We start from the raw sequence: 72,089 nt of genomic DNA on the forward strand, positions 1-72,089 counted from the left end.
GGTGGGAAGTTTCTACCAATAGCCTGCTCTGCAGTGGGCCAGTGACTGGCACCGAATTCTAGTCCTGTGCCATCGCCATTGACCTATTTTGATTCTAGGAGCTTTTGGCTGGAGAGCTGATTGATCCAAGGAATTGCAAAAACTCCTTATTAATAACGCCATTTTTGCAACAAATGTTTATGGAGAGCCTGCGGGGTGCCAGCACTGGGCACAGGGTGGTGAGCAAGGAGGAAATGATCCCTGTGCCATGTTGCTCACAGTCCAATGAGGGAGGGACTCACTTTTGGCCTAATTTGTGGGATGCTTTGAAGCTTTGGGGTTGCCTGTTTGTGTCTCTGAGAGGTTCTTGATTTTTAAAAAAGCCACCATCTTTCTACTTAAAGTCCAGTTGGCTTATTGAGAAAGGGATGGTAATGGGGGATGATAAAGATAGACTGGGCGGGTTCGTGGGAAGGGGTGGGGAGAGTAATGAGTTGCTGGATATTAGAGCGGAGCAGTTGCTCTTCACAGCAATGGTGTGTCCTGATCCTAAGTCAGCCTGTATCTTCCTTCATGCAGCCATTACCCGTTCTCCCACCTTTCCGTCAGTAACTCTCTTGCTTAAGTTTCTCAGTCCTTTCCCCATGAGATGGCTGAATTGTATTTGTGCAGAAAAATAAAGTGACTCAAACTCATGTCCTTGTATCTATTTGAGATGTAAGATGTGCCTGCTTGTAAAAAGGATTCTTTCCCTTGTTTTTTGTGTCTAAATGTGTCCATGAGATATTCTGAGAATACCGACCTCCAACAGAACTTAAACCAACTTGGTGAGAGAATGCAGGTGGCTCTTTGAGGGTGCGGGGTGGAGGGGTTGACCGGGAGAGCTGTCAACCAAGCAGAGGTGAGCTCAGAGTCTGCAAAGAAGGGTAAGGTTTGGAGTCCCTGCCTTGATTATGTTTGGTTGGATTTTATGCTTAAATGATTTGCTTAAAGCCCTTAGCTTTGTCTCCTGCCTGTGACTGCTGGTGAATAAAAGACTAACCAGACAGGAGGGCTGTGGTGTCCTGGGGGCAAAGATGAGGGAGGAGGAACTAGGTGGTCTGGAGGTGTTTACTGTAAACTTTGAACTGTCTCAGACCTCAGTCACTCAGCAACCTGTCACCTCCTGAGTAGCAGGTGTTACTCTAGATGCGAAGGATGCAACAGTGCGCAAAAAAAAGCCAAAATCTCGCTCCTCTTGGTCGTTCCGCCAGAGGCAGACCATAGAAGTATAAAACAGAAGGATGGAAAACTTGCCAGGAAAGGGAGAGCAGGGAGCACTGGGGACGCAGGCTGAAGGACGCCTTCACCAGCAGCTTCCTTTGCGTGGTTCAGGCCCTCCCGTCTTTGTTTTCAACATTTCAAATGAATAAAACAAATTGTAGGCGCAATAGAAACTATGTAGCACGAAACATTGGTAGGCTTTCTCTTTTTTTTAAAGAGCATTTTTGTTTTCGTTTGCCAAGGTGGGGAAATGTGGGGTACTAGAAAACCTCCCATAAGGAACTAGGGAACTGCATTGCTGGCTCCTACCTGTACGCCACGTCTAATCCCACCTTCCAGCAGCAAAATTCTAGGATTGCAGGGAACATTGCATTTCCAAGAATGTTTATTTCAAAGAACTCCCAAGTGCTTCCACACGTTGACTAGTGGGGTGAGGGGTGCACACCTGTTTCCTGGGACCCACAGGAGACGACTCCAACATCTAATGAACATGTAATTTCAGGAACTACTTTTTCGCTAAACTTCGTATTATTTCACTTAAATTTTTCTTAATCATGGGCTTCCTGCACAGGGAGATTTCATGGGGAACCACTCCAGACACAGAAATCTTATAAATAACAAAAGCTGTGGGCAGGAAAAGACAGAGGCAGAACTCAATGTTCACACTGCCCTGTATGACATATTAGGAATAAAAATTTGTGTCCCTTTGGTAGCCATAGAGGAACCAGGTGGAAGGAAGGTGTCTCTTGAGCAGACCCCTGCAATATCAGACACAGGGCTCCTAATTCTGATCTGTGAGTTCATTAAATGGGCACTAGGGGAGCAAACGGTGGCTTCACTGTAGCAAAAAGCCACTCTAGAAATGACTTCTCTGCTTTGTGTCTCAGATATGCCTCTTTTTTTCCCATTTAATAGGAAAAAAAAAAAAGCCTAGTAGTTAAACAGTACTCAATTTGTGCCAGGTGCTGTTGTAAGCATTCACTTATGTTCAGTCATTTACTCTGAGGTCAGTACCGTTCCCATCATTCCCATCTTACAGAAAAGGAAACTGAGGCATAATAACTCACCCAAGGCGCACAGCTAGTGTCAGAAGCAAGGCGCAGACTCAGGCAGTCTGGATCAGAGTTTGTGATCTTAGTAGCTGTGGTCTGCTGGTATCCCTCAGTTACCTGATTGCAGCGTAGTACAAAGCCTGGGAGGCTCGACTCAAAGTTAAAAGCACTGAACATAATTAGGGCTTAGCTCAGTGCAAACCTTCAGCCTGTCCTTAGCATGTGAGCGTGGTTTCCAAGGTCCTGTGGTAGCATGGCTTTGGGGATTATTTTGCTATTTTGAGTCAACTGGCCACTTTTGCCCCTGGGTAGAACTGAAGGCTGAGAAGAAGAATGGTTTCTTCAAAAAGTTTCCCGGTTGATACAAGGCAAGTCAGCAATAGAAACAGCAAATTACTAAATTCATGCATTCATTCCACAATCTTTGAGTTCCTACCATGTAAAAGGCCCTGGATATAGCAGTTTGGGGTACTGTGAAATACACAGGGTGCTGGGAACTACCAGTAACTCAACCTAGAATATCCAGGAAGGCTTCCCAGAGGAAGCAATAACTAAGCTGAATATCGAAGGATGAGTAGGAGGTGAATGAAGGGTGGGAAGGACACTCTAGTTCAGAGGAGCAGCAGGTACGGACTCATGGAAATGTGCAACTTTATGGTGTGTTTAGGAGTCAGTAAGTCCTTCTGTGTGGCAGGCGTAAATGTCACATGTAAGCGAGCGACAGGAAATGAGGCCAAGGAGATTGGCAGGAATAGACCGTGAAAGGCCTTGTGTGGTATGTTAAGAAATTTGAACTTCATCCTGAAAGCCATGGGAAGGAACTAAAGGAACTTAAGCAGGGAAATGGCCTGATTGGCTCTGCTTTTTTAGAAAACATATTCTGGCAGCAAAGGGAAGGGGGAATTGTTTGGAGGTGGCCAAGCCAGTTGTGAAGCTTTTAGAGCACAATGAGAGCCAGTGGGGTGCCCGGGAGTGCTGCGGAGGGGCCTGGGGCAACCTGCAGGAACTTCCCCGAGAGCCCGCTCCCCAGGCCTCTACATACATTTTGCTTCTGGTATTCCCTCCGGGAATCAAACTGGCGCTCGGCTGCATTGTATATGATATTTCGAAATATTAAACGTGCTTGGCTATACTCCCAGGTTAATTCTGGAAGTGTAATATTGGAAACGTCTCTTTAACCCTTTAGAGTGTATTGGAGATTTTACCCTCTTTCATCAGATGGGAGAAGTCAATGATGGTAAATGCAGTATTATTTATTTGCCACTAAGTAAGAAAAAGTGCTGTTAATTAAGCTATGACACTGTGCTTATGCATCACTTAGAGTTTCAATTTTTAAAAACTTATTTAGGTGTAGATTAAAAAAATATCAGAACCCCAGCAAGAAACAAGGAGCTCCTTCCCAAGGTGGGGGCACCGAAGCAGGTTTGAGGAAAAGGATATTTACAAAGGGTGTGGGTGGGGCTGAGGCAAACCAACCAGGAAGAGCGAGGTGCCTGGGGCTGGCAGCTCTGGGAAGCAGGCACCACTCCCAGGCCACCAGGGGTGAAGAACAGATCCTGGAGGGAGCCCAGGCTGTAGAATGGAGCTGCCCGACAGGCGCTGTGGCCTTGGGTGGAGGAAGACAGCCATTGCCAACCACAGTCCCCATGCTGTGCAGGCTCCTGCCATTGCTTCCCATTTGGCTGAACCCACTGGAAGCCAGAGCAAGGAGCCTGGCCAGCGCAGTTCACAGAGGTCAGCCTCCAGGTCGTAGGAAGGGGCAGAAATTGCCTTTGGAGGGTCAAACGTGGTCAAAAATTGCCAGAGTTTTTTTGTCTTGTGGCTCTCCTGTGCGCACGTAAGAAGGAAAACTATCAGAGAAATAAACTGCTTGAAGCAGTCCTGGAACCTCTTCAGACTCACAGCCCTCAAATGTCTAATCATTTCATGCAGGCTCATCCTCCGTGCCATCAAGAACGCAAGTCAAGGAACGGAGTTCCTTAGAAGGGTGCCCCACTGCTGTCTCTGCATCTGAGCCACGGACGCTCCTTCTGCAAGGTTGATGCTGGGCCTTTTTAAAAAAAAAATTGTAAAATATATATAACATGACATTTACCATTTGAACCATGTATAAGTGTACACGTCAGTGGCATTAAACACTTGCACACTGTTGTGCAGCCATGAGGACCATCTATCTTCTAGAACTCTTTCACCATTCCAAAATGGAACTCTGGACCCCTCGCCCAGTAGCGCCACCTGATGCTGGGGCCTTCTCGGCCTTACCAGAAGCGACTGACAGAAGATTTTCAGATCAAATTTGTGCAAACATAGAAAACGTCAATGAGAAGAGGCTGCTGCGTGGCCAACGGCACTTACAAGGTGTCAATCAGTTGTAAGATGCATCCTGATTTCAGAGGTATTCACTGTGGGAAATATGTGGTTTAGAACTAATGAAACGTGATGAATCTCTCCGGAGTAGCGATCACAACCAGATTCCACAAATGGGTTTCAGGTGAGCCAAAAGACTGTTCTCTGCTCTCAGGGAGGCTAGACAGTAGCCACCTCGCAAAATTCTCGGCAGCCCACGTGGCCAGGGCTGCTGTGTTGGACAGCTTAGGTTATAGAACATTTTAATCATTGCAGCAAGGTCCATCACTCTGCACCACTCTCAGCCTGGCCGTGTTACGTTCAAGTGGATGCTTAGTCTCTTAGTAGTTACGTGACTTGGGGCAAGTCTATTTAATCTTTGTTCCTTCGCTGTCTAGTCACTAAAACTGTGGTAATGATAGCATGTGCCTCACAGAACAGTTGAGCAGGTTGAAATTCTTCATGCCTGGTGCATGGTAAATCATCAGTGAAGTTACCCATTATTATGATGATTGTCAAATGCATTTCTGCCAACACTCACTAAGCACTTGCGAAGCTCTGGGCGTTGTCCTCACACCGTTTTGTGGATAAAACTTAGGTTGGACAAGTGAAGTAAAGCTTCCGTCTCGCTAGAAGAGGCAGGGCAGTGAGTCCGAGACAGGTCCCATGCCAAAGCTTGCGTTGCTTGATGTTTCGACTGTAAACGACCTTTTTTTAGGGACTGGAGAGGACTGAGTAGTTCACCCTCCTGTGGCATCCCTTCCCCCTCCTGCCCTCTGCTCCTTTCTGAACAAGAGGTGACCCATTCCGAAGGGCAGTAAGATTTTAGATTTCGGATGAACTTGATTGGCTTGATGATGGGATGCTTGGAGATGAGAGGACAATGAAATGTATCAGAGTCCAGTACGCATTTTCTGTGGCGTGTGCATGTTCCCCGCTTCTTGTGGGTTTTCCAAAAGTCGAGTAGCCCCTTTAAAAGGAAACCACTCTGTGACCAAGTTAAAGAAGGGGAAATCTTGCTAGAGGAAGAAACAGGAAGAGACAATGATCTTCAAGAGCTCCTAATCAATGTTGAAATCGTCTCTGCTTAAAGGTTCAGTTACACCCTCCCCCTGCTGGGGGGAGGGGATCTGTGGGAAAGGGTGAGACAACAGCAGACATTTATTATGGAGGCTCACGAGAAGGGGCTGGGGGTGGCGTTCTCACTCACGCATTTGGGAGGGCACTTGTGTCTGTCCCAGTTCTTGGGCTGGACCTGGGTTCGTCTTCACGGGTGGAAATGCCCTGGCTAATGAGAGAGCCTTCCGAGTTGTTTTCCTGACTGCGCTGCACGCAGCCCAAAAGGTGTGTTCCATCTCACTGGTGGGGAGAAGCCCTGTGGCAGCACAGAGAAAGAGCTGGTATCTGCAGATAAGCTCTTGCTTTGTATTTCATTTCTTAAGCTACAGTTCCAGTTGGCTACTGTTTCCCTGTGAGTCAACATTTATGTTGAAGTTATTACCACGAGCTGAAGTGCTGTGGAAAACACGCCTTCAGTTCTTCTCAGTCTTCCGAAGCTGTGAGCGTGTGTGCGTTGCTTTCGGGAGGGGAAAGGCAGCTCATGCGGCTTTTGAAAGGCTATTGAGAATTGGTTTGTTAGGATGTCATGACACTGTGTCTGGGGATTATGGAAAAGGAAGAAGATGGTTAAATAAGACCGGCTCGGGCTGTTAAACCACCTGATGCTAACAGCTGATCAGGATTTATCTTTACCCTATGAAAACTGAAAATTGAATTCAGTCTGTCTTTCTGGCTTCCAAATAATGGGTTTGAAATTATTTTAGGCACTTCACTAAGTAATGAAATTTGGGTAATTGACCTTAAAAACCTAAACTTGAATTGAAAGACAGGAAATAGCAGGAAACTTTTACTCTCTTATATCACTTTTTCCTCCCCAATGCAAATCACCAGGTTTCTTTTTGTTTCTTGAATATGATACATTGAAAATAAATTGTAACACAATGCCTAGAATATTCACTACGTTGGCTTCTGTTCTAAACTCCATGAGGGCGGGGATCATTTGTGCTTGATTTTTTGCTGTATCCCAACACCTCTCCCATTCCTGGCACCATGTGGCCTTACCATAAGTGTTTGAATGTGTGAGTGAGTTCGTGGGTCCCTGGCATTGGTGTGTGTGTGTGTGTGTGTGTGTGTTTTAAGTATCTTTACTTTGAGAGTTAACGTAATTTCAATTATTTTCACTGTTGGTTCCTTAGATGTTTGATACGATAATAGGAGAGATAACAACATCCTTTCACACACCTGCTTTCCAAGTTTTTCTTCTGTGAAATTAGTTAAAACATACATTTCTTTTCCCACACTTCTTTTTAGGTTGATCCTGGATTGGGACGTTTCCAGCCTGGAATGATTACAATCAAAAGAAGCTTTTCTCCTTATTCTTTCTGATGCTGACACACCCATTCCTCTCTTTTAAGACAATAGCGTCACATCTTGGATTAATGTTATTAAGCCCAGAGATCTTCAGACCGGGGCGTGCATATCCCAGGAGGCAGATGAAGACGTATAGGGGCCTCAGGCATTGAAGTATCAAGAGAGTGGATTCTGTGTCCTCAACATCCCTAGCAATGACTTTCTAACACTGATTGCTTCCGAAGTGCCTGGGCCGGAGGTTAGTCTCCTGGCTCTCCTTTCCCCAGCCTGCTTTTCCCATTCTCCACTTTCTTTCTTTGCTCCCACCCATCCCAAATCTTACCAAAGGGCATTGCCTGCAGTGTGAGAATCTTGGAGATATCAAACAAAGGGACAATGGTATTTGCCAACACATATTTCTTGAATGCCTTCCAGGTGCCAGGCACAGTTCTAGAGGATGAGCTACAGCAGTGAACAAACCTGGGGAGAATCTCTGCTCATGGGGCTTCCGCTGCAGCAGGAAGGCGTGTCCAAGAAGCAAACCAGCGAGATCTGGGCTGTTCCCTTTAGCCGAGACCTGTGACTTTCTTGTTAACCTTGTGGAGAAATGGTTTCTAGAAAAAAAAATTTCTTAAGTTCAATAATTATTAATCAAAACTTATGCTGTAGTTATATTATTTTGCTCAGTTTTGTGCTTGTAATAATTGTCATGAAGACTCAATCTACAACAATCATTTAACACTTGGTATGTCATGGTTTTGGAAAATTGAAAGAATTTTTTCAATCATCATTCATATATGTACTTTGACTGCCAAGAAGTATAATAGGATGATCAATTTTAGAAAAAGTGAAAAAAGTTACATCATAAAAAATTCTGTGGGTGAAGTAGAGTGAATTATAGTTTCAAAAAAGAGAATATATATTCTGATTATTAAATGAGCTTGTTTGTATATCTTTAAAACAAATAATTTGTTGGTATCAAATTGCTATTACCTTTAAGTTTCACTGGATACATATAACAGAATAATGTCACAATTTCGTTTTAAAATTTCAATATTTATGATGACTAGAAATTGCATCCTTTACAACTATTTAACCTTATTTTTAAAATGTTAAATATCTTCTTAAATTTGTGCTGGGGACACACAGTTTTTAAAAGTTCTTGAGGTGAAGGGGGCTGAGGGACTATGTAAATAAACTTCTGAAGACTGAATTGTAGGTTATGGCTTATGGAAAGGGAGCTGGCAGGTGGAGAGATATAATAAACGTGGCAGTATCGCCTGGTTGTAACTGATATTGGGCACAATCACACTAAAGCTGTATCCAGAGGGCTAGAAAAAAAGTATGCAGACCACTTATTAAATATTGACTTAAAAATCACTGGTTTTAAGTGAAAAATATATACAAGTAGATGCAAATAATTAACTTTTGCAATAATTTGGGGTAGTCAACTCTAGAGGCCAGAAAGTTGTGATAACAACATTAAGATACTGTTCTAGGTTGATGAACCATTCCACAACGATAATCTGGAAAGATTCAGATGCAGGCACGAGCATCAATGGCTGTTGGGTCCCCTTCACAGGGAGCTCGCATGAGCAAAGTTAAGTGTGACAGAACCTTGTATGAGAAACAGCACATGCATTATGTACAGCCCCCTACCTGGGGCAACACGACACCTGTGTTGTACTTCCTGCCTGTCGCCAATGTTTATTGAGCACCTACTCTGTGCCAGGCATTGTGCTCAGGGATGGTTATATATTGGTGAGCAAAACGACCTGACCTGGTCTTGGCTGGGTTCAGTGTTATCCTCTTGGGGAGGATGAGGTGAGCTTTGTAGGGGAAAGGTAAGTAAGGAGAAGCTTCTAGACAAGCATGAGTGCCGGCAGAGCACTAGTAAGCCATTATTAATTAGTGAAAAGTCGTGCTGCAGCTACTGCTAAGTAGTACTGTGAGTATTAACTCTAACCCTAGTTACTGCCTCCAACATTACTGCCCAGGTCCAGATATATTATGTCCAAAGGCACCACAGGAAAGAGCACTGACCTGGAGGCTGTCTTTTTAAATCTGCCAGGCACTCTTTGAGACACTTTACCAACCTTACCTCATCTATTCCTTGCGACAAGCTAATATGATGTCCCTTTTACGGATGAGGCCACTGAGGCCCAGGGAAGTAAAATAACCCCTCAAGGGCACAGCACTATGAAAGGGCGGAGCTGGGATTCAGTCCCAGGCAGTCTGGCTCTGTGGTACTAACTCTTCTCTCTTAATCAGAATGGAGCTAAGTGTTCACATTTATGGAGTGCTCAGTCTGGATGAGGCCCCATGCTAATCCCTTTACACAAATTATCTAATTAAATTTTCATAATAAAGAAGCTCTGGTATAGCATCACCAACTCAGGAGAAAACGAAGTCGTGAAGCAGTTCAGTCACGTGCCCAACTTTGCAAAGTTGGCAAGTGGCAAAGTCAGGACGTGGAGCCAGGGCTCCGTCCAGCTCCCGGAAGACCATTTCATGGAGGTCAGTAGCAGCCAGTCCCCATGGGTGCTTCATGTCTGATGACCTTACTTCAGGCCTCCCTGGCTACCTTCACACATCGTTCACCCCGCTGTCAGAAGCTGCCACCACATCTTAACACACCAGTTCAGAAACTTCGAACTGCCTCACCCTAAAAATCTTCAGTGTCATCATTACCAAATGGACCGAAAGTGCCAAAGTCGCAGAATTCACATCGAATCCGAATCATAATAGCTGACATCACAAACCTCAGCAGGGCGATATTTTCACAGTCATACATTTTAGGGTGGGGTCACCATCAAACTGCATGATAAAAACTCAAGTTGGTTCTTTCATCTACAAGGTTATAATTTGACCTTGAAAACAGTTGGAACAAAATGGTGGCTTTGGGCTGTTTGTTTTACAAAAGAGCACAAGTAATTGGATTTACCCCCAAACAGCAGTCTCTGGGGGCAGGCCTCTGTCCAAGTGGTACATGATACAGTTCACAGTTGAGATTCTGGTCAGAGAACCAGCCAGCTGGCCCTGAAGAGCAGAGACCCACAAGTGCAGGCATGGGGGGTGGGGTGGCTGCAGAGGCCCCAGGCACAGAGAGCCTCTCCCCCTCAGCAAAGGATTTGTTTATTTAATGAATGTTCGTTGAGAGCCTGTCACTCACCAGAAACTGTCAAGCACTGGCTCTACAAAGGTGAATAAATGCCCTTCTTGTCCTACAGAAACTCGGAACCTGATATGATTTTTTTTTAATGTGTAAACAAACCCACTAGCACACTGTGGCAGGTGGTTATTTACAGGGCTGGGGTGGCACCAAGGAGGAGGGTCCCTCTAGTTTTGGAAATGAGGGTCTAGGAATAGAAAGATACAAGGGGGGGAGCACCCAGTAAAATGCTGTTTGCTCATTCACATTCATGGCCTTCACTTTACCGAAGGGATGATTCAGTACTGCTGGGCATTCGTGTTTTAGATTTGATGCACAATTAGTTATTAATAAAGGAATGTTATTTAATCCTTAGAGTAAGTATGTAATCCTCTAGGTGCTTACTGTTTAATTTCTCTGAATATTTGTTCTATTAGCTCATGTTTATGGGACATTTATAAACTGCCCATGGTACTTTTACACAGGTAAATTATGTGCTTAATAAAGAATAAAATATTTCTTACAGTTGGGAGCTTGTGGTTAGGAAAACTATGCTATTTAGAATTAAGGTGGCATACCTAGGTGGTTGTGACTAAGATTGCCCCTCCCTTAAAAGGGGAGAAGCCCTCTTCCTGAGTCCTGAAGGAGGAGTCATCACCACACACTGGGCCTCCGTTCTTGTTCCCAGTGGCTGCTGCCGAAGCAAACCTGCATTCAGAACAGCAATTTGTTAGCTGAAGTTGAGGAATAAATTACTCCTGGGGCCCATTCAGTTCAAATATATGTGCGTATATATATTTCAAGCAAACCCAGGATACAAAAATATGTATTTACACAGTAGATAGATTAAGGATAATAATTCACTTTCCAAAGGATTTATCGCTAAATGCCCTTCTACAATGAATGAACCCCTATGTCTTTAAGATGTGATTTGATTTTGAAAACATCCCTCCATAGGCACTTTTGAGGGTTCCTGTCGTGTGAATGAAGGTAGTCGGCGGTGATGGGTCCTACAGATGTGGGATGTGCCAGTTAGCTTTTTAGGCCCTTTGCGACTCTTCACGTTCTGCCAGCTTTGGGGTTGAGACATTCTTTAGAGTGTGTTGTGGTGTACAGAGATAGAGGCTTGATTGCAAATGATTAAGAGATTAATTGGATGTTCCTTAATACAATGTGAATGCTAGCAGTCTTTGCAGGGGTCTAAAAAAACTCTGGCTTCAACAGAGCAGTTTATAGCTTTCTGAGCACATTATACGAGGTCTGTGCAGAAAAAGACTAGCCATTGTTAATATAATGAGAATGGTTTGTGTGACATTGATGTAACCTGGCATCCAAGGAGAGTGGACTGGAATGTGCATGTATGAACAATGACGACTTCACTATACTAGTCAGTGGGGGTGGTAGATACCATTGACTGAGTGTGTGTACTGTGTGGCCATCAAATTCAAAATGACTGAGAGAGCACAGCAACGAATCTGCATCAAATTTTGCATTAAGCTTGAACATTCCTTTGCGGAATCTATTCAAATGATTCAGAAGGCTGGAGATGGTCAACTGGTGATTGGCAGCTTCATCACAATAATGCATCCACTCATGCATCACGTCTTGTGCAGCTTTTTTGGCAAAACATCAAATCACCCAGGTGACTAAGCCCTCTGCAACTCAGATTTGGTGCCTTGCAATTTCTGGCTTTTCCCCAAACTAAGATCCCCTTGGAAATGGAAGAGATTTCAGACCATGGATGAGATTCAGGAAAATATGATGGGGCAGCTGATGGTGACTGGGAGAACTGTGTGAGGTCCCAAGGTGCCTACTTTGAAGGGGACTGAGGCATCATTGTCCTATGTACAATGTTTCTTGCATCTTGTATCTTCTTCAATAAATGTCTCTATTTTTCATATTACATGGTTGGATGCCTTCTGGACAGACCTCGTATACATTATCACATTTGCTCTTCATAATAGTCCTATGAGGTAGAAGGCAAGGTGATATTTTCATTTCACTGATTAGGGTCCAAAGTCCCATGGATCAGAAGAGGCTGGGACTAAAATACAAGTGTTCTTCTCCTAGTCTATGGCATGTCCTACTACCTCAGAGCACCCCTTCTATCTGCAGTGGGGTTTAGAATGAGCTGGCGATCCCTGATTTGTCATTTTAACTCTTTGAATTTCATATAATTTTCATCATCTCTGCAAGAAAACCAGTCATCCTTACCACTTCATGGATGTGTCTTAATCAGCTCTGAAATGCAGATTTAGTGATTCCTGGATTTCATGTGTGACAGTAGATATTGATAGTGGAAAATGTTTACTCCTGAAGCCCTAAGGAAAAGAAATATGAGTTGTGTAGCTTTCCTGCCAAATATGCACTAGCTTCTTCATAGTAAGGAGAAATGTTGAGAGATGCGTTTATTTATTTTTAGTGATGAATGTTTATATAAAAATGGGAATTTGAAAACTACTTGGGTAATAATCCAAATTTTTAGAGAAATTATATTGTGTTCTCTGTAGTAGTACTACAAATACTGTCTTGGGAATGGAAAATTCAGTGCAAGCATTATAAAATAATTCTGCTGTAATAAAATGTACCTTGAAAAGAAAGACTTGAAATAAGTCAGGTACAGCTATTGTCCAATAACTGCACAAGTTAGAATAGGCACTTTGAGAAGGTCAACTTTGCCTAGAATGAGACCTCGGAGAAGAACCATCCTCACTTCCTCCATCTGGAGGGGAATTCTCCCTGGAGTAATGCACAAATACTGACCTCACATCCATTTGACTCAAGTACAGACAATAGCAATTACTCATAGGTAGGAAGAACCTTCTGGGTTTCCCTTTTCAAACAAGAAAGGGTCCTCTGGGATGAGCTGAACTGCTGTTGAATGACTGACATTAGAAAGGGTATTGTGTCCTTTTCGACTCTGAGTGCAGAGGGAAAATATATTGATACCATGGGGAACACCTGATTCCCAGAACAAGGTGGAATCCCATAACCTTTCTAACCCTATCAGAATTTTTCAACAATTAAATGTCATGAGTGACCTTCAGACTGACTGAACTTAGTTGGTTTATGCCTAAAATATGCTTAGCATTTGTGACGAGTATGCTTTGACCTATGTTTTTTTTAGTTTGAAAATATTTCTGATCTTTTGAATAATTTCTTCTTGACTAAATCCACTCTAAATGCAAAATGGGACAACAAAATTAATAACTACTCTGTAATTAGCATAATGTGGTGGCGATATGTAGTAGAAGTGTCATAGGTGTTCAGTGCTCACTTTGCTTCTTTCTAATCCTGTGATCTTTGACAGATTACTTAGAAATTTGTCTCACATTTTCCTCATCTTAAACAGGCATAACAATGTCTGATTTGCTAGGGGGTTGTGAGCAGTACATGTGGCAAATATGTATAATGTTAGTGTATACTTGATGCAATAAAATGTACAAAAAAACGTAAGTTTGCAAAAGCTGAAAGTAAGCTTCAACATGAGAAGATTCAGCCTTGATCTATCTATATATTCTAGCTTTCAACCATAAACTTCTGAGAGCTCACAAGTGGCAAAGTTTTTATTTACTGTGTAACCAACATGATTGAGTTAAACCAGGCAAAATGCTGTACCTAAAAAGTTAGGAGTGTCAAACAGGTTTCATTTAATATGCCATCCTGATCCACTGGTTGTGCCTGTCTGAGAGCTGTATGAAGGATACTATGTGTGCAACCATTGATTAGTCATGCCTGCTGTGGTGTTGGGAGTAGCATGTGGTGGTATGTGTGCAGACCTTTTCCTTGGCTGGCCTAAGATGCTTTTCCTCATGTCTTTACCCAACACCAAACAGATACCTAGTTCTGCTATTGTTGAACTGCATGCAAGATGCCCAGAGGTAACTCTTCATTATTGGAAAGGCAGCTTGTTTAAGTGAGGATATGGAAGGGCAGACAGCAGGAAACCTATTCTCCCTAGCTTCATGCCTCCACACTCCATGCCATGCACCTAGGGCTTCAGCCACATGGAAACGTCTGCCGTTTGCCAGGACGGGCACAGCCCGTCCCCATCTATATGCCTTAACAAATGTGCTTTCTACTTTTGAAAATGCCATCCCCATCTATGCCACTTGGCAAATTCTAACACTTCAAGAGCTAGCTCAAGTGTAGGCAGTTATTATAAGGAGGCCTGATAGATTCAAGCCCTGATTTTCCGTGTATCCTTTTTTGTGAATCCCAAGATTTTAATAAATCCCAAAGATAGAAAAAAACTAAACTTCTTATTTGGGATGAATGATGTTCCTTGCCAACTGCCTGTTAAAACATTTTGATTTCAATTCAGAAAGGAGGGAAGAAGGCAAGGGAGACGGAGGGAGGAAGGGAGGAAGGAAACATTTTTAGGGTGTATTTAGTAATGCATTCCTGGTTGCCACCCATGGCATCTTCTTTAGCTCTGTTTTCATCTTTGCCCTCCTGATAGCCTCTTCCAACAGTCTTCAGCCTACAGGTGGGCAGTGAGGCATGAAGAAGGTGTAAGTCCTAGAGGAGAACATAGGCTGGAAAATCTCAGATATTCCACACAGCAGTATTTTCACCGATATGTCCCCTAGAGCAAGGGATACAAATGAAAGAATAAACAACTGGGACTTCATCAAAATAAAAAGCTTCTGCATGGCCAAAGAAAACAGCAAAATGAAAAGCGAACCAAATGTAGGGAAAAATAATTTGCCAATGATACCTCGGACAAGGGTTTGATCTTCAAAATGTATAAAGAACTCACATGACTCCACACCAGGAAGACAAACAATCCAATTAAAAAATGGGCGAAGGACCTGAACAGACACTTCTCTAAGGAGGACATAGAGAGGGCCCATAGGCATATGAAAAAAAGGATGCTCAGCATCGCTAGCCATCAGAGATGCAAAATAAAACCACAATGAGGTATCAATCACTTCACACCAATCAGAATGGCCATGATAAACAAATCAACAAACAGCAAGTGCTGGTGAGGCTGTGGAGAAAAGGCAACCCTAGTACATTGTTGGTGGTTTTCCTTGTGTCCTTGATGCCCAGCTCATAAAAGGCACTGAATGAATGTTGATTGTACAAGAGATAAATGTCCGTGAGTTGGAGGTCAGGAACTTTCCTGAGAAAATAATCCAGGTTTGGGTACTATATTGCTTCCCTGTGGAGTTTGTGAAAGTATCTTGTTTTGCCCCTTTCATCTTTTAAAGGGGTGCTAGTCCTGGCTAAGGGGTAAGATAAAAAGCAATGTTAATATTTGAGATGGACTTACTGAATTATAATAATTGAGTTTTACAGTAACTAACTAGCAAGATTTGTACCTTTTAAAAATTTGTGCTAAAATATACCTAACATAATATTTACCATTTTAGTGATTTTTAAAATATATTTTATTAATTATGCTATTACAATTGTCCCAATTTTTCCCCTTTGTCCCCCTTTGCTGGGTACCCCCATTACTTCCAGCAGTCCCCACTCTAGTTCATGTCTATGGATCATGCATGTAAGTTCCTTGGCCTCTCCATTTCCTATACTGTTTTTAACATCCCCTTGTCTATTTTATCCCTATCAGTTATGCTTCTTAATCCCTACACATTTTCCCCCATTGTTCCTTTTACCTGTCACAGCTGATAACCCCCCAAGTGATCTCCTTATTTTTCTTTATTTCATTTAATGTGACCTTCACTTCTTTCTTTATGTTGTTGCCATGCTCAGTGAGTTCTTTGAGCATCCTTATCACCAGTGTTTTGAACTCTGCATCTGATAGGTTGATTATCTCTGTTTCATTTAGTTCTTTTTCTGGGGTTTTGTTCTGTTCTTTCATTTGGGCCATACTTCTTTGTCTTCTCAATTAGGCAGCCTCCCTGTGCTTGTTTCTGTGTATTAGGTAGAGCTGCTTTGACTCCTTGTCTTAGTAATGTGGCCTATTATAGAAAACGCACCTGTAAATTGTGTGGGGCGGAGACTTAGGTAATCACCAGGGTGGGGCAACCCACTTCACCAATTTGTGGCTCCATGTGGGAGGAGGGGGTGGGAGGGGCCATGTTGCTGTCTGGTTTGCCCAGCACTTACCCCTTTTCCAGTTATTTCACTGCTGCCCCGTATGCAACTGGTACCCTTCCTGCTTTTGCCCTGGTGCTGAATCCTAGAGTGGGTGGGTTTGCATATGTTCTAAGTCTGTAGAGACCCTTTAAATGGAGTCTCCTAAAAATTAGTAGCTTCTTCTGCTGCCCCAAACCCCACTGGTTTTTACAGCCAGAAGCTGTGGGGATTTATCTTCCCAGTACTAGAACCCTGGGCTGTGTGGTATGGCCTGGGGCTGGGATCACTTGCTCTCAAGGTATCCCTCCTGATTTTTATCCACCGCACATGAATATGGGACCTCCCATTCCACTGCCACCACCACCACCTCTCTGTGCCATACTGAGTCTCTGCACCTTTCCACCCATGTTTGTGTCTCCACACCTCCTACCCATCTGGATGAATGTGGTTTCTTTAAATCCTTGCTTGTCAGATTTCTATACCGCTCGATAGTCTGACAGTTCTGGGTGTTATTTGTTTTGAGGTCTAGCTGTAATTCTTTCTGTGGTTGCAGGAGGAGGCTAAGCTCATCTACCTACACCTCCGTCTTGACCAGAAGTCTCTCCATTTTACCTATTTTTAAGTGTACAGTTCACATTAAGTACATTCACATTTTTGCTTAACCATCATCACTGTCCATCTCCAGAAATCTTTTCATCTTGGAAAACTGAAACTCTGTACCCATTAAACAATAACTCCTCATCCCCCCATCCCATGCCTCTGGCAACCACCATGCTACTTTCTGTCTCTATGAATTTGATTCTCTACACAATTGAGATAAGTGGAATCATACACTACTAGTCTTTATGATTGGCTTACTTCACTTAACATAATGTCCTCAAGGCTCATACACATAGCATGCATCAGATTTTCCTTCCATTTTAAAGCTAAATAATATTCTACTATATGTGTATTCTACATTTTGTTCGTCCATTAATCAGTCAGTGGACACTTAGGTTGCTTCCACCCCTTGGCTATTGTGAATAATGCTGCTGTGAACATGGGTATACAAATATCTCTTTGCATCCCTGATTTCAATTCTTTTTCAACCCAGAGGTGCAATTGCTGAAACATATGGTAATTCTATGTTTAATTTTGGGGGGGAACTGCCATACTGTTTCCATAGCATCTGCATCATTTTACATTCCTACTAATGGGCACAAGGGTTCAATTTCTCCACATTATTGCCAACACTTGTTATTTTCTGCTTTTTTTTTAATAATAGCAATTTTAATGGGTATGAGGTGGTATCTCATTGTGGTTTTGATACACATTTCCCTGATGATTAGTGGTGTTGAGCATTTTTTTCATATTCTTATTGACTCTTTGTCTATCTTCTTTGGAGAAATGTTGATTCATGTCCTTTGCCTATTTTAAAATTGGGTTGCTTGATTTTTATTGTTGGCTTGTAGGGGATGAATATTAACTTCTTATCACATATTATATAATACTTCCAAATGTTCTCTCCCATTCTGTGCATTGTCTTTTCACTCCACTGATTGCATCCTTTGATGCACTTTAGTTTTAAATTCTTATATACTCCAATATATCTATATATTGTTGTTTTTTCCTGTACTTTTGGTGTCATAGTCAAGAAATCATTGCCAAGTTCAATGTTATTAAAGCTTTTCCCCTATGTTTTCTTCTGAAAGTCTTTGATCTATTTTAAATTAGTCTTTGTATAAGGTATAATGTAAGGGTCCAACCTCATTCTTTTTACATGTGAATACTTAGTTTTTCCAACACCATTTGCTGAAAAGACTGTCCTTTCCCTGTTGAGCAATCTTGGTGTACTTGTTGAAAATCATTTCAGCATAAATGTGAGGGTTTATTTCTGGGCTCTTTATTTTATTTTGTTGATCTATATGTCTGTCTTTATGTACTACACTGTTTTGATTACTGTAGCTTTGGAGTAAGTTTTGAAACCAGGAAGTCTTTTTCAAGATTGTTTTGGCTCTTCAGGGTCCCTTGAGATTCCATATTAATTTAAGGTGGAGTTTTCTATTTCTATCAAAATTTTGATAGGGATTACATTGAATCTGTAGATCTCTTTGGATGGTATTGATGTATTAACAGTAGCACATCTTCTAGTCCATGAGTATAGTATATCTTTTCATTTATTGGTATTTTTTTTAAGATTTTATTTATTTTTAGACAAAGGGGAAGGAAAGGAGAAAGAGACGGAGAGAAACATCAACACATGGTTGCCCTTTGTGCGTCCCCTACTGGGAGGCCTGGCCTACAATCCAGGCATGTGCCCTGCCTGGGAACCGAACCGGTGACCCTTTGGTTCACAGGCCAGCACTCAATCCACTAAGCCACACCAGCCAGGGCCGTTTATTGGTGTTTTCTTTGAGTTCTTTCAGTAATGTCTTATAGCTTTCAGTGTACAAATCTTTCACCTCCGTGATTAAGTTTATTTCTAATTATATTATTTGTTTTTATACTATTGTAAATGGAATTGTTATTGTAAATGGGCCATTTTTTTTTGTCTCAGTGCACCTGTTACGTAGTAAAGGGCAGAGCCTTAGGTGTTCACCAGGGCGGGGCAACCCACACCTGTGCATTGTGACGCTGTCTGTGGGGGAGGGTCTGAGTGGGAACAATGCCGCTTGCTCTGCTCTCTGCTGGCTTTCAGTCACTTTCCCGGCTACCCACAAGCAAATTGGCCCCTTCTGGTGCTGATTCCCAGGTAGGTGGGTTTGTGTACGTTCTAGGACCCTCTGGGTGTTTCCAAAGGACTCTCCTGTGAGGCTGGGAGTTTCTCCCGCTGCCTCAACCCCCACAGGTGTTTTCAGTCAGAGGCTTTGAGGCTTTATTTTCCTGTGCTGGAGCCCTGGGTTCCTCCTGGTTTGTCTGCACAGGAATGTGGGGCCGCCCAGTTCGCCAGCCACCACCTCCCCCAGTCTGCCAGCTGCCGCCTTGCTGCAAGTCCTCTCTGCTCGGCTGCCCACCTCTGCCCCTCCTACCGGTCTGGATGAATGTTTCTTCTTTAACTCCTTGGTTGTCAGACTTCCATACAGTTGGATTTTTCTGTCAGTTCTGGTTGTTTTTATTTTTAAATTTGTTTTTGTTCACCTTTTGGTTGTACAAGGAGGCACAGTATGTCTACCTACACCTCCATCTTGACTGGAAGTTCTCCAGGTATACAACTTTATAACACAACATCTAGTCTCCTTCCATCACCATATGGTGACCCCCTTTACCCTTTTTGTCTATTAAGCATTTGAAATATATAGCTATTCCAAATTGACATATACTGTAAATATAAAAAGCACATTAAGTATGAAGACTTGGTATGAAATAAAGAAGTGTAAAATATCTCCTTAATAATTTTATATTATGTGTTTAAATGATAATATTTTGGATATATTGGATTATATAGTAATATTTTAAAAATTAATTTTACCTGGGTTTTTTTTTGTACTTTTTAAAATGTGGCTTCTAGAAAATTATGAATTATATTTGTGGCTTATATTAATTATATTTCTATTTGGTACCACTGCTTTAATCTGATGGGGCCAACTTTGGTCACAGTTAGGACAGCCACTAGACAGGAATGCCATGTGCTGAGTGGCTGAGACCAGTCATTTGGGGGTGAGTGGCTATTGGAGGGTTAAGTACTAAGGAGGGGAAATGGGCATCTCTTGATTTCTGCAAGGAAAGCAGGGCTTGTGTCTGGTAGGCTGAGGAGCAACGGTGATATTTAATAGGATGGCAGAGAAAGTGTTCTCTCTTGGGGGCACAGTAGCCGAAGCTGAAAGTGGCTCCTTTCTCCTTCACAGTCTATGCATTTGGAGGCACATCTGTCTAGTAGATGTGGGTAAAGACATTCTTGCTTGTATTCCTAGCTCCGTCCAGATCTGAGTGTACCTCTCTCCCATAGACATTCAGGGACTCATCCTTTCCCCTTGAAGGAAGGGCCAGAGCTCCCTAAATCTGGCAGAGCTGTTGGAGTGGCCCCCAAGTGGGAGTGTCTTAGTGTTTTCTGCTTCCCAGACAGCACTGGAGGTGTGCAACAGGCATCTGAGTCCGATCCCTGTCCTGGCGCTGACCTAGGGTATCTACTCTCCACTTCTGTGGCTTTGGAGAGTGCAGGGTGTGGGTGAGTTTTGGAAGAGACCCAGAAGTAATGAGAGCCGTAGGCCACTCTATGAAACTTCCACTATTCCCAAGATCTATTCTTGGGGTGGACAGGAACACAGAAAGCACCAGACTGACAACATCCTTTCCATGGGTGCGAAGGAGTCTCTACATTGGTGGAAGGATCCAGTCTCTAATCTTCAGGCTACTCCCCTTAATTTGCCACCTACGGAACCTTTGAAATTGCTACTTTCTAGGAGTTGGAGGCTCCCAGAAAACCAAGTCCACTGATAAGAGTGTGTGTGTGTGTGAATGGAGGTGGTTGTGGAGCAGGGAGCACCATGAGATTGGGAACTCTGGGTGGCCCAGAATGGATCATTCCCCTTTGAAGAAACATTTCTCTGTAATCTAGATGGCCAGCTGTCCCTGGAAACATCAATTTTCTCCTTTCACAGCAAAAAGTCTTAGATATATTCCTGCCTGTGCATAACACTTTTTATTATATTAAAGTTCAATTGCCAGAGAACACCTTATTATCTTCCAGGTACAAAAGGCAAGAACAGCCTCAGTTTGGGCATTCACGATAGTGTGGAGTCACTATGATATGCAGTCTGGGTCTGATGGAAGGTGTAGGATTTAGGCTGCAACCGAAAAGCCTAAGAGTTATTTTTCCCACAGAGCATATTTATTTCTCTTGGACAGTTTTGAGGTTATGGACTCTATTTCTATCAGAAGAAAGGAAACAGGATATAATAAAATCTTGAGACATTACACTGGGTAAAACCCAATACACTGATTTTCTTTTAGATGAGGACACCCATTTCAATAGCCAAAGGAACTGAGAATGTTTAGTGTTCTGAGAACAGGCTAAGCCGAATTGAAGCGAAGGGTGATCCTTTCATTCTTGCTTTAAAAATAAACTATATAATTAAATGGCTATAGATACTTTTGTGGGAGGAAAACAGCAGCCAGATCCTTTACAATCATGCCAAACAGGCAGTAGGTCCTAACCCTATGGCAAAATAGAGAATCAATACCGATCAGAAAAAAAAAAAAATTCTAACAAACGGGAAAGTCTTACAGGAGCCACAGGTGATAAAAGATTTAAAATGTGAACAAAACATCACAGGTCAGCATTAAAATAGACAATACATTTCTCTGCCAAGGCAGAGCATCCAGATGCTAACCAGAGGTGCAAAACAGACTGAACCACATGGTGGGGTGGGGTGGGGTGGGGGTGGGGGAGCACAGAGCAAATCCCAGACCAACCTCTTCACTTCCCCTTCACTTCTCTGGGAAGAAAGCATTCTCTTTTCATGGGCAGCCAGTCACTCCATAAGCAGCACTTTCTTTAAAGTTAATCTCTGGAAATATAAGTCTTGCCCATGCCTAATTTCTAGGATTGTAATATTTGGACTTTGAGAACAAAGAGACGAGACTTGCTTTCAGAGAAGTAAAGATGATTATCTGTTGGTTCATTGGTAAATGAATAAGATACTTAAAAATACCTGGGGGAATAATGAAGTCAAAAAAGGTCCATTATAGACAGACTGAATTCTGGCTGAGAGGAAACTGAAGCCATCTCCAAGTGGAAGGGTTCTGTGGGCCTGGTGGAGAGGGGCTCTCACCAAGTTCATAGTGCTTCAGGATCATGTTCTCAGTGAGTGACTTCTCATCACGGGAATTTCCACATTTCAAAGCCAAATGCTTAAAACAAAACAAAACTCTCCAGAGAACAGTATTTTGGCACCTAGTCATCATCAAGGGAATGCATTTGGCAAATATATGAGTAAATCAATTTATTATCTTTTTGCCAAATCATGGAGAGTGGGTCTATATCCTCACCACTTGAAAGAATGCAGTCAACCAACCTCCAATCAGACAGCCCTTGCGAAGTGGCCCAGGCAACCTGATCTCACGTGCCTTAAACTCACTGGTCTACCTGCACCCATGCCTTGCAGTCTCGCTTCCACAGCTCATCTTGCCCTGATGCCCTGAATATCTATTTTAATGACTAGACTCTACACTGGAAACTTGCACACAGATTCCATAGCACTTTAAGTTTAGCATTTAGGATGTTTTAAAAGTGGTTGTAGAGCCAACTTTATGCCCTTGTGTTAAAATAAACTACAGAGTTTATCACAGGAGCATAGTAACAACATCTAATTCCTGTTTTTCCTTCCCAGCTGGCTACGTGTCTGGCTTATATTAATCTTCTGAAGTTCATGTAATAATGGCTAATACGTACCGAGCACACACAAGTGTGCTAGGCGCCACGCTCAACCCTTTCTTTATATGGGTTTTTGCATTTGATTCTTATGGCATCCTTATCAGGTAGAAGATGTTATTACAGCCACTTTAAAAAAACAGCGATGGAGGCGAGGTGAACCTGGCCGAGGCCACCCAACTCTACTGCCAAAACTGAGCCAAAGCGGTTTGCTGCATGCTACTTGCTTCAGAGTTCGAAGTGTGGACTGTGTCAATATTCACACGCCTCTCCCCTGGTTATTCAGCTGACACCCCTGCCTTGGAACTGCCAATATTTTCAATCCTAATGTATTTCATCCAGTTTTCCTCCTTTTAGTTTTCCCTTACCCATTTATTTCTCATTTCCTGAATTGTTTGTCTTACATAATGTGTAGTTATCTGGAAACGCTTGTTTTCTCAGGGTTAAATGAAACTCGTATCATTGTTTGATTCATCGTACTTGCTGTTCTAGCTGGCCTGGCTTCAGTAATGTAGTTTGTACTTCAGTTGAGAGGCAGCCTGCGGAGGTAATAACTCGGCATCTGTTATTTACATACTGATGTGTGAGACCCATAAATTATAACGGTGGTGTCTAACAATGCAGTTTCTGTGCTGCCCTTTTCCTGTTCTTTCTGAAATGGTGATGCCAACCACTATCACCTGGATTTATATTTTCCTGAGCAATGGGTATTTTTAGAAAGATCTAAAATACAGGAGGGATTTTTCTTATTGTTGCTATTTTTTTTTAATGGCCATTCTTCCTTCAGATGAAGTTGTACAGCTCGTTTCCAATTGGAAACATTCTAATTAAGAAACATGAGAAGAACTCAATGGTTCAAAATATATGTGGGAACAATGAATTAAAAATATTAATGTTTCATGTTTATTATAGCATTATTTATAATAGCTAAAAATTGAGAGTACTGTAAATATGCCTAAATAAGATATTGGTTAAATAAATTAGATGCCATCAATATGTTAGAATATTATGCTGCCCTGAAAAATCATATTTTGAAACAGATTTTAAGGGTATGAGAAGATCCATTATTAAGTGACAGAAGTAAAGGATAAAGTAGTATGAGTTATTTCTTTTTTTTTTTTTAATTTATTTATTGTTATTTAATTACAGTTGTATGCCTTTTCCCCCCATCCCTTCACCCCACCCCAGGTGAACCCACTTCCCTCCCCCCTCTCCACCCTCCCCCTTGGATTTGTTCATGTGTCCTTTATAGTAGTTCCTGTAATCCCCTCTACCCACTGTCCCCGCCCCCACCCCCCCACCCCCGCCCTTGCTATTGTTACATTGTTCTTAACTTCAATGTCTCTGGTTATATTTTGTTTGCTTTTTCCTTCTATTGCTTATGTTCCAGTTAAAGGTGAGATCATATGGTATTTGTCCCTCACTTCCTGGCTTATTTCACTTAGCATAATGCTCTCCAGTTTCATCCATGCTGTTGCAAAGGGTATAAGCTCCTTCTTTCTCTCTGCTGTGTAGAATTCCATTGTGTAAATATACCATAGTTTTTGGATCCACTCGTTTGCTGATGGGCACTTCGGTTGCTTCCAGTACTTGGCTATTGTAAATTGTGCTGCTATGAACATTGGGTTGCACAGATTCTTTTGGATTGGTGTTTCAGTGTTCTTAGGGTATAATCCCAGCAGCGGAATTACTGGGTCAAAGGGCAGTTCCATTTTTAGTTTTCTGAGGAAATTCCATACTGTTTTCCACAGTGGCCTCACCAGTCTGCATTCCCACCAACAGTGCACTAGGGTTCCCTTTTCTCCGCATCCTCTCCAACATTTGTTTGTGGATTTGTTTATGTTGGCCATTCTGACTGGTGTGAGATGATACCTCATTGTGGTTTTAATTTGCATCTCTCTGATGGCTAGTGATGCTGAGCATCTTTTCATATGTCTCTGGGCCTTCTGTATGTCTTCCTTGGAGAAGTGTCTGTTCAAGTCCTTTGCCCATTTTTTAATTGGGTTGTTTGTCTTCCTGGAGTGGAGTCGTGTGAGTTCTTTATATATTTTGGAGATCAGGCCCTTGTCTGAGGTATCATTGGCAAATATGTTTTCCCATATTGTTGGTTCTCTTTGTAATTTGGTGCTGTTTTCTTTAGCCATGCAGAAGCTTTTTATTTTGATGAGGTCCCATTTGTTTATTCTTTCCTTTATGTCCCTTGCTTTAGGGGATGTGTCTGTGAGGATGTTGCTGTGTGGAATGTCTGAGATTTTCCTGCCAATGTTTTCCTCAAGGACTTTTATGGTGTTACGGCTTATATTTAAGTCTTTTATCCATCTTGAGTTTATTTTCGTGTATGGCGTAAGTTGGTGATCAAGTTTCATTTTTTTGCACGTAGCTGTCCAGATCTCCCAACACCATCTGTTGAAGAGACTGTTTTTGCTCCATTTTATGCTCCTGCCTCCTTTGTCAAATATTAATTGATCGTATAGATTTGAGTTTATTTCTGGGCTCTCTATTCTGTTCCATTGGTCTATGTGCCTGTTTTTATGCCAGTACCAGGCTGTTTTGATTACCGTGGCCTTGTAATACAGTTTGATATCAGGTATTGTGATACCTCCTGCTTTGTCCTTCTTTCTCAAAATTGCTGCTGCTATTCGAGGTCGTTTATGGTTCCATATGAATTTCTGCAATGTTTGTTCTATATCTGTGAAATATGTCATGGGTACTCTAATAGGGATTGCATTGAATCTATAAATTGCTTTGGGTAGTATGGCCATTTTGATGATGTTAATTCTTCCAATCCATGAACATGGTACATGCTTCCATTTGTTTGTATCTTCCTTAATTTCTTTCTTCAGTGTTGTGTAGTTTTCTGAGTACAGGTCTTTTACCTCCTTGGTTAGGTTTATTCCTAGGTACTTTATTTTTCTTGTTGCTATATCGAATGGGATTTTTTTCCTGATTTGTGTTTCTGCAGTTTCGTTGTTGGTGTACAGGAATGCCTTTGATTTCTGGGTATTGACTCTGTATCCAGCTATTTTGCCAAATTCATTTATTAGGTCGAGTAGTTTTTGAGTGGAGTCTATAGGGTTTTCCATGTACACTATCATGTCGTCTGCAAACAGTGACAGTTTCATTTCCTCCTTTCCAATTTGGATGCCTTTTATTGCTTTTTCTTGTCTGATTGCTGTGGCTAGGACTTCCAATACTATGTTGAATAGGAGTGGTGAGAGAGGGCATCCTTGTCTTGTTCCTGATCTTAGTGGGAAAGCTCTAAGTTTTTGTCCATTGAATGTGATGTTGGCTGTAGGTCTCTCATATATGGCCTTAATTATGTTGAGGACTGCTCCCTTTATTCCCACTTTGCTGAGTGTTTTTATCAGAAATGGGTGCTGTATCTTATCGAATGCTTTTTCCGCATCTATTGATATGATCATGTGATTTTTGTCTTTGCTGTTGTTGATGTGATGTATTATGTTTATTGATTTGCGAATATTGTACCATCCTTGCATCCCTGGGATGAATCCCACTTGGTCATGGTGGATGATCTTTTTAATATATTGCTGGATGCGGTTTGCTAATATTTTGTTGAGAATTTTAGCGTCTATGTTCATCAGCGATATTGGCCTGAAGTTTTCTTTCTTCGTTGTGTCTTTATCTGGTTTTGGGATTAGGATGATGTTGGCTTCATAAAAAGAGTTTGGGAGTCTTCCATCAGTTTGGATTTTTTCGAATAGTCTGTGAAGGATAGGGGTTAGTTCTTCCTTAAATGCTTTGTAGAAATCTCCTGTGAAACCATCTGGTCCAGGGCTTTTGTGTGATGGGAGTTTCTTGATGACTGCTTCAATTTCCTTTGCTGATATTGGTCTGTTCAGGTTTTCTGCTTCTTCTTCAGTCAGTTTTGGAAGATTATATTTTTCTAGAAATGTGTCCATTTCATCTAGGTTTTCAAATTTCTTAGCATATAGGTCTTCATAGTAATTTCTTACGATCCTTTGTATTTCTGTGGTATCAGTTGTAATCTCTCCACTTTCATTTCTAATTCTGTTTATTTGGATCCTCTCTCTTTTCTTCTTGATAAGCCTACTTAAAGGCTTGTCGATTTTGTTTATCTTTTCAAAGAACCAGCTTCTGGATTCATTGATCCTTACAATTGTGCTTTTAGTCTCTATGTCATTTAGTTCTGCTCTGATCTTGGTTATTTCCTTCCTTCTGCTTGCTCTGGGCTGTCTTTGTTGTTGTTCCTCCAGTTCTTGTAGGCGTAGGGTTAGGTTGTTTGTGTGAACTGTTTCTAACTTCTTAAGGTAGGCCTGTATTGCTATGAACTTCCCTCTCAGGACTGCCTTTGCTGTGTCCCATAGGTTTTGGGTTGTTGTGAGTTCGTTTTCATTTGTTTCCAGGAAGTTTTTGATTTCTTCCCTAATCTCATTCTTGACCCATTCATTGTTTAATAGCATGCTATTCAGTCTCCATGATTTTGAGTGTTTTGGGTTTTTACCCTTGGGGTTGGTTTCTAGTTTCAGACCCTTGTGGTCAGAGAAGATGCTTGATATGATTTCAATTTTCTTGAATTTGTTGAGGGTTGCTTTGTGTCCTATCATGTGGTCTATCTTTGAAAAAGTTCCATGGACACTTGAAAAGAATGTGTATTTTGCTTCTTTGGGATGAAAAGCTCTGTATATATCAGTTAAGTCCATTTCCTCTAGGGTATTGTTAAGTGACACAATATCTTTGTTAATCTTTTGTTTGGAAGACCTGTCCATTTTTGATAGTGGGGTGTTAAAATCCCCTACTATAATTGTGTTGCTGTCAATATCTTTCTTGAAATCCTCCAAGATTTTCTTTATGTATTTGGGTGCTCCTATGTTGGGTGCATATATATTTATAATGTTTATGTCTTCTTGGTGGATTCTTCCTTTGAGTATTATGAAGTGACCTTCTGGGTCTCTCTTTATGGCCCTTCTTTGGAAGTCTATTTTGTCTGATATGAGTATTGCTACCCCTGCTTTTTTTTCCTGTCCGTTTGCTTGGAAAATTTGTTTCCAGCCCTTCACTTTCAGTCTGTGTAAGTCTTTTGTCCTGAGATGGGTTTCTTGTAGGCAGCATATGTGTGGGTCATGTTTTCTTATCCATTCAGCTGTTCTATGTCTTTTGATTGGAGCATTTAATCCATTTACATTTAAGGTTATTATCGATAGGTAGTTATTCATTGCCATTATTTCCTACCTGTGTTCCTCTGTCTTTCTCTTTTCCTTCCTTTCCTTAAAGCAGTCCCTTTAGCATCTCTTGCAGAGCTGGTTTGGTGGAGCTGTATTCTTTTAGACTTCTTTTGTCTGGGAAGCTCTTTATTTGGTCTTCTATCTTGATTGAGAGCCTTGCTGGGTAAAGTAGTCTTGGTTGGAGGCCTCTGGTTCTCATTACTTGGAATATTTTTTGCCATTCTCTTCTGGCTTGGAGTGTTTCCATTGAGAAGTCAGTTGCTAACCTTATTGGGGCTCCCTTGTATGTTACTTCCTTTTTCTCCCTTGCTGCCTTTAAGATCCTCTCTTTGTCTTGGAAATTTGCCATTTTAATTATGATGTGTCTTGCAGTGGGTCTCTTTGGGTTCCTCTTGTTTGGGACTCTCTGTGATTCCTGGATTTGGGTGACTTTTTCTCTCCTCAGATTAGGGAAATTTTCCATCATTACTTTTTCAAACAGGTTTTCTATCCCTTGCTCTTCTTCTTCTCCTTCTGGTATTCCTATTATACGGATATTGTTACGTTTCATGTTGTCCTGCATTTCCCTTATTGCCTCTTCATTCTTTCTGAGCCTCTTTTCCTTTTCTTGCTCCTTCTGGGTGTTTTTTTCTACTTTATCCTCCAGCTCGCTGATCCGATCCTCTGCTTCATCAAGTCTGCTTTTAATTCCTTCTACTGTGTTCTTCAATTCAGAAATTGTATTCTTCATTTCCTCTTGGCTCTTGTTGATATTTTCTATTTCCTTTTTCATGTTGATATAGTTTGCAGTGAGTTCATTGTAGTTTCCTTGTAGTTTCTGGTAGTTCTCTTTAAGCTCAGAGAGCTCAGTGAGCTTCCTGATGACCATTGCTTTGAACTCAGTATCTGATAGTTGACTTGCCTCTTTTTCGGTTAGTATTCTTTCTGAGACTTCCTCCTTTCCTTTCATTTGGGAATTGTTTCTTTGTCTTCCCATTGTTTGTGAGGCTCTTCTTGTTGGCCTCTGCTTCTTAAATTGCTTTGTTCTGAATCCCTGGGTTTATGATATGAACTTCTATGGTAGAATGCCAATGGGATTCGGTGGTGCTGTCTCCTTACTCTCCTGTGCTCACTGGTCTTGAGCTGACGTTTATGTGTTTAACACGATCTAACTCTAGTCTTTTCAGCACTCCAGGTTTTGTTGTCGCACCGTCAGATCTTTCAATGTCCTCTATCTTTGGTCTCTAATCTTCGTATATGCTGGAGTACTGTTGGCTGTTCGCTCTGCTCCTCCGAGTTATTTCTTAACATAAGAATTATTTAGGGGGAAAATGGGGACAACTGTAGTTGAACAACAATAAAAATAAATAATTATTTAGATATGTATTTTTCTTTTCCAAAAAGAATGTTTTTTTAATCTTTGCTCTCATGTTTATTATGGGATTGTAATTTTTTTGTTGTTATTGTGGATAAATCACATGGTCGCTATGATATTGGTTCTTTGGAATTTATTGATTGTTCTTCTGATTTCATGCAGGCCTTCGGGGGTAGCCAGCTTTTATGCTGGTAAACTAACTGGATTTCCATTTCATGTGATAGCTCAAAATTAACTCCCAGGCACATGATTGGGCTTGGTACCCCAATCTTTCTCAGATACCTCCCAAACCAAGGTGTGTGGCATTAATATTTGTGGATTTTGGAATGTAGAGGACTCATCTTTGGCCAGTTCTAGTATGCAATCTAATGTCTGAGCCAATGGGATTAACCATTTTGGGTTCTGGGCTTGACAATTTATAATTTAAATATTAATCAGCAAATGATGATCTATTGGTTGACCTTGGCTATAGATCAGGATTTCTCAACTTCACCACTATTAATATTTTGAGGTGGATAATTTTTGCTGATCCTGGGGGTGTTGCTGTCCTGTGCACGGGAGGCTGTTTGGCAGCATCCTTGGCCTCTACCTACTGGATGACAGGGGCAAAGCCCTCCTCCTCAGCTGTGACCATTAAAAATATCCCCAGACTGTGCCAGATGTCTCCTAGGGCACAAAATCACCCGCAGTTGAAAACCAGTCCTATAGGGAAATGGCAAGTTCCCTTTTAAAACTAGTGACTCAGTATGAGTTTCACTGAATCCATAGCACTTGCATCGAGTCCTTAATGTGTAGAAGGCACTGAGATTTTACAGAGCAGTTTCATTTACGTGCAGAGAAAGGGTCGTGGTCTGCCTTATACTCACGAAGCCATCGGTGTTACACAATGACATTATAATACCAGGCTCCAATCTGTGCCATCGTTACAGCTCTCAGGAGAACGTATGCACAGAGTCAAAGACTGCTGGGACATAGCTGTCACTCGACAAATTGTAGCTTTTACTGTTATCATCTAAACTGAGCTCATGCATGTAGACAGGGCCCATCGGCCAGCTTGACTCGTCTCCCCCTGCAGTTCATGATACATGCCACAGCCACACATCTTTCTGAAATGTTTTTATCAAAACAACCTCCATGAGCAACCTCCAGTTATGTCCATGAGCAAACAAGCAGGGAAGCAAACAAATGAGTTATAGGAAAGAATGTGAAGCAAACAAGTGTCTGGTCAATAGTTAAAACTCATGCTCCAAGAACTCGGCATGGGAAGGAAGAATAGGGGTCTCTGCTTCAGCATGTGGCCCAGGCATGCTATTCATGTCTTGGGTGGTGCATGGATTCTACTGCTGGAGGAATGAATGGTCGTTAGGAGATTTCTTCAGCCTGGTTTATTATCTGTTTTAAACTATCAGGGCTCCATCTGAGCAGACCAACGGGAAGCCTGCTTTTGATTTAACCATGTGCTGAACAAGCTCCTTCTATGGCTTTCCAAGAATTAATTACAGAGCTTAGTAAAGGCGCCTGCCGCAAAGTCCCAAGGATGGCTTTATGAGCAATTACAGCAGCCGTATTGATGCCAGCAGAATAAGAATTTCCTTGGAGAACCGCTTGGAAAGAGAGGACTGGCTTGTGGAAACACAGGCATGCAGGGTTCCCATCTATAGCTTACAGGGGAATGTAGAGTCACAAACCAAGAAGAGTTTGTATAATATAATATAATATCTGGGTGATTGGGCATAGACCTCAGCTTGTGTAATTTGTCCTAAGAGAAAGAGAGAGGGTGAGAGATTTTGATACCCAAGTGCTCATGGGAAGGTGCGAAGCTGAAGAATGCTGGGATTGAGTTGCATGGCCATGTAGTGCAGAATCCTGCAGACCACATGCTTGCCACTCTGGGGATAAAGCGAATCCATCCAGGGGCTCTGCACCAACTGCAGCAAATGCAGCAAGTTCCCGAGAGCACATTTACTTGAGGAGGGCAAATCGAGTATTATGGGGCTCCTCGCTAAAAGTTTCCGTTGGTTATGTCGGCAGCACGAGATGGCAGGATGCCGAGGTGAGGTCAGTGGGAAACCGACCGAGAGGAGGTGGTTCTTTGGCTGAGCAAGGGCTGCAGGAGCCTTCCTGGGACAGGTACCAGCTGCCTCCCGCAGGGCAGGCTCACCCCTCCCTTGTACGGGGATAGGGATGAAATGGCTTTTCATGGCCACTTAGTGAACCAATGAAGTAATGGATGATCAGCACTGGTAGTGCCACAGTCCTCCCATTTTGAGGGGATTCCAGTGTAGTGGGGGGAGGGTCTCAGGCTCCCACCCATGATGATGATGACAGTAGATTGCATAAGAGTAGTAATCTCAATGGAGTGTAATGGAGGTACCATGGGACTTAATCAATGGTCCCTCACTGATTAAGTTTCCCCTCTCTCCTGTGTCTGGGGCTGTCAGATGCTAGGCCAGCTCTGTAGACACAAACCTTAGTCTCCCAGTGACACTGATTAAAGACTGTGGCCTCTGGGACTCTACCACATTTTCTGGTTTTTTTCTGGTGCCAACATTTTCATGCACAGAAGAAATCCCAGGCTTGCTCTTTGCCTGAACATCTGTGAGTTTTCTGTACAAAGGCCTGGGGCCTCTGGCCAAAAGCTGTTACCATAATTGGGAAAAATACATGTAAGAAAAATTACATTTGCTTCCCTAATTTTCAAGCAACCTTTTTGCTCTTAATCATTCCTTCCTGTTCTTATCAATGTGGAGAAATGAAAGTTCTCCCTTTGAGTGAGCGGGTCATTCTCACCAGCTTTTATAGGTAGCATAAGCCCCTCAGTGGTCTTGTCCAGCCTCAGGGCTAACTCCCATATTCACGTCTCAAGCCCAGCCCTTCCTCCCAAGACAGGCTCATATCTCTAACATGACCACCCCCAACTCCTGACCTCACTACTGCAAATCGGCGCCACCCGCAGTTCCCCAGCTCCGGAAATGGCAACTCCAGCCTGTCAGCTGCTTGGGATAAACACTCTGTAATCATTCTGGACTCTTCTCTTTTCTTCATGCCCTCCACGCCCCTACCACCACTCAGTCTGCCAGAATAATGTGTGGCTTTTTCTTAAAAGTGAATCCAACCTACAACCATTTCTCTGCTACCAGTCTGGTCTGTGTCACCTGGATTACTTGAGTCGGTGAAGGTTCTGGACCTGGTTCCAGTGTGCGTGTGTGTGTTCCAGGGCGAGGGAGGCTGCCCACACACCTAGCAAGCAGCTCTTTGACACCAGCTGGGTATTTTACAATTGTTGATGAACATCCAGCCTAAGAAAAAGGTTTTTTTTAAGCTTTTATTTATTTTATTTTTAGAGAGAGGGGAAGGGAGGGAGAAAGAGAGGGAGAGAAACATGAATGTGTGGTTGCTTCTTGTGTGCCCCCCACTGGGAACTTGGCCTGCAACCCAAGCATGTGCCCCAACTGGGAATCAAACTGGTGACCCTATGGTTTGCAGGCCACACATTGGCACTCAGTCCACTGAGCCACACCAGCCTGCGCAGAAAAAGTTTTATAGGAGTTTATTTGAGCCAGACTGACAACTATGGGGAAGCAAAATCTCAACAGATTGAGAAAATGCTCCAGAACATGGCAGTTTTGCAGCTTATTTTATCCATTAGAATCAAAGGAGGAGACATAAGGAGGGTTACATACAATTCATTGGTGTTAGATTAAGTGGGAAGGAGAAAGCAAAGCAAGGAAATCTCTGGATAAAAAAAATAGACACATACTTCTTTTACATTGGTGAATACAGCGTAGTTAAATATAAATATTCACAGCATATAGAGATGGTACGTCGGGAACAAGATAACAGTAGGTCTGGTGCTGGTACCTGAGGTGGTGTCTTTGAAGGTCCTGGAAAAGATTACTCTCCATTTCAAAGGTATGTTATCTTAGATGCGTGGAGACAATAAGCAGTGAAGCTCCAGGCCTAGGTCGTGACTACCTACCGTGACCCACTTCTCGTTAGGAATTTTTACGTTCATATCACACTGTGTGGTGACTTTCATCTCTGGGTTTGTAAGGCTGCCTTGCGAGCCTTTCCTGATCTTTTCAGGTTTAGTTCGTGGGCCCTTTTTTGTCCACACAATTCAACTCTATTCCAACAGGATCTACCAGCAGGTAGCATCGGATTCCACAGGTAAAGGGCTCAGTCCCACAAGACTGCCCCCGTGCCCCAAATTCAGAGGCCAGTTGCAGGCCTGGGTCCCAACCCTTTAACCACCTGGTTGGTTCCTCTGGTGTCCCATCCTTAGGTGCTCTAGGTGCTTGTCAAAAGTCACCCAATTAACATAACCAAAGACAACTTTATCACTCTAGGAAATTCTAGGGGCTTTAGAAACTGTGCCAGGAAGGTGTTTAAGACCAAATTTGTATTTCGTATTATAAATCACAGCATCACTGTTAGGTGCTTTAGTATCTCCTAATGGGTCTTGCCTCTGTGTCTGTTCTCAACAGAGCAACCGGTGATCCTTTCAAAGCCTAACATCTCATCATCTCTGCACTTCTGTCCACAGTCCCCAGGGGCTCCCCACTTCACTGAGGGTAAAATCAGGTCCTTAGAATGGACTGCATGACCCAGGGCCCCCACCCCCTTTCACTGACCCCTTTCTTTCCTCCTTCCCTCGTGCTCACTCTGCTTTGGCAACACAGGCCAACTTACTGCTCCTACCTCATGGCCTGGTGCTGATGCTTCCCTCTGCTGGAATGTTCTCCACCCAGACATCCACAGGGCCGACTGCCTCACCGTCAAGAAATCTCAAGTATTCTCCACGAGGCCTGCTCTGGATCCTGTTCAGAATTGCAATCTTCCCCACCTCTTTCTAAAGTCCAAATTCCCTCTGTGGGAGCAGCTAGACTGAGTTCGAATCCAGGATCTGTCTGCTCCTTAGCAGCTGTATGACTTGGGGGTCAGTCATTTAACTTTGCTGAGCATCATTTCCTCTTCTGTAAAACGGGGTACCCACAGGACTATGGTGTGGAATCTATGAAGTCAAGCTCACTGCGCGGTGCAAAAGCTACGTAAAGTGAACATTCAGTACGTGGTAGCTGTCATGAGAGGTTGCGTGGGGAGGGGAGGGGCACACCTGGCATTTGAGAATTCTAATAACTCAGAGGTGGGAGCATCCATGTAAACACGGTTTAAGACATTTGCAAATGGATCTGGAGAGTAGATTTTCTCAAACTCATTTATTTTATGACATATATGGAAAATAATATAAGGATTCTCTAACTATACTTTTGTAAGCAATAAATTGTCCCTGCCTTTTCCCTTCTCACCCTTTACTCTTGACCCATAATAATTGCAGACAAGAATGTGGCCTCTCCATCATGGATGGGTGTATTTGACCGAATGCTCTTTTCTGCTCCAGAGAACACATGGCCACCTTCATCAGGAAGTAAATGCCTGCCCCTTGAGACTCTAACCTGGGCTCAGTATAACGTGAGGCTATGGCTTCATCAATCTAAGTAAATTGTTTTTGGTTTTGTTTTTAAAAGGGAGGAGGAGTTAAAAAAAAAAAAAAAGCTCAACTTTTCCTGAGTGCTTTTGTTCAGAGCAGAATTCATGGACAAAACTGATGGCCTTAAAACGGTATCATTCATGGCATCGGACAAAGGCTCCCCTCTTCATACAGATCTCTGTGAGATCTGAGTCCTGTGTGTGTTTAATTCGCTGTAATTTTTGGATGTGAAGGAGAAATGATTAAATTATCCAGGCTCCAGAAAAACAAAAGATCCTTATTTCAGCCATCCATCAGGCCTGACATCTAGAGTATTACATGCTATAACTCAAATGAAAATATTTCACCTTAAAGTACAATGCCCCTCCCTGTCTATGATATCATTAAAGGAAATCATTAAGCATTTATGCAGCACTTTGTGCTGGAAAAGTGCTTTACAGTTATTTTTATTGCTCAGCAACACCCTCTGAGACAGGTCCTTCTCTATATCTTAAAACCAAAGCAGAGAGAAGAGATTAAATTACTTAGGGTCTTAGAATAAATGGCTAGATCAGAATGGGGCTTCTGAGTGCTGAACTCAGCTGTTTTATTTAATCCACAGAACCATTAGGTTAGAATTCTGTTCACTGGATAAGGCGTTTGCTGACTTGGGATCAATCTGTCTTCCTTCATACCTAGATTGTCAATGGTGTAGACCAGTCCAAGAACTACACCACTGTTCTTCGTATCTCGTAAGAGCACTCGCACTAAGTTCCCGATAACATTTAAAAAGTCAGTGTAGTTTCAAAGATAGTCTTTATTATGTGTGCTAAGACATTAAATAAACACTGGAATCTCTGTGACTTAGCACTCATGCTAAGTTTTGCATTTCAGGTTGGAAGGCACTCCTCCATCCGGTGACTCAGGGTTCCAGGCCCCCTCCATCTCGGTAAGTGGTTTCCAAGGTCATTGAAGAAGGAGGGAGGCAAGTGTGGGGGACGCATTTCTGTTGCTGAGGACTCTGAACCAAAGTGATACACAGTCCGTCAGCCCTTCTGCTCATATATGGTCTTTGGGCCCCGGACTAACTGCAGCAGAGGCTGGAAATGCCGGTGAGCATGTGACCATTTGGAGAGCGCTGCTGCCACTTCCATAGACTGATTTTGGTTTTATTTTAATTGCCTCCTTTAAACTTTGGATTCAGAATGTTAGGGATACCATTTATTCAACTCATTTGCAACAGCTGACATGATGCCTCTTGTAATATACTTTTACGGCCTCCCTTACACTTTATCATTTTCAAAGTCCTTTCACACATTTCATCTTGTTTGATTGCAGCAGAAAGAGAATTTCTGATAGACAAGGGGAGACTGCTGTACTTCCTTTTCATTTTCTCGGGTTCAGCACCTGTGGTACCTGGGAAGCAAGGTCTACGGCTTAAGGAGGGTGTGTCCTGTTAGTGCAACCCCTGGGACTGGTCTACCGCAAGGGTCACGGTCAGAAGCAGTATTCATTTCATGACCGGAACTAAGTCTCGGTAGACTGCTACCTCATCTTCCGTTCGGTGTCAGCGATGTCGGTGATGGGCTCATCTTCCTCTGGCCTGTGATTGCAGACCCTGAGAAGACTGGAGGACAGATTTGAAGGACGTAGGACTGGGTCTGGGAGCCAGGGCAAAGCTGTAGCACTCCCCAGACCATGGAAAGCCTGGTGTTGGGAGCTGTCGTTCACAGCCTTATCTAGCATCTTTGTTTCAGGAATTGTATATAAAAAAGGTTGAGATGATTCTAAAATTAAAAGGGCACTAAAATAAAAAGGAAATGGGAAATCGGGTGGAAAGGCATGAGCAGCTGAACGTTCTGGACTGTGGAATGATTTGCTTTGGTGGTAGTGAGGGCACACTGAGATTTCAGCTTCCTCTCCTACTGTATTGTCTTAAGACACTGTCGCCAGTGGAGTGGACGGATCCGTGGACTGGTTTCAGAAGAAGGCCGATAAGGAATCTGTTTATAGATTGATTGCTCAGCCTTGAGCCTCTAGGTCTTCAACTAATGCTGACAACTTTGACCTAATTTTAGGAGGCAATTATATTTGGCTGGGTTGCTGAGCTCTTTCTCAGAACTTCTTCTCAGGATAGCTGCCAAATGGTCTTTTTGTAATTGTGCTGTAAAGTCTGAGGAAAGCTGTCCTGGGCTGGTGCCCAGGACCTGATGCCCCAGTGGTAGACATACATGGCTGCGATCTGTACACTCCCTTAGAGCCGACACGGCACCAGCAAGCTTCTCCCACTACAAAGGGGGGCTCTCAGCAACTAGAAAGGTTCTCTGAACCCTCCCAGTTGCCTGATGAGAAGCAAAGAATTTTACCTGTTATCATAGCAATCTCTTAGTCCTGCATAGAACGTCCTTCTCTGTCATAGAAAGGTCTGCTTTTAAAACCAGCATTCCCTTTCACAAGTCACAGCTCCCAAGCTCCATGTGCTGGAAAGGCTCGCAAAGCTCCCCTTCACCTCTGCTCCGTCTTTGACATGAAAAATGTGGGTAGGCTTCTGTTTCTTGCGATCACGCATGCGCTCCCTAAGTCCTCTGGAAATTGGAACAAATCTAGAATTGACACTAAAATGTAGTCAAGTTTCGCCTCTCCACAATGTGAATAGGACATTGATGTCCTCAGAACACTAGTATTTCTTTGGGAATCATATGCTTAAACCAAAACAGACTCGTCTTTGGTTTTGTTTTTTTAAAAAGTGACATTTAATCAGGGAGGAGATTATATTTAGCAAGGAGGGTGGAGGCTGAGGGAAAAAAATGAGGAAAGAACAAAACTGCCCCTATTAGCCTTTGCCGCTGGCTTGTGAGCTGTTCTCATCTTGTCAGCACAATTAATGAGGGAAAACAGTCCCCAGAAGAAATGCGGCTGAGGATCGAAGTCTGGGGGAAGTCTCCCCGGTGGGAGTTTCTGGTGAAACTTTCTCTCTATCAACCTCAGGGGCAAGCGAATTTAGGGCCCAGAGTGCACGGAGCTGCAAATGGAAAGGAAGAATCTTTCTGCCCTAGTTTACAGCGTAGTTGGGGAGGAAATATTTTTGCATTAGAAATGAAGAAAGGACCTTTCAAAGCAGTGGGTGATCCAGAGCTGGCCTGTGGGGTTCATGGTGATAATACTGGGAGAAGAGGGTTTTCTGCTCTTTCTACTTTGGGTAGCTGGGAAAGACTTCAGGAGAAAGTAATCCTGGGCAAAGCTTAAAGGAAATACAGCTACAGATCAATGAGGAGAAGAGGGAAAAAGTATGGACGGAGGATCGCGTGTTTAAATGACCGGAATGGAGCGGCCTAATCGGAGGGAAAGCTTTGTATCAGGTTGTAGCAGACGAAATGGAAAGATTTCTTGAGTTTATGCCACCTCCATCTAAATCCCAATTACACCCAAATCCACCTTTCATGGAAGTGTTAACTATTGGTGTACTCTGCATAATTCAAGACAATATCCAACTTTATTCCATACACTATAGTTAAGCTCATTTGGGGTTTCAGGCACTGCTGAGCGTGTGTGAGTTCAGAAAGAGATGTGAGAAAATGTGCTAATAAGAAAATCACTAATAAAAATATGCTAGTAAGAAAATATGCTAATAAGAAAAATCACCTCTTATTTTTTGAAAGGACATCTTAACCACTATTTTCATAACATTTCATTTATTGGTAATAATTTGGATACCCGATCCCTAATTTTTCTTGGGTACTAGTAGCAAGGGGTAGACACTTGCAGTAATAAGAAAACTTTTTACACATTACACTTACAAAGAATTTTCACACTTTCATCATCTCATTGGAGCAGTCAATACTGTTTCAAATTCTCATTCTTTCTGCTAAGGGTTTTCCACAAAGTCGCAGAGCTGAGCCATGGCAGGGTCCAAGTTCAAGCCCCGGTTCCCTGACTCCCAGTCTTCTGCTCTCCCCACTGCTGGGCTACACCACTTATATCAACAATGGAAGTATCTACTGTACTGGCCAAGATGGAAAAGTGATCCTCCGTGTGGGTATTGGGCATCTTAGGCACTGCTGGTGGGTTCGTAAATTGACAAGCATCCTTTGGAAAAAGCAGTGTGGAAAAATCTATTAAGAATCTTAACACTGTTCCTATACTTTGACCCAGTGATTCTACTTCTAGGAATCTACTCTGAGTAATTAATGAGAGATGTAGACAAATGTTTACATAGAAATATGTTTACTAGAAAAATATCCAACAACAGCAGATTAATTAAGAACATTATGGTACATTCCAATGATAGAATATTATTGTAGTTATTTAAAAATTCTTGTTTTTGAAGATTACTAATAACAAATATTGAAAAGATATGTATGATATAAGATCAAATGAAAAAATCAGCATCCATTTAGTTTAGTTAGCAAAAAAGAAAAAGAAATATACCAAAATGTTAACAATGCTTAACTGTGGGTAATGAGATTACAAATAATAGTTTTAAAATTTTAGCCCTAGCTGGTGTGGCTCAGTGGATTGAATGACAGCCTGTAGACTGAAAGGTTGCTGGTTCGATTCCCAGTCAGGGCACATGCCTGGGTTGTGGGCCAGGTCCGCAGCTGGGAGCACACAAGAGGCAACCACACATCGATGTTTCTCTCCCTCTCTTTCTCCCTCCCCTCCCTTCTCTCTAAAAATAAATAAATAAAATCTTTTAAAAATACAATTTTGTACTTGTTTCCCATGTTTCCTATAAAGAGAATTAAGTGACTTTATAAATAGGGAAAAAGTATATTTAAAAATTTTTAAATGGTATAAATAGTTGGTTAGAGTAAACACTAAAAAGAGTGATTAAGTGATTTCAAATCATCATTTTACCTAGACTTGTTTATAAACTGTCTCATGTTCAGAAAAAAGAAGTAAATGTAATGCTAACTTGTTATGTTTCCAAGGAGATGAATAAGAATTTATGCTATAACATGAAAAACACAATGCAATAGAATGTGTGACGAATGTTTAAAGCTAGAAAACTTTGGCTCTAAATAGGTGACTCACTTCCGTGATCTAAGCAAGTTTCACTAACCGTGGAGGAGCTGGGCTCCAGGAAGGCACTCTATGAGAAGTTCTTACAAGTTCCTTCACCAGCTCTGGCCCGCTGTGGCTCAGTTGGTTGGAGCATCGATCCCTGTTCTGGGCGTGATCCGATCCCCTATCCCGGTTCAGGAGCACAAGGGAGGCAACCAATCAATGCTTCCCTTCGCATTGATGTTTTCCTCTTTCTCTCTTCCTCTCTTTCTAAAAAGTAATTAGAAAGTGTCCTCCGACGAGGATTTTTTTAAAAAGTTCCTCCACCAGGTAGTCTTTTGGCATCTTCCTTTGCTGTCTTTGGCCCCATTTTTCAATGTTTTGTGTTATAAAGAAGAACCCACACAGCAAGCAAAAGCGCAGCGATAATTTGGAACTTTCTAGGTGGGAGAGAAAGAAAGAAGTACAGAACCAGTGAGGAGAGGAACTGAAGCCTTCAGGGTTAACACGTTGCTTTTGGAGGCAACTTCAGTCCTTGGAAGGCTTCCAGTCCAAACTTGGAGAATTCATCAACAGGAAAACAAATAGCTGGCATGCTCTCTATTTACTTTGCCTTTCTCAAGGTTGCAACATGAATTTCCCAACTTCTAAAGCTCTTTAGGCCGAGGAGACATTTTGTGAGTTTGGGGTCTTTTCCTCTGGTCTGTGTGACCCACGTGGAGCCCCATTTGGGGGAAACATAGGCACCACGCCTTGGAATGCTGCAGAAGACAGCACCTTTGGAGTCTCCCAGGGTGGACAGGGGTGGGGGGCAGCGGGCACAAGGGCCCAAAATCCTGAATTCTCCCAACGAGAGCTGCTGGGCTGCTTTGGCAAAAATCCACTTAACACCACGAGAGCAAAAGCCCTGAGACCTTTCATTTGGAGGACTTCACAGCAGGCTCGCCATGTAAAATACCCAGTGGTGTTTTAGTGAAGGGGTGTCCAAACTGTAACACAGCTGCATCGATTCTGGAAGCAACCTTCTTCAGCACCGCTGGACTGCTGTGTCCTTCCTCCCACCGTTCCCAATTAGCAGAGAAGCTAATGCTGGAAACCACCACATATAATCCAGAAAAGGCCAACAGCGCAACATTATAAAAATTGAATTTGTGTCAGAAGTGGATTTAGATTCTTTAGGTTAATATTATTTTTGCTATTAGGTAATGAACTGACATTAATTTACTTGTGCTGTGTGATTAGTTTAATTTACTCCAGGATAATCTTGCATTTCTTAAAATTAAAAATGGAAGCTGGATCATCTTATCATCAATAAAAGTAGTGGGAGTACTACAGAGACATAGCCATTTTATACTCAACTGTGCTCTCCTAGGCAGGCAAATAAGCACTAAAAGTGACAAATCGCCAGGCTTGCATAGCCCTTCATGTTTAAGTACCTACAAATAACTGTCCACTTGTGAATGGTTAAACTTAATTATTTTTTCTATAAGCGAGATAACCTCTTTCATAAATAGAAATCCACAAATAATATCGAAGCAGTTTAAATCTTACATATAATAATGTCACAGTGGGTAAAAACAAAATAGGCCCATACACACAAAATAAAGCTAGTTTATTTATTTATTTTGACCTTTGTAAATATGTGTTCCATCCATGGCTCTCTAAACTGTTGAAATCCTTTAATGATTCAAATGTGCTGATAATGTTCCTACACTCCTTGGAACTATGGTTCTGTGAATACTTTGAAAATTACTTTAATTAACTTTATTTCATCTTGTAGTAGTTATGGATCACATTTATATATTTTAAGTATGAATTAATTTGTTTCATCATTAACCTTGGCTTTTCCCCTGGGTAATTATGGTAACTTATAACTTGGGTTGAGTCAGATGCTGATGCTTTTAGAACAGTCTCTAGCGCAGGTCCTGTCGATGGTCTCAGCACTGAGGATTCTTCGGTTTACAAAGGGCAGAGAAACAACTTTGAAGGGTGGAAACAGAAGGGCCATAGTTCACCAGAAAGTTCCCAGGGGTGGATTTCATTTGGCTAAGGGCTGTGAGGGAGGAGGAAGGGTTCTGAATGGCCAAGCCCAGGTCAGGCCCCCACCCCAGTTCCTCCTCCTGAGATCAGACAAGGAGTAGTTAATCTCTTACCGACCAGAGGGGAAGGAGAACATCAGCGGTCAGCCCCCAAACAGCACTCGCCAAAATAATAAAATTTATTTTGATATTTAATATTAAGAGCATGTATTATGCCCTTACTCGTTCCTTTTCTTTTCAAACACATCCAGACGGCCACATTCTGCCAGCAGGTACAGCTGAGCCCTGGATTTTTACCCCCAATTTGTCACAACTCTAAAAATCCCAGCTCTCAGCCCTCGCTGGTTTTGCTAGAGATCCCAGGAGTATCCATGCAACAAACCTCTGCCGTGGATGCAGCGAAGCCACGGAACTGAAAACGCCAAGTCCCCTTCCCTCGGGAAGTTTCTGGAGGGGTGGATACTTGGATGCTCAGGTGCGGAACCCAGGACACCAGGTAGGCAGTGACCTGGGTCAACGGTGAGCATTCCCATCTTTTCTCTGGAAATGCCAGGGTGGGCCAGAAGAGGGCGCAACTAACTTCCACACCTTTGCTGCAAATAACCCACTTCTTTCCCCTGATTTGGCCAGGAGTCTGTGCCATTAAAATTCTCAGTTGTGCCTTTCTCTGTAGTGACATCATTTTCATTTTGAGCATATCTTATTCAATGACAGGAAATGATATCACCTGAACCACTCAAGATAGTCATAATATCTTAAGTATAATGTTTTATAGATGTCAAAGTGACATCATTTGAAGAATCAGTGCTTTCAAAGGGCAGAATTCCTTCTATTATATTAATTCTTCTGATCCCGACAGTTTTTACGATCTTGGTCTACAGTCAGCCCTCCTGTTGGTGGCAGATGCTTATATTCCTACGCAGACCATGGAGGAGGCAGGAGTGGACAGGGGAGGTTACGACATGCCAGGGCAGAGCCAGTCAAGGACACCGTCCTCCTGATGGTGCATCTTACGTCTCACGTTGCTGCCACGGTTGAGAGGGGTGTATCTGTCTGTAGCTGCCCAGCAGAGTGGAGGGAAAGTGTTCTGTGGAAAGGAAAACCGGGCGGGTAAAGTCTGGGCCAGGTCCTTCCTGGTCCGGGCAACTTCGCTCCTACATGTAAGGATGAGTATAGTGGGGGGAGGAGCGTCACAGAATTAAGGGACTTTTTCAGATCAGGGAAAAACCTTCAAGGTCATTATTCAATGTTCTTCTTTAAGCCAGGAAGATTGTAGCAAGTTCACTACCACAGAATTAGAGCAAGGCCCCAGGGCCCCTGGGTGGGTGAACAGAACCATTCATGGATAACGTGATCTTTCCTTGTGTATTATTTTATCGAAGGCTAACTGTTTACCGAACGACCCCAAATCACAGGGGCTTAACACTGAAGTTCTATCTTGTCCGCAGAAGCATAAAATGTCAGTGTTTGGTGGGAACCTTCTATGCAGTGACTCGGGGACACAAACATCTTTTGTTCTGGGCTCCTCTATCCCCCAAGGCCTCAAAGGTAGTTGTTGGACTGAGACAGGAAGGGAGGGGAAGTGGAAGAGTGTGGCAGTCGGGTCTCACTTCTACTCAGGTTCCACTGGCAGAAAGCTACTCAAAGGCCCCACCTTGCTGCAAGGCAGGCTGGGAAACATAGTCCAGCTCCGTGCCCAGGAGGAAGATGGGTGGGTTTGGGCCAGCACCCAGCTGTGCCAATTTCAGTCTTTGGGAGGCTGACAGGGTGGGCAAAAGTAGGCTTACAGTTGTGAGTACACAAAACAGAGTTTATTCTTGTATTATTATTTATTAATTATCGTATTATTTATTATTATTGGCAACCTCCTTTTGTGCACCCCTGTCTTCAGTAGCAGAGGGCACATGATTTTTTCAGGTGGATGGACTTGAGTTTGGATACTGGTTGCATGACCTCAGGCAAAGAATTAACCTCTTCCAGCCTCAGTTTGCTCAGCTGAGAAGTGGAGATAGCTTCGAGGGGGTCACTGTGAGCATTTAAAAAGACAATGGGTGTAAAATGCCCGTGTCCACTCTGGTCTCACCTCGTGGGTGGGTGAGGAGGAGGAGGAAACAGACCGACCTCCTGCCCCCCAGTCTGAGCCACCCTGGGTACCAGCACTGCCAAGCATGGCCCGGCTGGGCCCAGAAACGTGCTCCATTAGATGCCAAGAGCGGTGGTGTGTCCCTCCATCTCTGGCTAAATTCCAATCAACATGGGATTTTGAAAGGAAAAAATAAAACCCCCAAACCCCACAAGTGTTTATTGTATTTGATTAATAAAAATTCAGTCACTTGGCATGCAGTCCGAGCAAGAGAGTTTTAAGCCTTTGTGCTCAGTCTGAGGCTGTTACCTCTAGAAAGCAGTGATTTTTACTGTTTTCTGTGGAAGAAAATATATCGTTCTGGAGAGCAGTGGGAAGAGAAATAATCTAAACAGAAGGGTCCCCTTTTATGTGTGGATTTTGAGCCTTAAGACTGTATGTGGCTCACAGGAGAGAAAAGAGCGTCCTTCCCACGGCGGTGAAGTCTCATGGCATACCCAGGGCCTGGCACATTAAGGGCCTCAGTAAGTATTTGCTGATATTGACTAAATAAATGAACAAAGACAGTTACAGAGATAACAATGATGGAAAAGACCCTCTTGCCCCAGACATCAAGATTTTTTTTTTGAGGGGGAAATCCCGTATATTATATTAGTTAAGGATTTCCTGAATGGTTTCTTTAATTGTAAAGCTAACAATAAAAGAGCCCCACCCCCCTCCAGCCCCCTACACAGCCCCCCAGGGACATTACTGGGGGGTAACAGGAAGGGGAAGCCTGATTATGTCTCCCTTTTGAGGGCATTTCCTTTCAAATAACCTTCCATGCCTGGCCAGTTAAGATGAGTGGTAATAGCATATTGAAAGCAATAAATAAAACCATGACCGGGGCTCAGAAGGTTAACAGTTTTTTCAAGAAATGATTTTCCAAAATCCAAGGGTAAAATGGCGCCTGAAATCACAAACGTGGGCCTGTAGTGCCCCCTGGTGCCCTTTGCTTGGAATTGCCAGAGCCTGAAATTGGGCCCAGGCCTCGTTATCAGCATGGTCCTGATTTATTTATGAGTCTCGGACAGCGGGGGCCAGGCTCACCCCGAGAGAGCGCAGAGGGAATTGAAAACCCTTTCTTTCAGCCCTGTTTCAAGTGGGCTTCCACCACAGTGTCCAAATAATGAGTGCATTAACTCTGGTGCCAGATTTAAAAACTGAAGCTACATGTTATCTTTTTAAAAATATACTTTTAAAGATTTTATTTATTGCTAGAGAGAGGGGAAGGGAGGGAGAAAAAGAGGGAGAGAAACATCAGTGTGTGGTTGCATCTTGCGTACCCCCAACCAGCGACCTGGCCCGCAACCCAGGCATGTGCCCTGCCTAGGAATCGAACTGGAGGCCCTCTGGTTTGCAGGTCGGCACTCAGTCCACTGAGCCACACCAGCCAGGGCAGCCACATGTTATCTAGAAAAAAAGTTTTCATCTCCAAAAAATTATTAGCTTTTCTTTTTTATTTTTCAGAGGGCAGATTATTAAGCAGTTTCTTTTCCCCATTAAGAGGTTCTTTGTAAATCAGTTGGACAGAGGACAGTTTTTAATTTCAGAGATTAATTATCATGTGTAATAATTGAGCCATTTTTTACTTTTATTTTTGAGACCTATTCATTTCAATAAAAGACACACAGAGCTAGTCTATAAAATTTGAGAATGAAGATTGTGGACAAAATTAAAATGCTGTAAAAGACAGTATTTTGTCATTAAAAAAGTGTTGTTGCAATTCGTTCCAATGAGATATTTACATTTCTAGGAATAGGAAACTAGTTAAATTACACATATTTGGCAAGTGAAAATGGTGAAAGGTTCTTCTCAAGAGTTTAAGGTTGTTACTTATTTACTAATGAATCTAGCTTAACTCTAAAAGCTGCAGCCAAAATTGTGAAATGCGATAAAAATAAATAAAGGGGGGTGTCTTTTCTTCTCCCCCCCTCTCTGTGATGATGAAAGTCAGTTTAATTCAGTTTGCAGATGTTTCTGTGTGGCTTGGTGTGCCAGGGAGTGTTCTTGGCTGGGGCACAGTGGGGTCTCTGACCTTCAGGAGCCCCAGGCCCAGGAGCGAGACACACTGGAAACACCAGCCATTCCCAATCTGCGGGTGGATGCTGGGCTAGAGAGGGAGCATGCAGGGCGAGCCTCTGAGGATGGAGGAATCAGGGGGTGGTTCCCTGGAGGGCATGACCTTGGAAGACAGAGATTAGTCAGGTGGGGAAGAAGGTCAAGGGCATTACAGGAACAGGCACCAGCACAGACCAAGCAAGCAGCTTGCTAGCAAGGGTGTGCGGTAGGCAGGAGGGATAAACGGGGAGAGGTCCCCAGAAGAAAACATCCCACTGAACAGAGGTGGTGCTGCTGGAGGTCCCACATGCAAAGGGCTGTCCCACCCCCTGCGCAACTGTCGGATGCCCCACCAGACAGTCATGCATAGGCCAAAAACCTGTTTATAGTCGTCTGAGCCTAGTTTTATATTTAAACAGAAAGGTTTAAAATGTTTTGTCTTTGGCACCCTGAATTTATCACCACAGAAATGGAGAGAAGATGGCACTTGGCTGTGCTCAGAACCTTACTAAGGGTTTCTCTGCTGTATGGGACAAACGCTGCCTGTGGCATTTGCGTCACCTACATAGCATGTCTCTGTGGGTCCACGCTTCCAGTGGCAGCATCCGTGGGGGTTCCACACACAGAGGCAAGTGCTGGCGGTGGCACCATGTCCCCTGGAACACTTACTAGAACATTTGCTTTATATATTTAATATATTTTGTGATGTATATTTTATCACAAATTACTGATAGGGCATTATGTTGATTTGCTGTCGGTGGTGTTGAAGTTATGTGTTTAAGTAGGTTATGCATGAATTTCATTTCTGGGGAGAAAAGGAAGGTGTTATGGAAGATTTATTACAAAAAGGGGCCGTAGGGTGAGGACCACTGATGGCCGGGGGTGGGGGGTAGGTGGGAAAAGAGCTCAGCACCATGCTGGTTAGAGCAGGGCCCCTGCCTGGGACTGGGAGCAGAGACCCCAAATGGAAACAGACTAAAGCACATTTAATTTAAAATGATGCTAGAACTGCCAGAAAGAAACAATGATAAACAATCAAGCAAAAACATCTTCTCACATCAGAGTGGTAAGAGTGTTGTGCTCTGAACTTGACATTTTCTTAACTTCTCCCGAGACTTTGAACCTGAGTTCTCACACCTGTAAAGTGATGGGGCCGGGTTCAGTTACCTGTCAAGTCCCTTTCTTTGCTGAAATTCTATGACTCATCTACAGCACCTGTTCTTACAGTAAATCTGCCTCATTTCTCTTAGATCCTGATAAGGAACTTCATAAAGAGGCATGGATTTCTTTTTTCATATTGTTCTCAGTAAAATTTTTTAAGACTACTTTTAAAACATAAAGATCTGGCAGAAGGTGAAACAAAACCATGCAATTTCCATAAATCCGCAATTTTGTGAAACTTTCACTTAACGTAAAACTGCTAAGCAGAATTTAATGAAGATGTGTGAGCAATTTCACACCTAGCTCTACCAACCACTAGCTGTGTGACCTTAAGCTGGTTGCTTAACTTCTCTTCTCAAAATGGGACTGATAATTATCCCTAGTACCTCCAGTTCTGTGAGATTTAGATGCGATAACGCTTACAAAGCGCTTAAATATTCCATGCCGTTCAGTTCTGCGAGATGAAAGGTTCCAGAGACCTGTTCCATAGCAACGTGAATACGCTTACACTGAACTATACACTTAAAAATGGTTAAATAATGATGGCAAAATATGGTAAATAATGTTACATATTTTAGCCCTAACATATATATGGAGAGAGAGAGAGAATCAAAGTGCTTAAAAATATACTATACCGATTATTATACTGTCTATTTGTATTTTCAGCTAGGTCTCAGCCTGCCCACACATTCATTTCACAAAGGAGGACCGAACGTCTGTGTGCAGGACAGCGGGCTAAGGCAGGGGGTGCAGGGAAGGGCACTGTCACTGACCTCAAGGAGTTAAGGCTTTCGAAGGGGAGACAGAGAAGCAAACCGTTGCCACTGGGTTTGAAGCGCTGTGGCAGAAAGGTGACCAGCAGGATATGGAACCTGTGATGAGCAGCTTTCAACTTTCTGAGTGCTTATTGTGGGGAGACCCTGGGGTCGGGGCACCTGAAGGAGGGGGATAGTCAGAGAAGGCTTTCTGGATGTTTGGGGCCTTTTGGAGGACAACATGGAGCTGGCCAGGCAGAGATGGTGTGTGTGGATTCTCTGACCTCGTGACTGGGGGAATGCTAGTTTGGCATTTCACACCGAGGTAGTTACGAGGGGGATGAAGTAAAAAACCTATGCTTCAGTGGGACATCAAGTGCAGCAGGAGTAAGAGGGAGACCAAACGTTCATAACTGAAAAAGGCCACCGTGCCTTCTGCCGAAGCCAGGGTTTGTCCACTTCTAGGGGCCTGTGGGTCACATGCAGCCCAGACAGGAAGGCGTGTGTGTCCATTGCCAGCTAATCCCATGGGCCTGGCTTTCACAGTGCCCTGAATCTGATTAGGATGGCATTCCCATCTGCTTGCAATTCCCCGAGCCCCCTCCAGGCAGACGAGCTCCCTCCCACCTGCCACCCACACCCGCAGGAGAGGAGATGTGAAGTGGTGGGCCTTTCTCTGCCGCCCGCGCGAGAACTTGAGTGAATCTATATCTGGGCCTTGTGACTCAACAAATTATTTTGTGCATTTGCTTTATTGCAGACTAGTGGTTATAATGAAATTAGTTCTCTTCCACATTATTGGTTCATAATTAGAATTACATGAGCAGAACAGATACAATCTCATCAAGGGTTCTATGGCTGAACCATTGAACTGACTGGACGGATTCTTTTTCTTTTTTTTTCCACTCCTCCAGTTTCATTTTCAGGTTGTTTTCACGCCCTTAAAAAATATGACCTATTTCAACTGGATTTTCCTACAGCTCTTAGGTAGGGTGACTGTATAATTTAGCATCTAAACTGGGACAAGTGTGAAATGAAAGAGAGGCTCTTAGTAATTTAACCAGAACAATAACATAAGCCAGAACTGCCCCAGGCAAACTACCCTGGGTGGTCACCCTACTTCTCGGGTCCAGCGGCCTCTCTCCAGCACTCGTGAATTAGTCTTGCTGGGCAATGCTGCTTTTCCTAATTGCCTTTTCTTTTTCGTGTGGATTTGGGGCAATCACTATAAATTTCCCTTTGCTAGCTGGATAGCCACGGTGCCACTTCTGAACAATTCTGAGAAATTAAAATGACAAGAAGTGAAGAGTGTCTTTACATCCAGGCACGTGTGATTGCTCGGGACCTTCTTTGACGTGATTCTGCAGAGGGAGGAAGGGACATTGCAGTTGGCCTTTCTTTAGTCCAGACTTGCAACCTTGACCAAGTACATGAAAATGTACGTATGCTCACCTTGGGCATTAGAGACTTGTGCACAAAGTAATATTATAGTTGCTCTTCATTCCACAAAAGTCAGATGTGAGCAAAGGAAAAGTTCACCCTTTGGCTTGGAAATGGAATATACATCAGTAAACAGGAGAATGTGTTTTTCTGGGAAATAAACCTCATTTAGAAATATCTAGGTAGCATCTAGAGGTCCTGACCTTGACGCCAGGTTGATTCAAATGAAACTGGCTGTTTGGTATCCCTGCCTTCAAGGATGCCGCTAGCCATCCGTTATCCACTCTTGGCTAGTCAAGGAATGGTTTTCTGTATTAAAGTATGAGACCTTCTGCTTTCGGTTTCTCTAGTGATTCTGAAACACATGAACCTGAGGGGAAAATGGAGAGTACCTTCTGGTCCTTGAAGCCACAGTGATTCCTCCAAGCACAAGGGTACAGCTAAGACTGTGCGCTGCCTCCTGCCCTCCCTGTCACACAAGTTTGTGTGAAGACCAATTGATAATATACATAATAGGTGGACATATTTTGCTAACTGTAAAGCCCCATAACAATGTGAGTTATCACTCATAACTCAGGGTTTCTGGATGGATTTGAAATATTTGGCAGTTGCAGAATGAACTCTAGCATATCCAAATTTGTGTATGATAAATTGCGTTTTTACGTGTGGTTATGCTCCGCTGAAATGTAGTTTACATATTTCTCTGGCTGCCCGAAGCAAATTACAATTCGCAAGGTTGGTAGTAGCCTCCAGTGAAGACATATATGGAGTCTTATAAATGGCTACTAAGGAAAGAAAGGAAGAAAAAGAAAGAAGAGGGAGGGAGGGAAAGACAGAGTAAGAACTCATGTTGGTTTCAGCAGAACAATTTGCAGTTCGTCCTGAGGGACCAGGGGCACCCACCCAGCTGATCATCCGAAGGCAAATTGTGTCAGAGTGAGGCCATATTTTCCCTCAAAACAAGAAGCTAGAAAATGGCAGGCAAACTGGGATTGCACTCCCACCTTGCAGTGCGTGGAGGAATTTGTTTTCCCTCCGCGTGTGTTGGGTGTCCGGCACCCACATCGACAGGGGCAGGGCATCACTGCAGAGGGACAGCTGAAGCCCACACACCAGACGCCTCCTGCAAGGGACTGTTGATAACACAAATATTCATCAACAGACCAATCATCATCTTTTATCAAGACTGTCCTCTCTCCTGTCTCATAATAAACCTGTCTGTGCAGCGCGGTGCTGTGTGCGTGTGGCAGCAAGTGTGTGCTGCTGAGGGAGTGCATGTGTGTCTGATGTCTCCCCTCCCGTGATCAGGGGAGGAGACGGGGGGCCAGTTCTTTGTTTATTTTGCAGATAAATCTCATCTCTAATCCAATGCAAAGCAGTGTCTTGTGCAAAGGAAAGGAAGCCCCCTACACCACCGTGATGACATCCATATAAATCACAGGTTTATTCCTCCGCTGTGAGGGGCATTACAGATCCGAGCAACGTTGCAGAGTCTCATTGGGTGATGCTTCATTACTCGGTGAAAAATCCCCAGGGCCAAAATGTTATTTAAATGTGCTATGAAAATAAACGTGATTTATATGTGCGTCGTCTGCTGAGATGCTCTTCCCGGTGACTGTGGATGCTGTTGTGCATCAGGATTAGCGTCTCAATTTATCTCTGGTTCAAGCTACACACATGCTCCACGACAGGATGTTGTCTACATCCCGAAAGTTGCAGGGAGGAGAGAGTGTCTGCTGAGTGGTGGGCTTTAGACACTCAGTGGTGTGGTTGACTTTTATGGGTTGAGAATACACACATGTGTGTATGTGCACGTGCGTACGTGGGTGCTGTGTTGAGCCTGGACCATGTGAGAGGGTGTAGGGAACAGACACTTTGGACTCAGATGCATCAGTTTCCAGTGGCAGCACAATGGTGTTTCTGGTCAAAAAGAAAAAGAAGAAAGCACAATCTTCATTTCAGTGCAGGGCTGGGACCCACATGTTTAGCTCAAAGTGAGTGGAAATCTCTGAAAAGCAGGTTTGGGCTGATACATGTCAGCAGCCCTTCAGCCCAAATGGGATTTGATTAGAGCAGGAAGCAGTGTGTTTGGGATGTTTCCATTACCAAAGAAAAAAAATACAGGGAAAGGCTTGTCTTGGGGGGCAGGGCGTGAGGAAAGTTCCCAGGCGCCTAAGCAGAGCCTTGGCAATCACGGCCTTTCGCAGTGGGCTTTCACTGACACTCAGAGAATGTGGGGTCGACTGTGACCCCTACCACATGGCATGGGTGCCATCCCGTTGCTCCAGACAAGAAGACCCCAGGTTGGGAGGAGTGGTAGAGCTGAGACTAGACACCACAAGACAAAAATCCTCCACTGATCCCACCATAGTCCAGCTTTTATGCCCATTTTAAAGATGAGGAAACCGAGGGCCACAGAAGGAACTGTCCCAACGTCTGAAACTCCATAAGCCTAGAGAATTCAAGTCTTCTGCTTCCACAATATTTCTTCTTTCTTGGACATTTGCTTAACTGGTAGCAACTGGAACTATTGGGGGGACACTCCGTAAAGTATATGATTGTGTAACCACTAAGCTGTACTCCTGAAACTAATACAAAATAATACAGAAAGTAAACTGTAATTGAAAATTAAAATTAAAAAGATTAAGGGTTCTAAATGATATCCAAAATAGTAAGAACTTACATCAAGCCCCTTTTTAGGTTGATGTGGGGAAGCAAATAAAAAGCTTACAAATAAACTCTATTAGGTTTTCATTTTATTTTTAAAAGATTTAATTTGTTTTTTAGAGAGAGGGGAAGGGAGGGAGAAAGAGAGGGAGAGAAACACTGATGTGGGAGAGAAGCTCCTCCCGCGTGTCCCCAACTGGGGAACTGGCCTGCACCCCAGGCATGCACCCTGACCAGGCAGGCTGGCGCTCAACCCACGGAGCCGCACCAGCCAGCGCATGGGTTTTTATTTTAAATAAGAGACGATGGAGGCTGTGTGTGGGCTAGGGTGGGGGGCTGGCAAAATAGATGAAGGGGTCAAAGGCACAAACCTCCGGCTGTAAAATAAGTAAGTCCTGGGGATGAAATGCACAGCATGGCGACTGTAGTTAATACTGTATGGCGTATCTGAAAGTCGCTAAGAGCAGAGCTTCAAAGTTCTCGTCACAGGAACAAAAAGTTTTGTAACTATGTATGGTGGGGATGTTAACTAGATTGACTGTGGTGATTGTTTCACGATACACACCAATATTGAATTATTGTGCTGTGCACCTGAAAATAATATATGTCATTTACACCTCAATTTAAAAATAAATAAAAATTTAAAAAAGAAAATTTAAAAAGAAAAAACAGTATCTCTGAGGGCCTAAATAGACTTTCTTTAACCTTTAATTTTGAAGTAATTACAGATCCATATTAAGGTTGCAAAAATAGTACCAAGAGTTCCTGTAGACCCTTTATTCAGATTCCTCAGATATCGGTATCCCACTGTGGTCGCTTTGTCAGTGTGTGCGTGCAGGTGTGCGCGACCCGTTTTTCCTAATGGTGTGGGCGGGAGTGGTGTTCGGGCTGCCCCTCTGTCCCTGACACCCTCAGCGTCTCCCTCAGCATGCATTTCCTGAGTCCATTTACATCATCACCCCAGGGCAGCTACTGCACCCAGGAAACCAGCGCTGCCCCAGTATCATTATCTAACTTTGGAAACCTTCTTGAAATTTCAGTCATTGTGTTCACAATTTATTTTTTAAGAAAAAAAATTTGTTCTACCTACTTTGGGTTTGTGTGAAACTTGTGCCTCCCTTGTGGGGTTTTGTGTGCTTTTGCTAAAGTGTTAGGCTATTCGGCTAAAAGACTAAATAAAAACCATATTTACATAAATTCATATATATTTTTTATATTGATTTATTTACTTTCCGCAGAGCTGTGAGGCTAGCTTCAGTATTGCTTTTCCTCCTTTTTCGGCCACCAAGACCGGTGTTCAGATCCGATGGGAAAGGGAACTGGAGGTCTGTATTTTGAAATATATATATTTTTGAAAATATATTTATATATTTAAATATATTGTTATATATTCGTATATAAATCTATAATTATACATCTGTACATAAATATATAATTGTGTATTTTATCGAAATACGATTTAATTTTTAAATATATTTTTATATATTTATCAAGTATATACACATATATGAAATCTCCTTCTATGGTTATAATTAAATGCCCATAACTGAGAAATTGAAAATCTTTATATCCTTGAAGGAAACATAGAACCAGATTCTGGGTTCTGCCTGCGTCTCCGTCCAGCGTTGGGTCTCTTTCCCCATCCTGTCGGCTCCCTCGGGAGCTGCGCCTTTGCCTTGTTCAGAGGCTTCCGAGAACGCTCAGCGATGACTTTGGCTGTGAGCGCAGAGTGCGTCAAACAGAGGTCCAAAGGGTTTTTTGGCAAAGTGTCATGAGAAAGGGCAATTTGGTCTGAAATGAGTTTCTATGAAAGTTCCTGCTAAAGCTGTGTCGCTGGAGATGGCACTCGTTACAGCTGCTGAGAGAGGTCCTCTGGCTCCCGCGATCCGGGCGTGTGTCCTAAGGCCCACAGACAGGCGGGCGGCAGAGAGAAAAAGACACGGTTGCTGCAGGATTTAGTGCTGTCCACGGAGGAGGATTAGTGAAACGCCGGCGTAATGCCCGTGCTGACAGTCAGGACTAGCGTCTGTTTTATAGGCTATCAGTGAGTTCTATCAGGCCTCTCCTGTGCGCTCCGGTTATGTTTCCGCTGATGTGATTTGACCGGTGGTTTATCCAAATCAGTGTATTAATAAGCTAGGTTATAAGGGTGTTTACTTTTCCATATATGCTCACATATAGTAAACCTGTTATAAAACCAAGCAAATAAGGGCTTCTGTTTCTCCCGCTGGTACCCACTGGGAGGTGGGGGGTGGGGTGGGGGGAGAGTGATCAACTTGTTTCCCTGCAAGACATATCCATCCAGAGAGTTTGTAAAAGCCCTTTATTCCTCGTAGGGAAATGATTCTAGTCGTAGGAAGGAAACACATGGCTTTCTTCTTACAGCTTCAAACCCCGTCTTGCCAGCTGCTCCTATTTCCCTTGGCCTGGCACCTAATGAAAGGAGAGTTTGATGAGCTGTGTAAGTGGTCACTCGACAGGGAGGGATGCAGAAAGACTCGGCTTGTGGAAGGTGCCCATTTGAGAGTATCTGTGCCTTATCTCTTAACGCACGACCCAGACATCACGGGCTTTGGGTGAAAAGCCCAGCTTGCTGATTTACCTGCCAGCAAGGCCTTCCACAGGTTGGAGTCCAGGGAGGAGGGGTCCGGGGAAGGCAAACCAGCCTCCTACTTGCAGAGTGCTTGTGTCTCTCCCAGTCCCTTCTGGGCCCTCTGTACTTTAAAGCAAATTCCTGCCTTTTTTTGTTTCAATGTTTTGTTTTGTTTTTTAAGGTGTTAGCAATCTGTCTGACGTTCTCCCACCCCTGCTGGGATTTACGGCCCAGTTTGTATTTTACTACGTGATCTTGGCAGGCTCCCCTCGTTGAAATTCAAACCGAAGCAACTTGATGGGGGAACAGACATAAAAATATTAATTTGGTGGATATTAAAAAAAATCACACTGGTTATAAATCAGGGGCTGTCCACTGGTTCCTTTCATCATCTAAATGGTCCTTCTAACCAGACCACAAATCTTACTGGGGAGGAGGAGGGGTTTGGGGAGGTGGGGGTTCCCTTCCTGAGGTTTTGGAGACAGCTTACATCCAACACTTCCTCAAACCTGGCTTTGTTTTCTAAAGGTAATAAAAAGTGAGTACTTCTGGTACAGGCAGGCTAATTAGCTGGCCTCACAGAACAGACTGGGCTTAAAAGAAAGTTGGCTTGGTCTAAAAGAAATCGGGTTGTGGAAATGTCTAAATTTTGATTAAAAATAGGGTTTGGGAGACTCAGGATGAATGTTCCGTTTCTCCAAGGCAGTGGAGCTCTTTTTGGCAGGGTGGGGTAGATGGATAGTGGGGGAAGCAGGGTTGGGGTTGGGGGGGCAAAGATGGGGACCCACAGACCACAGCATGTACATACCCGTGACCAAGGCTGAGGAAGCCGACGGTGGGCCCAGGTCTCCGCTGATACCTCCCACACCAGCCCTGGGGTTTTATAGGGGGCCGTATAGATATTGCCAGGGGAGGGAGAGCAGACACATTCCTGTGCGGTAGAAATCAGAAAAAGTGGCAGAGAATTTCTCTTCCTATAATGAGATTTTAATGGACTCCTCCATTTCCATCTTAAGGCTGATCTTTACAGTTAAAGGACTCTTGATAGGTACTTTAAAATTTCATGAAAACTCTGGGAATTGGTTTTTAAAAACTGGTTGGAAGGCTCAATACTTCTATGAGAAGGTGCTAATAAAAATGGAGAGCTGTCCCTGTTACAAATACCCACATAGGCAAATGGGTGTGTAGCTGTGATGAAAAATGCATTAGCATTCTAGGAGTCCAAGGTTTTATTTAACCACCTAAAATCTAATAAAGCAAACAAATCAGAAATTCAGCCCAGCCAGGCTCACAGCTCAAGTGTGTGCCATAATGAAGGCCCAAACCCATCTGATCTTGAGATTAAAGAGAAAGAAAAATTCAGTAGCTGGAAAGGGGGCAACCAGTTTTCTATAAAAATCAAAGCAAGTTCTTGATTCAAAATACTACCATGACAGCAGTAAGAAAAACGACTGTAAACCAATTTGTTTTTTAAGGGAAAACATTTCTAACCCACAATTGGTTTGTATTACTTCTCTGCCATTTTTATAGGCAGCATTAAAGAAGGGACCTCATTTCTGCCTAAAGAGTATAATGATGAGAATTATTTAATCTTAAACAGAGGTTTTTCGACTTGGTTACTATGCAATCTAATACTGACAGTGCCTTGGACTTGAAAAATGATAGTCTCATCTCCTAGAAATGGAAGGCGGGGAAGGCACCGTCATTCCGAACTTCAGTCTAAAGCAATTATGAGCTCTTCACAACTCTCAGACAAGAATTGATTTTTATTTTTAGATTATTAAGCTGTGGGTGTAAGGAAGTCAGGATATGTGACCTAGTTTTGACCTTGTAAATTGAATTCTTCTCGAATTGATTCAATATTGAATAGGAAAACTTTTAAAAAGGCATTTCTGCCTTACAATTTCCCCCAAATTACTTTGCTTCTTTCCCGCCTTTACCAAAATCTTCATGGTCATAAAGATAGATGAATAAATAGAATAGTATGTGCAGGGTATTGGAATAGAACATAAACATATCAGAATGAATTGCAATGTGCTAAAGAAACCCAGAAATAAGGAAAACCTTCAAAAGGTAATGATGTGATGTCAGATAATATTTCATGGCCTCATTAATATGCTTCCTGTCATGCGTGCAGAATACTAAGTTGTCCAGCTTTTATAGTCACACCGTGAGCACTCACTTTACTAATTGTTTTGGGGGTGTAGTGGTGTTTACGTATACATTTACATGCTGAATGTAATTGTCCCAATGTGTCTAGGAGGGACTCTGGTTAGATCAAGGCCCTCTGCCCAAGAGGTAGAAGGGCCTATGTGACTACATGTCCCTGTGGGTCACAGGGCTTCCTTCTCTGACCCCTTTGAACAACTGAGACATTTGCTAGGCATGTGCTTAACTTCCAGTTTTAAATACAGTTTGGAGTGTGGACTCTTGAGCCCACTAGCTTGCTCCCAGCCCAACCTGGGCCTTCCAACAGGCTGACACCCTCACTGGCCTTGAGAACATCTTCTGTTCATTCTCATATGCTCCCCTGACTCCCTCCGCCAGTTTTTACTTATCTGTCTCTCTCCTCAGCCTCTGCTGCAGTTCCAGCAGGGACAGCCTGGAGGGGGACTTAACAATGATAAGTTCTCTTCAATTGTGTTTCTTCTCCCTGAGAGATAACCTAATTCCTTTGAGTCTAGATGCATCATCTGCAAAAATGATCAAATGTGCAGAGCTGTGAAGATGAACCAAAACAGAGCACAGGGCCTGGCTCCTAGTACGTGCTTAATAAACACTGGCAGCCTCTGTCTTCCTCCTAAGGACTGAGTCACATTTCCGTTCTCTCTTCCACTACACCTCACAGAGAGAACTCAGGGTTTTTGTGTGTTCTTGTTGCTGAACTGTTAAGCAAAAATCAAGCCACTATACTGTGTCCTACTTGATCATAGGCAGGTTATACTCTTCCTTGGTTTTGGGGGAAGGGAATGGTGTGAAGTAGGTTAACCTAGAAAGAGATAAGCTACTCTTGACAAAACACTCTACATTGCTCAATCCCAGGGTTCAAGGGACTTTGGAGGTGAGCCAATGCAAACTTCTCTCATTCCCGAGTACTACGGTCTCTAGGATCAGCCCCTGGTAATTAGACCCAAACAATCACAAATACAGTATTTACTATCTCAAGAAATGAGATTAGGACACAGAGGGGGGTCCCAGGGAGATATTGAAACCTACTTCTGACAAAAATGGGAGAAACCTGGGACAGTTTTGTTTTCTGAAAAGAGCTATGACATTTCCATCCAGACTATTGAGCTGATGATATCAACTCGGGAGAGGAGAGGCTCGGCTGTCTGCTCCCTTTGTGACACTGGTCCTGGAGTGACCTCCCCAGAAACCAGAGATTCAGAAGGCCATATCCCCGCGAACCAGCGAGGCAGGCATAGCCGCCCTGTGATTCTGCACCTTAGAATCATCTCAACTTAAGCAGGCCTCTTGTCCAAAGCAGAGACCAGAGACTTTCATGCAGATTTCACATTTGCTGTGTTTGGTTTAGTCTGCGAAAACAGACTAAAGTACAATGCATGTGCATACATAAACACTATAAAATTAGTGCAGACAGCTGGCAAATCATTAATTAACAGCAGTAATGGTCTTCAAACAGCACTCCGGGGATACCACAGAAAGAGGGGGTTCCCAAACCTCGTTTCAGTTTTGTTCATGATCTGCATTCATCCTCATAAAAAACAAGGGAGGTGGGACAGGGCAGGGAGAAAAAGCCACATAGATGCCACCATAATACCTTCTGTGCCCCTCCTTCCTTACCAGCCCCAAAGAGAACAAACAGCAAATGAGCCACACCACCTCTCTGTCTGCAGGGCACCCCCCCCAACCAGACAGACGCCAAATGAGCAGTGGGTACAGGAGGCTGTGCCCAGCACAAGATAATTGTGCCATAAATATAATTAAAGTCAGCAGGAAGACCATTATGGGGAAAACCAAACTTAGAAAAAAATTAGTAGTAGTGAAGAAAATATCATACATTCTTTTTATTTCAGTCTAATTTTGTTTACATGATTCATACAGTTTCCAGGAGGATCCCTGGAGAACATTAGGCCAGTATCACATGCATAAACATTCATATATAACATGTAAATTAGAAACAATCTCAGGATTTATATAGAAATTACAGCCACTTCTAGCAAATTAATTCAATGACAGAAAAAGGGTTACTGTCTCTCTTCAAATCAAGAGGGGGAAATATTGGGCAAAGCAGATTTATTTATTCAAGAGGCTTGTTCCTTGCCAGAAGCTGATGTCCCCTTGGCCTGGACATTTCCATTTTTCTTATCGGATATGCATTGGTGATTGAATTTACTTTGAATACAGGAGCAGTCAATGAGGGCTATAATGGGTGGTTTTAAGTTAGAGCATTGCTAATACAGTCATAAAGTCGATTAGGCCAGACGAGTTTGCTGTGGGGAGATGATGGAAAAAGGCAAGTTGCTGGAGTTAAAATATTCAAGAATATCAAATCTTAGAGCTGCAAGGCCCCGAGAGTGCAAATTTACCATTTCATAGATGAGGAAACTGAGCCCCAGAGAAGAAGTGGTCGGCCTAAGAAAACAAAGGGAACGAATCGCCAAGTCAGACTAGAACCCAGGCCTCCTCCCCTGCACTTGCTCTCAACACTGCGCCAAGCTGTTCCTCCTCTGCATTTGAGTTGAATGCGCAAGTGAGAACAGAGTACATTTCCTTGTCGGGCCTTGTGCTGACATTTTTGGGTGGTAATTTCAGTATTGGGGATTGCGGTAGATTGTCGGAATGGCCCTAATTTCTCACCTTCCCTGTATCCACGTTTTTCTCAATGTGACTTTACAGTCCTTGAATCTGGGCTGGGCTCCTGACTTGCTTTGGCTGCTAGCATGCGGTGACACGCATGTTCTGACCCAGACGGCCGTGTTCCTGCTGCTGTCTCTCTAGTTTGCTGCCGTGAGAATGTGCCAGGCCTCACCTGCTGGAGGGATGGGGCAGACGCATAGGTAGGGTTGCCAGGTTTGGCAAACACTTGGGATTGATAATAAAAATTATTGTATATGTTAGATGTTATGTATGTTTTAAAATTACTCATAAAATTAAAATATAAATTATATAAAATATTTTATATATTATGTATATTTTGACACACTAAAATTTTTGTCATTTCTGAAATTCTAGTTGAAATTGGTGTGCTGTATTTCATCTGTCAGCTGAGCTGAGGAGATCCTGGATGCTTCTAATCTGTATTAGTCAGCCAACCCTTAAACAGGCATGAGAGCCCAGTCAAGGTCACAGGTCTGTCTGCCCAACCCATGGTGGACACGAGTCCAGGCACATGTGGGCGTCTCCAAGATCGGCAGAATGAACTGCCCTTAGACTCATGAACAAAAATATTCACTGGTGTGCGACCCTGAGCTTTGGTGTTTGTTATGTAATATTATTGTGACATAAATAACATGGGACTGTGGTTTTAAAAAGTTCTACAAAGAAAACTCGATTTGGACCTCCTATCCTCATAGGACAATGTAATTGCTGTGCTGTCCCGTGTGCAAGCAGCAATAGCAAGAAAGAAATATCTTTCCAAGGTGAGAGACTCCATACATAAATATGCGTTCACAGAGTATGTGTCTTACGCATAGTTCTGTCTTCTTGGGATCTTGCCATTGTTCTGGTGGTTTGTTTTAAATGACTCACTTTGCAGTTATGTCTTGTCACAGAAGAGCCTGACAGACTGAGCCAGTGTGGCGTTTTGACTTTCCCAGACCTTTGATATGTTCTCTCTGGACCAGGGCTTGCTCGTGCTGCTCCTTTCCTGTCTTCACGTTTCTCCTTTCTCATCCTTCAGGGAGGCAGGTGATTTAAGTGCAGGTTCGTCTCAGGGCCCCGCAATTGTGCCTGACCTCTACTTACAGTTACATTTTCCAAAGGCCAGCTTCACCCATTCACCGCACAGAGGCCCTGCACCATGTGGACATACCTGTCATCGTGTCACGTTTTGTGCTTCCCAGAGCCCTTTTGCATTCCTTACAGCCTTCCTGTAAGAGCGGTTGGGGCAGGCATTGGAGCCTCTCTTTTGCAGATGAGGAAAACTGAGGCTCAGAGACTTCAAGTAACTTCCTCAAGGTTGCACAGCCTAGTGAAAAGCAAACTTCAAACCAGAACCTAGATTCTTGTCTCTTATCCTTGGACTCTTTCTGATGTGCTCTGCTGTTTTGCCCATCCTGGGGCTTTGGACAATTGCTGCCACAGTTAAGTGTTCAGCAGGCACCTGAATAATCCTTCTGTCTAGGCCTGACTCCCATGGAAACAGGACATTATTAAAGAGGCCATTAGAAATCCCTAGACCTCCCCTAAAACAGGGTTTGCTGCAGATGACTGTCGACTATATAAATGCCTTCACCTTGTAACAGCCGGTCTCAGCCTCCAGAACAGAGTTCTACATTGTGGATTAATCACTCCATATCTGTTTTAAAATCATGTTATGGTCTTTTAAAAGTATGTTTTAAGATGTACTTTTCTGCAAGGAGGCATGGTCCATTTAAAAGCAGGGCTGCCTGTGGGTTGCTGGTGGAGAACAATTGAATGCAGATGAAGGAAAAAATACCAGGATATTACCCAGGAAACTCTCCAAATGTATAAAGCAAAGGCACGAGCTGCTCACACAAGTGTAGTGCTTGCCTTGGTTCTCTGTCTAATTTGGATTCTGAAAGATCAGTGATGTTATTATTGGTCTGAGGGTGAACAACTATCCTGGTTTGCCCTGGACTGAGGTGCTTCTTGGGATGTGAGGTGTTCAGTACACCCCACACTGGGTCAGTCCTGGGCCAATTGGAATGCCTGGTCACTCTTTCTACTCCTCTAGAAACAGCCCTTTGAGATGAGGTGACAAATACCCCCTCCTCCTCCACCATCAAGAGGCACCAACTCACATCTCCCACCCTGTTCCTGGCACACAGGAAACACACGGATGCATATGTCGAAGAAGGAAATGACTGGTGTGCACCTTACCAGAGAAGAGGACTGGCTTAGGAATCAGCAGACTGATTCAGTTACGAACTGGTTGTGTTAACTTTTGCCAAGTCATTAATTCACTGTTCCTCAGTTTTCTCATCTGTAAAGAGGGGCAGGGACAAGGGGTCTCCAATGTCCCTTCTCTGTTATGTATTCTTGGGTTCTATTGTATAGGGACCAGTGAGATGATTCCGCCCTGCCCCACCCCCTTTCATCCAATGCCCCAGGAATCCCTCACCAGGCCCTCCTGGAGGCCTCTCTTGGAGCTTGGCCCAAAAGACGAAGCCCGTCTCTGGGTCAGATAGGGGGCAGAGTCTCAGGCCCTTGCTTGGTGGTTAATCCTTTAGATCTATGTTGTCTCATAAAATATTCTTCTGTGATAGGCATGCTCTATATCTATGCTGTTCACTATGGTAGCCCCTAGCCACATGTGACTAAGGATATTTTAATTAAATAAAACAAAATTTAAATTTCAGTTCCTGAGTCTGCGGCCACACATGGCTACCAGGTTGGACAGTGCCTATCTACAACGTTTCCATCAAAGCGAAACGTTCTGTTGGGCAGCGCGGCTTTAGACGATCCTCTCGAGCCTTCTCTCAGTGGCCTGGGAGGTAGCCAGGGTAGAAAAAAGAAGAGGAGGGCAGGAAATGAAAAGGATAATCACTGTCATCACCAGTAAATTTTATCTATTGGTTGGATTCGTGGGAATGATTATCCTGCTTACTGGATATGAAGAAACTTTTTAAAGATGGTCACAGCCAATGATCTGTTAAAAATTAATGAAAGAATTCATAAAAAGGACATGAAAATGTGTCCTTCACTGACACCAAAGCAGAAGGTCATGGTAACTGTCTTTTCACCACTACTCCCATCGGGGCTAGCTCTTTGGTCAGCTGTGGAAAGCACCAGCCAATGAATAGCAAAATGGAAAAAATTGGGGAAAATTCCTTCTTTTTGCAAAGATCAAGAATGAAGGTTTTTCCAAGCATCTTTTAGGATGAAAAAAAAAAAAAAAGAAAAACAAAACCATATGAAGCCTGTTTTGTTTATCATTAAGATTAGATACAATAAAAATCAAAATGCATGGTTAAGTGTTCAACTCTTGAAAGCAGCATTCCCGTCCTGTTAGGAAGTGAATAAAGAATCCTTTGTGATAATGTAGGTAATGAAGTATTGGAACTCCAGGAGCAGATTTACAGTTCCAATGTTGCCAATGGAAGCTGTGTGACCTTCAGCAAATGATTTACCCTCCCTGGGCCTCTTTAGTTGGAGAGATAGTGCTGGACTAGGTCCCTGAAATCTTTAACATTCTCAGATTATTGGGTTGGCCAAAATGTCCATTACATATTTTCCATAAAATAAAAGACACATTTTTCATTTTCACCAGTAACTTTGTTGATCTGGGTATTTTGAGTGTGTTGACTATCTCCCGCTATTGGCTTCTAGTAGGTAGAGGCCAGGGGTGCTGCTAAACACCTTCCAATGTATAAGACAGCCCCACAGCAGAGAATTGTTTGGCCAAAGTGTCAATAGAACAAGAAACTTCACAAACCACTTTTGATATGTTCACTTAGTCACAACACCTGCTCTATATACTCTGCACAAATCTTTCTTTTTTTTTTTTTTGCATTTCAGTTGTGTTTTTACCTTTGTTGAAACAATAAAGCATAATACACCAAAAATGTTGCATATCTTTTTCCATCTTCAATATTAAAATGGCTGCACAAAAATTCACCAATTTTGGCAAATTTTTAAAAATGCATGCTGATATGACAGCTGACACAATAAATCGAACAAAATTGTTTTGAGTGAAGTTAAAGACAACTAAGCAGTACTAGGGCCATCTTATGGAAAAAACGAATGAACTCTTTGGCTAACGCAATACTTTTATGACCCATGTTTCTGACTTCTGCTGTAAATACTAGAGCTTAAATCTTTATCATAACCATGAACATTGTTTCTTTTATCACGCATAGATGATCAGTGTTGTCAGCTGCCCTCACTTAAGGCTCTCATAATCAAACCTCCAGACCCTGGAGGCCTGGCAAAGCTCCAGGGTTTCTGGGACCCTCACACATGAGGATGTTCAGCATTTAGCTACTCTCTTGGAGTCAGGAACAAACAGCAATTGTGTCATGGAAGTGAGGATGACTGGGAGCTGGTTCCAACTTGGCCACTCGTGAGCTGGATGCTGTGGGACACGTTCCTTCATTTCTCTGTACCTCAGTTTCCTCATCTGTAAAGCAAAGATAATACTGTGGTTGTAGGCAAGGTTCATTTAGCAGGCAAGCTAATGAAGCTCAGACTCCAGGGCCCTTAGTTTGTACGAACCCCTTTCAAGACCCTGTTCTTCCTTTTGGCTTTTTTTTTTTTTTGTAATTTCATGATCTTATGTTCAAAGAGGGGCCCCTAAACTATATAAGCTTCAGGCCCTATAAAACCTGGTTGTAGTATTTAAAACAAGATTGCATCTGGCTAGATTGTTCTCTCTAGAAAGAGATTTCTCATCAAACAAGATCTTGTGAAGCCAGCCCAGTGTCTAGCTTTCCTGTTTCTTCCAGATGCCATCCTCCCTCTCATCCCAGCACGCCTTTGGGCCATGCTGGCTTGTGCCTCTGGACACACCAGGAGAGGGGATACCTACCCCATCATGGGAGCCTCTCCAGTGCCCCAGTGCATGTTTTTAGAAGCCATACAATTATGGAATCGGAGAGCCAAAAAGTGTGTCTAGGGGCTCTTTAAACACCGCCCTTTCCCAGAAATATTTCTTTCTCTTCTTCAAGTTCTCCCCAAATGGAGATTCCACAGTCTTTTACATCCTCGACATTCTTAGGAACATCTTCCTCAGGGCTAACTCTGATTCCTCTTGTGGTCTCAATATGGCAATGCCTTTAACTCTCTCTTTTGTTCTGTTCTCTGCAAATTCAGAGCACTTGCCTAGGCATATACATTTGCTCTTCAGAACTTGTTGCTGTAGCATCCTCTTTTTAGAAAGGAGTAACTGAGGTTCAGGTGGTACAAGACATGCCCAGTGTGGTAGAGAGTGAGGTTAAGACTCTGTGAGGGAAGTTTTACTGTTATCCCCATGGTTGTCAGAGGGGATGCAAAGCCTCGCAGACATTACCCCATTTATGAAAAAGCCAGAACTTAGGAAAAGTTTGCCTGACTCCCAGGGGTTGTTCCTGTGACAGGACAGCTGTCTCTGCTGCTGTCAGCTGCCACTGGCTCTCTCGTTAGAACCTCCTTCCTTGGTCGCTGGACTTAGAACTCTCAGTTTCTGTCCTCGGTGATAATCCCAACTTCCAGCAAATGTGCAGGAAGGTACTTATGCCTCAGGTCTTCACATACACTCCTCGCCTCCAGCCCTCCATTCTTAAAAGTCATCGTCCATCAGTCATTCATTCATTCCTAAATTTTTATGGGTATATGTTATGAGCTTGGCACTAATCCTATATGGAAGGAAGGAAGGAAGGAAGGAAGGAAGGAAGGAAGGAAGGAAGGAAGGAAGGAAGGAAGGAAGGAAGGAAGGAAGGAAAGAAGGAAGGAAGGAAGAGACCTAAATTTGGCGATAGTGGAATAGGAAGCCCCAGGCCCTCATCCCCCAACAGACACCAATGTAACCATATACGGACCAAGTTGCCTTTGTGAGAATTCCCAAAGAGGTGTAAGGAGCCTGTTTTCTAGGCAAAGGGAATTTCTAGTTATTTAGTTTTAAAAAAACCCCTTTTGATTGCATGCTGTGTCAGGCACTAAGAGCTTTATGAATATTAATGTAATTTTCACCCCAATACCATGAGGCTGTGGATAGTGTAATTATTCCAACTGTACTGATGAGGGAAATAGAGATGGAGAAAGGTTACAAAACTGGCAGAGGGTCACACAGGTGGCCAGTGTCTGAGCCAGCAAATCAGACAGCCTGACTCCAGGGTCTACATTCCAGATTGTGTTTGAAATCGGAAGCTGGCACAACGTGGGCACGTTTCTGGGCTGTTCAGATGAACAGATGCTCAAGTTATGTTGCTTTGAGGGATCTGCCTTTCAAAACAAAGATGTGGTCTTCAAAGAAGTAATTGAATTCACCCGCTGTTAACTCTTGATTTAATAAACAGAAGATGAAGGAAAGGAGCTGGTTTAAGTTTTGGGTCTCCATCTTTGATCCTAACTCTTGATAGATTTTACCAGAAAAAAAGAACAGAATGATCAATTAAAGTGGGCAGCAGACAATGATTGGGCATGATCTTTAAGGATAACTATTCCTCACCAATGCAATCTACCAGGCCTAGAATCTTAACCATATTTGCACATGGAAATAGGGGTGACTGTCCCACCCCATATACCCGGACATGCTTGTAAACTTTTAAATAGGTAGACATAGGTGGAGAAACAGTTAGAGCTTCTACAGCTCAAACAGAAGTGGAGGTTTGAAAAACAGTTAACACACAAAATTGAAAAAAAGTTAGAAAAATCCAGGTTGCTTTGTTTAGGAGGAGGGATTCCTCTCATTAGAAATACTATTGTTCTTATGAATTAGAAAGATGCGATCTCCCTTCCTCTGTGCTGTGGAGGTAGACCTCAAGAAGAATGCACGTGCAAATATTTCCTGTGCTTGTAGACAACATGGCATCAACTCTGATGATGGAATCAAAAAGTTCTATGGGATTTTTTTCAAAAGACTTGATGCCTTTGTAAGAGACTGCATAAAGAAGAGCCAGAGGGTTTTGAAAGATCAAGTGTTTTTCAGCACCTCTAATGAATAATAATAATTAATTTCCCAGTGCAATAAAACCATATAATTAGAATGGGTTGGGTGTTTTCAAAATTTTCAAACATGGGATGAGTAAATGGAAAAACTTTCTTTTCTTTCTTTCTCTACCCACCCCCTCACCCCCCAGATTCTTCCTTTATTTTTTTGGAGTTTGTGTGAAATACAGAGAGGAAGTGGGCCCATCTGTTTCTGATACTTCCAGGCTTGATGTATCAGAATGTTTTGTAGCAGTTATTTGATGTCTAGTATGCCTCTAAAGCATTTTCCATGAGTTTCAAGCCTGTGCCTTTACTGACAGGAAGTTTGTTTCCATGGCGGTTGAGCATCAGTTTGACACTCAAAAATGAGAAAGGAGTAATTGGTCACTTTCCAAGTTCCATTGTGTTTCAGTCAGTTCAGTTTTGCTAACTTACCTAACAGGAGAAAACCTGAGGAGAAACAAAAATGAATGGAATTACAGATTATTCTTATTTACATTGCTTTTCTTTTGCCCTTCCTCTCAATCCTCCATTGCCCTCCCCGTTCCCCCCACCATAACCCTCCTTAATAGTAGGGAAGAGTGGCCCCACTGGGGAGACAGATAATGGTGGATCTCACAATAGAAGGAAGGAAGTTGGAGACTCATCTTTGTGGAAGGGGCAGGAGGAAAGAGGATGAGGTGCCACTGCAACGCACAGCTGTATCCTGTGCTACCCGCACGACAACTCTGCCATCTGGGGGTCCTGAATGAGAGGGTGGGTGGAGGAGGGAGCAGGGGTGGGGGAAGGCAGCATTGCCAAGGGGGTCATGTTATACCTGCAAGAAGCACTTCCCATGTGCTAAGCCCTCTTCCCAGAGCCCTTTCAACTGCAAGGCATCTGCTTCACTAAGGAGGTAACAAAGCCACCCCTTCCTTCCCCTGGAAGCACCAGACTCCCAGGTCTCCTGCTGACTCAAATTACGAAAAAGAGAGTGGAAAAGTCAAAATTCAATTTTGTCGCCCCTACTCTCTGAGCACTTTGGTGCCTACTGAGGGAATTTCATTCTGCTTAATTCCAAACTGCTTATTAAAACAGAAAAAGCCCATGCCTGATGTTCATTTTCTACAAATCTTTTGGACCTTTTCTAAGGTCATTTTTGTTGGCACTAATCAATATATGCAAACTGGACAGTATGACTACCAGGGATTTGATTCTGGAAGAGGAATAACTCTGATTGGCAGTCCAGGGGGCCTTCTCATCACCCTGCGAGTCAAATGAACTGCAGGCTGACTTTGCAGTAGGTAAAGAAAAGGATCACTAGAAAGAAAGAGAGAGAGAAAGAAAGAGAAAGCGAGAGGGGGCGAGAGGGGGAGAGAGAGAGAGAGAGGGAGAGACGGGGGAGAGAGAGGGAGAGAGAGAGAGAGAGAGAGAGAGAGAGGAAGAAATTAAGGAAGGAAGAAACCTCTAAGCAGCCTCTGGAGCTGAGCTGTGGAGGAAATAACGGGTGTTTGTCATTATCTCCTTTAGTTTAGGGTATACCTTCATTTTCCTGATTACCAAGTCCTTAATTTCTCCTCTCTCTCCCACCCCTCCTCCTTTCCCTAACTTCTCTTAGGTGATATATGATCATCACTGAGAAGGAATGCAATTTGAATTGTTATAACAGTATTTAAGACTACACAGCAGTATGATGTATTTTATATATGTATATATATATATTACAGAAATGCATAGAGAAAGGATTAAAAAACTCTCCACCAAACTGAGGAGGAGGAAGCTGGTCTATGGGAACTTTAGCCTTTTAATTTTTTAAGGTTTTGATTTTAAAAAGCAAGAAGAGAATACATATGGGTCACTTTTTTATTGAAAAACAGATCAATTTGAAGACAAAAAACAAAACAACAAACACCCCCCCCCCCCCGCCCTGCAAAAAAAGGGAAGAAAAGGTAGAAAGGAAAAAAGAAAAAAAAATGTAAAAGAAATGAACAAAAAGCCCTGAAAGTACACAAAGACTCTCACAGGCATTTAGCCTACAAAGCGAGTCCCAGCTGCTGGCAAAGATGTCACGTCATGTGTGCTGCCCCCGCTGTTCATGCCAGAAAACTAGACACAACTTAGTTGGCTTATGACATGGAATGTGTTGGATTAATGCAGTTCCGATCATTGAAAACAGACCCGTCGGCCAACTCAAATAATATTGTAGAAGAATCCTGGACCAATGGAAGATTTCTATTATCTAATCAGTGTAGTAAAAACTGAACAGTTTACAAAACAGCATGTGCCCTGTTTAGTTTTTTGAAATGCAAATATATACACAAAAAAGATTTCAATGATATAGTATATAAAAATCTGAATAGTGATTTGCTATGGTTGGGGTGTTTTGCTTCCCTCCTCGTGCTTTTAGTTTTTCTACAATGCACATATGTTATTTTGGTTGAAAAATATAGGTAATTTTGAAAATACATTATTATCTCATACAGGGTAATTTTCGATGATCGATGACTCTAAAATTAGGACAAGCTGATCCCAGATGTATTAAGTTTCTGCCAACTTCACACTTTAATTTGGCCATCAAGCTACCATTTATTTGTCTTGAATATCCCTTCAAATAGTCTTACAAATACTGACATCTTGCACATGTTACAGAGGATAAACTAAAAAGAAAGGGAAAAGACTATAGTGATAAAATACATTTACTTTCCCAGGAGTGATTTTCTTCTCCCCCAATTATATGTACCATTATCGCATCTAGAAGTTAAAGTGCTACTTCACAACTTTAAAGAGAAATGGAATCTTGCCTGGCATGTTCTCTGCCAAATAACTCTGCAACCGAGAATCTGATCTGTCAGGGACTCCAGATTTTCTTTCTCTAAATACTCATCTTACAATCAAGTTTAAATAAATGAGATTACTTAGTTTTGGGAGCTGGATATCACTTTGAAGCCTCACTTGAACTCCTGTATCTATGATGTGAAGGGAGAAAATTGGAGCAATTTTCAACATAATCCAAGCTTACAGGAAGACAAAAATTGTTCATTTTACGTTTCGGAGGTAAACTGTGTGTTTCTTTCTTCAGATACCTTTCGTCTTCACATGGAAAGCTAGGATTCTGGCAATATTTTGTTTTTATTCTCTATATTGCATTTTTATAGCAAATGAAAGTTAAAGCATTTCTTAATTCCTTCACCATCTTATAGAAACAGCCATAAAGTACAGGATGCTTAAATACACTATCAAGAATCTGTTTTCATGACTCAATTATGGCAGTCTGGTCACAAAACACTTCTTGTTTCCATGGAAAAAACCCACATGTATATAAATTTTGGAGATATATATCTCCACCTCCAATGGTGGCTTTATGCTGTTAAAAAATTCAGGACACATTTGTGATGAAAGACACCTGAAACAAAACAAACACTCCCTCTCACATTCTTAATTTCCTTTCTTGTGGATGGTGTTTATCCACAATACAAATGTAGTCTTTTAACATGTGTATAGAAAAGCACCTTCCAGCTGTGAGTATGTAATTGGTCAATCAGTTGTTATTCAGAGAGATCTTAAAATGCCACTGTATATTCTTACGGAATTCTTACATCCATAAAAGAGCGGCCTAAATTGTTGCTCTTCTATGGGGCATATCGATTTTCATGTCTCTTTCTTATAAAATCACCCTGGGAAAATGGATGAAATTATCCATTTCACTTAATCCACACATTTAAATTAAATAAAGAACAGAGAACACAGATTTAGATTTTCTCACACTTAGCAATTTACTTTATGTATTAGGAATAAAGTTCATTTCTATCATCTGAACAGTTTTTGAATATATTAGGGTTGGATATTACTGTAAGCTAAAGGAACCCAAGATGTAAAACGCATTTCTTTCCACAACCATCTGCCACCACAATGAAATCACTTGGCTTTGATATTTACAAGATATGTGATATATTATAAAGACTGTACTGCTATGAGTTTATGATTTAATGATTAACAGGCTATTTGCTTTGTTACTGGAACCATGATATCAAGATGGGGAAGAAGTTAATAGCATCAGAGACTAAAATGAAATGGTGAGATATGTACTTTTGCTTAATTTTTTAGAGGCTACAAACATAGCCAATCATGCATTTGGTTAAGTACTTGCTTGATAATATTCTTAATTGCATATCCTTTGTGGCTTGCTGGTATTTTCAGGTGCTATTAATAAAAATCAGTATTCCTAAAAGTGCAAATAGATTGGAAGCAGATGCTGTTAGTAAAACATAATTGGGCTAGAGGAAAAATTTTGCAGTTTGAAAACAGACTAATGTCTTTAATGTGTTGGTTTGCTGTGATTATACCATCTTGCGGGATTTGAAACAGGAATAATCAACAAACACATCTTAAGAAGAACAGAAAATATAGGAAAGGAGGGTTTTTGTAAACTCAGAAAAGATATTTACCTGAACAATACTGGAATTGATGGTGTGAGCTGCAGAAGACAGCTAAACATGAAGAAAACTCTCAAATCAGCCTTTGCTAGATTAGAATATAAAAATGCAACTTTTAACAAATTACTTTTTTAAATATTCAAAAAGGTAAAGTATTTTGGGGTGTATTATTTTATTTTTAAGCCAAAGGCCCCATTACTTTGATTTTTAAAAAATAAAAAGAAGTGACAGTGGAAATTATTTATGAACAGATCCTTACATTTTATTTCTACTTTTTGGTAGTTTCAAATGGTTGCTTTATGAACATGTATTTTTCTTTATAATAAAATGAAGTTTAAAAATATGAACATAAATAAAAGTATGGATTCTTACAAATTTAAGTTATAGTTCAAGCAGAAAATAAGACCAACATAAAGCTGAACTTTGAACAGTGAGTTAAGATAGAACCCAATCTGAATTTGTAATAAAATGAAATAAAACAACAGTCTCAGTAGTTACACATAGAAGGAAGTAGGAAGAAAATTTAGGGAAATGTTAGATTTAATTTTTGATTATGAGACTATGTATATATTTTGGGCCCCCCCATGCCTTTTAGTATTTCTCAGCCTTTTTTTCAAGAATATCTATTACTTCAGAACGAGAAAAGCCTTATTTATAAAACAACAATAACAAAAATGTGATGGCTTGGATTAAATACATTTTCATTTAACTTTCTTAAACCAGTATTTTATTCATCATCCCAAAGCTTATTAAAACAAAATTAACAAGTCAAATAGAGCTAACTTCTAAAACTGATTAGCCTGGACCTATAATTTTTTCCCATTATGTTGTAAAATTAACCACTTATAAATATTATGAATCAAGTGTATAAAAGTTCTAATGATTTATTAATCTATTTTATCTACAGTTCAATTTCAAATAGCAATTTTGGCAAATTGTCAACTGACGACGTTTTTTGGCTTAAAGATGGATTTGCATTATTTTAATTGCTTGGAATACCATAGGTATTAACATGTATTTTAAACATTATTTTTAAGTTGCCTATTAGAAATAGAATAATAATTCTGAATATAATTGCACGCAGGAGGCATAAAATCATGTTTCAAGCCATTTACTTTTAAGACTACAAAATTAAATATGAGTTAAATGTAATCAACACGTCTATACATATAACTGCAGGAAGGCAGTAATTAAGCACATTTTTCTACCTTTATTGCAGGTCAGAAAGTGTTTCAAAGACAAAAGTTAAACCGCTTTGACTGATCAAGAAAACTTTTCCTTTCCACTTGATCTTAACTTTCCTGGAAACATTGTTCTCCGTTGAGAGAACATTCATGTTTTTACAAACATAGAAATTATTTGGAAACTTCTTTCTTCGTTGGCGGGTTAGAAATTGGAGAATCGGGAAGGTGGGATGTCCTCCGGGAGGGAGATAAAG

The 72,089-nt window shown here is 42.4% G+C and overlaps 1 long non-coding RNA gene and 1 other non-coding gene across 2 annotated transcripts; one reads left to right on the forward strand and one right to left on the reverse strand.

Moving 5' to 3' along the window:
* Nucleotides 1-18,871: 18,871 nt before the first annotated feature.
* LOC123480022 (uncharacterized) lies at nt 18,872-53,200 on the forward strand. Its single transcript, XR_006655876.2, has 3 exons — nt 18,872-18,979; nt 35,520-35,574; nt 53,113-53,200. It is a non-coding gene; the product is annotated as an uncharacterized lncRNA (long non-coding RNA).
* LOC112307048 (small nucleolar RNA SNORA61) lies at nt 53,079-53,202 on the reverse strand. The gene has a single exon (XR_002975014.1). It is a non-coding gene; the product is annotated as a small nucleolar RNA SNORA61 (small nucleolar RNA).
* Nucleotides 53,203-72,089: the final 18,887 nt, after the last annotated feature.

The sequence above is a fragment of the Desmodus rotundus genome, chromosome 6, assembly GCF_022682495.2.
Source record: "Desmodus rotundus isolate HL8 chromosome 6, HLdesRot8A.1, whole genome shotgun sequence".
In the NCBI taxonomy this organism is placed as follows: Eukaryota; Metazoa; Chordata; class Mammalia; order Chiroptera; family Phyllostomidae; genus Desmodus; species Desmodus rotundus.